General features: G+C 48.7%; 3 protein-coding genes across 5 annotated transcripts; all 3 read right to left on the bottom strand.

Annotated features, from left to right (window-relative positions):
- Positions 1 to 864: 864 nt before the first annotated feature.
- On the bottom strand, positions 865 to 24,507 carry UBE2G2 (ubiquitin conjugating enzyme E2 G2). 3 transcript variants are annotated; one of them, XM_067302106.1, is made up of 6 exons: positions 24,471 to 24,507; positions 14,646 to 14,681; positions 14,512 to 14,557; positions 8,107 to 8,225; positions 4,797 to 4,937; positions 865 to 2,861 (listed from the first exon to the last, which is right to left on the bottom strand). In XM_067302106.1, exons 3-6 carry the CDS (start codon positions 14,550 to 14,552, stop codon positions 2,749 to 2,751), a joined length of 414 nt encoding a protein of 137 aa, XP_067158207.1. In that variant the 5' UTR covers positions 14,553 to 14,557; positions 14,646 to 14,681; positions 24,471 to 24,507; the 3' UTR covers positions 865 to 2,748. The 3 variants fall into 3 exon arrangements, with proteins under 3 accessions (XP_067158207.1, XP_067158205.1, XP_067158206.1); XM_067302104.1 differs by lacking the exon at positions 24,471 to 24,507 and adding an exon at positions 23,917 to 24,056; XM_067302105.1 differs by lacking the exon at positions 24,471 to 24,507 and adding an exon at positions 17,250 to 17,277.
- A 482-nt stretch (positions 24,508 to 24,989) lies between these two features.
- LOC106485611 (small ubiquitin-related modifier 3) lies at positions 24,990 to 30,348 on the bottom strand. The gene is made up of 4 exons (XM_067302103.1): positions 30,249 to 30,348; positions 29,367 to 29,495; positions 27,390 to 27,461; positions 24,990 to 26,629 (listed from the first exon to the last, which is right to left on the bottom strand). The coding sequence occupies exons 1-4, from the start codon at positions 30,267 to 30,269 to the stop codon at positions 26,567 to 26,569; spliced, it is 285 nt and encodes a 94-aa protein (XP_067158204.1). The 5' UTR covers positions 30,270 to 30,348; the 3' UTR covers positions 24,990 to 26,566.
- Positions 30,349 to 34,297: 3,949 nt separating this feature from the next.
- On the bottom strand, positions 34,298 to 46,185 carry PTTG1IP (PTTG1 interacting protein). The gene is made up of 7 exons (XM_067302102.1): positions 46,047 to 46,185; positions 41,900 to 41,952; positions 40,598 to 40,706; positions 37,447 to 37,549; positions 37,265 to 37,330; positions 36,759 to 36,805; positions 34,298 to 35,152 (listed from the first exon to the last, which is right to left on the bottom strand). Exons 1-7 carry the CDS (start codon positions 46,177 to 46,179, stop codon positions 35,109 to 35,111), a joined length of 555 nt encoding a protein of 184 aa, XP_067158203.1. The 5' UTR covers positions 46,180 to 46,185; the 3' UTR covers positions 34,298 to 35,108.
- Between the last annotated feature and the right edge of the window lie 23,922 nt (positions 46,186 to 70,107).

Genomic DNA, 70,107 nt, shown 5'->3' with positions numbered 1-70,107 from the left:
CAATAGGATTCATTTTTTTTATGGCATAATAATAATAATAATAATAATAATGAAGTTTTATCCTTCTTCTCTGGGTAATACAAACAGGGATTCTAATGCACTGACTGTGCTGCCCCACTTAAGCCTCTCTATAAAGCAGGAATACTGATGGGACAATTGTTAGTACATTAAATACTAATTACAGGTCTCACCAGAGCGCAGACATGGAACTAATCTGAACGGTCATTTTTAAGATGGTTCTTGTTACCTAGACAAGGCAAATTTTTAATTCTCAGCCATTTCTTTGAGACGAACCTCTACATACGTTGTCATCTTTAAAACTTTCTGGCTAATGTTCAGTGGCAAAAGTACTTCAGTGACCTAAAACAACTGATATAGCAAACTCACTGCATGCCAATCACTTAAAAAGAAATGGTTTTATTTTTAAGCAACAGAGATTTGGGGACTATGGAAGTTCTCAGTAGGAGCTGGACATCTAATTGTCCTTCTCAAATCCAAGAGCTAATATTGGCAGATTTTGACTGTTATATTAAAATTCATGATTCAGCTATGACCATAACAAGACCTTCCTAAGGCCAGACACACAGATCATAACAAGACCTTTGTTGAGAAGCAAACTTCATCGCATCTGTTGGCTACTTGATTTTTACACTTTCCTTTGAAATATTAAGTGATTGTCAGCATTTGAGACAAGACGTCTGTCTGCAAAGCCTGACCAACTGTGTCAGCTCTTCCATTACTATAAAGCATCCCCAGTGTTTTAACTGCATTAGAATAAACCCCTTCAGTCCTTTGGCCCAAGTCAGAATTGGACTCTCTTGACCAGTTGTTTACCCATAAAAAAAGCAGAGAAACACATATGCATACTTTTACGAAAGGAGAAAATATAATCTCTTTATTTTCAGTATACAGACTAAATCCCACCATAAAATAAGGATAATGAGTGAGCACACATGAATAAAATACTCTGCACTTAAAAAGAGCCCAGTTTTGCCATGTTTGCTTAATCAGTCATAAGCCATGTGGCATACAGACCTCTCCCAGCATTGTTTCCAAAAGCGGCTGTAGTACTCCCATGAGCTACGCACCATCTATTCCAATCCAAAAATGCTCTCAGTTTGCACATAAACGCTACATTTTCCTGTATGCCTTGAAATACTAGTTAGGTACAATACTATTTCATAATCTTTCTGCCCCCAAATTATGTTGGGTCCCCCCCACCCCAACCCTTGCACCAAAGCTAGAATTACTTGCACACAGAGGTAAACTCGGCAAGTTAGAGCACTACAAACTCTTCAGAGATACCAAAAGATGGTGTACTGTGATCTGCAGCACGTGAATATGCAGCACGGATAGCAAGCCATCAAATACTGGTAAGTTCTACACACGCACACGAGCACCTCCGTAAAGCTTTCTCCACAGTACGACTCCTTTGCGTGCTTTTTGTCGAAAAAGAAAGCCCTTCTCAAATTTAGCCTGTTTCAAGTAGCCAGCAAAATTTGATTCCATGTGCTATCAGCGTGCATGTCATTGCTTGCAATACACTGGAGAAGATTTGGACCCGGACAAAAGGTTCACTTGCAAAGCACAAAGGTCACCAGCAGCCCCGAAGCGGTTTTACAAACTGATCACTGCAGCTGGTATTTCTCACCATCCTGCACCCTCCACACCAGAAGTCGGCTGCAGCATTCTGCAGTTTTAAATGTGCATCTTTTCATCCTCTAGAAAGCAGAATTGAGATTTTCTCCGACTCCAATTTAAATATGCAAGAGCAGTCATCATAAAGTGTGCTATGGTTAATTTAAAATCCATCAAGCTAGTCTTTGCTCAATCACCCAAAAAAAGGGTAATCTGGGCTCTAATGGCAAAGGCCAACAGTGCCTAGAGGTTCTCAACATCCTGTGGAGATATTTTACATTCCCAAAAGTGTGAACACTTTCTCACTGGATTTTCAGGATGCAGATGACCTAGCCCACGGCGAACATGACCAAAGTGTTTAAGAATCCAGTCTTTGCACAATGCACATCTAATTGCAACCAAAGGTTATACTGAGTGTCTTTATGGAATAATACAGCAGTTTGGGGGACTTCTAAGCAAACACTGACTCAAAGGCTCAATATGGATTCACAGTGTAATATGGGAATACCAGCCTATTCTAGACCACTAGCCAGTCACTGGCAACAACGACCTAGACCTTCTCTTAAATTTACATGGTGCAAAATCACTTTCTACACTAAACTATTCTGATTATACCCTTGTTTTACAGCCTCTCTTGCTAACCTAAATCAGTTCTGACTGCAAATGTGATCTCTAACTTTCCCAGCATCATAAAATTTGTAGAATTATTTTCTGTCTATTGGTGCTCCAGATACAATGTTGCCTATACAAATGTAAAACTAATTCTTCCAGCAGATAATCTAAAACAGCTCTGTTCTCGAACAGCAGATTGACCGAAGTGGGCTCTAGATTGCAAAGTCTTCAAGCTTCCCATACCACGAAGTGAGGTAGCAACAAACAGCCTTTGAAACAGGATTGCTCCCATATTTCTCCTAGTAATAAATCCCTTTGCCACGCAATTTAGTGAGTGAACTAGAGGCTTCTCTGGAGCAGTGGAAGCAGAAAAAAAGATGGTAAAAACAGGATGAACAAGAACTAGGCCAATAGTTTTGCAAAGTTTGCCTTTTTGGTACCAGCACTGCTCTTTCTCAGGTGGAGAGAAATACAAAACATTGCAGTCTCTTTGGGAGCTTAAAGTCCAAGTGACTTCTGCACAATCTGCTTGGCAATTTTGTTAAATTGTTCTCTGTCTTCCCGCCACATCTTGGAGGCATCTACATTGGCTCCACTTTCATCGTTTGGCTCTGAAACAAGAAAGATGGAAAGACAGGTGGGCAGGCACGCAATTCAGCAAGATCCTCTCGTTTTTTCAGTAATGCTTCTGCACAGCCACTTTCCTGTGGCTTTGGCACACTCCCTCTGTTTGGGATTACGGAAGCACCCTTAAAGGAAATCTAGTTCCAGACACTGGCTCCCCCAAACAGTTGTTATTTCACTGATCACAAGAGGATATGACAGCAAGGTGGAGTTTAGGGCAGAAACAGGTAGCAGAGCAGTAAGATTTTGTTTTATTTTGTTCACGCTCTCAGCAGCTGAGCCCCAGCACGCACACAGAATAAAACTATGCTTCACCAGTGGTGTTGTCAAGGGTTTTTAGAAGTGCAAACTGCTCCCTGCAAAATATTTTTTTCCGTTCCTGCAGCTTCCCAGACATAAAGCCCTCCCTCACCAGGCCACCCAAAGAGGCTCCGTCACTCTTTTGGATGGCTTGCTCTATGGAAAAAACATAAAATCCTTTCATTTCTGCAACATCTCTCCTCTGAGGATTTCAGAGTGCTTTGCAAAGTGCATTAAGCTCCTGTGACTCAAATTCTTAATTTTGTACAGAGGTAAGCTGAGGCATGGGGCTTATCAGGCTCTTGGTAAGCATACAGCAGGACAACTGGCACAGGATTATACAAGTCACTAAGATACAGCATATGCTACCCATTCTGCTTCACACGCTAGTCCAAATCCTCCACAGCCCAGTTCATGGTAGACTTCTTAGGCTCACATCTTTCTTGGCACAATGCAGATAATCTGCCATTAAAAGGCACCAGTGGGGATGGATGGGTAAGTCACTCAGTTTGGTATGCTCAGGCTTACACTATCTGCAGAGCCAGAGCTGAGAGTTTGTCAGCAGCCGGAAAGAAGCTGACAATTCACATTCTGGATTAGTTCCTCCAAAAGCCATGGGAAATCAAGATGCACAGTCAGAGAACAAGAGCGCAGATGACTCCCCAGCCAACCAGTCTAGGTAAGGTTGTACCACAAGCCAAGTTCTCGGAGGCCACGGGCAGCCTAATGAAGTGCTCAGATGTTCATCTGGGTGGCTTCCCAATAGTAGCTTACTATTCTGGAACTAAAACAGTCAACACATAGGAGTCTGTTGCTTTCTCTCTGTTCAACTTTGTTGCTTCTAACATCTAAACCTTTATCACACAAGACTGATTATAAGGGATACACTTCTGTCCTCAGGCAGTTCGGTGGCTCTATCAAGAATGCAGAAAAAGACCCAAGTTTCAAGGAGATGTATGTGACAGATCTGATCTGAATCCTTGCTGGATTTAGGGAAAACCCTTTAAGAGGTTACTCAAGAAGTTGTTCACCACACTCCTCTTCTCAGGAAGGCTTCCTCTAAATCAAAGGTGGCAGAACGGGGTACATTTCCCAGCCTGGTATACTGAAACAGAAATGGAGGGAGCTGGTTTGTGAATCACAGGGGCCATGGACTCCAATTTACCATACTGATTAGTTCCAGCTGATAACCTTTCAGCTGCTAAAGCTAAATCCAGCAGAGGTGGTAATCAAAAGCTCTAAAAGACCTATAAGAGCTGAACAGACATCATAGCAGCTATAAAGCCTGAGCACAGGTTTTGCACAGGAGCAGAGAGCCAGCTGAGTCACAGAACCCACCACCTGACAATCACCATGTACTTAATTACTGCTGAAGAAATGCAGTGCAGTCACTCACAAACCCGGAAGCACCTGCTTACTAATTCAGTCTTGTTATTTTTTCAATTATTTTCAGAGAATTGGTGTATTAATAAATTAATATTATGGCTTTAGGAACTCTGGTTGCTGCAGAGCAGAGTTTAAGCATCTTCTGTCTGCTTAACAAATCAAACATCAAGGAGAAGCTCTAGCTATGCCTCAAGAACTGCAACCTGAGTTACTCCTAATAGAGCACCAGTCCTTACCTGCCAGCATGCTAACTACTGACAACAGGATCTTTTCAACGCTCTGCACAGGACTCCATCGCTCAGCACTGCTCTCATATCCCATGGGATCATCGCCAGGAGCATGGAGAATAGAGATGCAAACTCTCCCATCTGGGTAAACTGCACAAGAAGTAGAAGGGATTGATTGTTACTCAAAGGAAACATTTGGTCGCTTCAGATCCATAGCAGAGACGAATGTTCTGACTCTGCCTTCATCCGGCTGATGTTAAATCCAGTTTTAAATGTCTTCATCCAAAGGCAAGAGCACACAGAACTGGAAAGATTAAAAAATCTAGCAAAAATTTCCATTACGTAATTTTAAAACTAGGGTCATACTTCCCCAACAGAAGCCTGCCAGGAGCACTCAAATCACTTGATATCGGTGATAGGTTCCTTAGGAAAAAAATAAGAGATGTTGTTTAGTGTAACAAGCCGATTATTTATGCACAGATATACCCCAAGTAGGTGACTAGCCCTGCTTAAACCGAACAGTAACAGTCATACAGCACTGAATGCACATTTGAGTCTTTCACTGGACTGAGTTCATGAAAAAGAACCGAGCAAACTTGCACTGCTGCAGCGGGGTGAGAAAAAAGGTATGTTACAAATAATTGATTTCAATTTGAACGTTACTGAGAGTTCACAACACTTTTCCATTTTTACTTAAAACTCACAGCTGCATTAAAGTGCACAGAAAAAAGATAAGCTATCAGTTAAGGAGCCAGACGTCTTCCCCTCCCACCTTTAACATCAGCAAAGCATCTGCCTCAGTGCAAGTCTTCTCACACGCTGGACAGGCCTCCTTTGACTTGATAAGGAGGCCAGAGAGAGGTTGAAGAGGCAGCACCGAAAGACAACGGAGGTCAAAACGCTGCTTAGGAAGGTGGCCTAATTCAGCAGCGTCCCAAAGAATTACAACTTTACCTAGAACTTTCACTGCTTCTACTCCTCTGGTGACCAAACCTGTACTGTTGCCAGGAAGAAAGAAAAAAAAAAAAAAAAAGCAAAAAAAAAAAAGCGCAAATGACCGCTGGAAGCGGTTATGCTTGTTTCCAGATCCTTCCATTCACTCAGCTAATGTCTGTACAAGTCGGGAACACGCAAGTTTTCCAAAAGACTTTTATTATATTTACACCCCCTCCTGCAGCCCCAGGCTGGGGATTGGAGCTGGTCTAGCCATAGCTGGAAGAGATGAACAGCACGTGCTGCATCAGCACTTCCCCTGCAAGTTAGGAACACACTGGTAGAAGATATTTCACCTGTAAATTACTCTAATGTTTTTATGCAGTATCTCATTTAAAACAGTTGGATCACAGTAGCATAGATAAGATAGAAAAGGCTGATTGCATGAAGAAGTACACATCTCCCATTTTGTTGCTAAATGCCAACACAAGACTTTTCATTAATTGCTACTTTGAAGTTATCTCAGCCAAAGAATCCATTGAAACCATTTTATTGTAAGAGAAGAGAATTCCGTGGTGTCTCGATTCCCCCCATGCATAGCACAAACACTGCAAAGGCAAGAAAGCATAGCAGATTTTTTTTAAAAAAAAAAAAAACAATTTCCTTGCAATTTCTCACAGATGGAGTAAGCATTTAAGGAATGCAAAAAGCACAGCATGGCCACCATTTCTACAGCCTTTCTGGATATAACCAGACCACCTCAATCCCATCCGAGAAGAAAGGTTTGAGCATCTATTTTTGGTGATCTCAAATTTACCTTAACTCAACCTCAAGTCATGGGACTTTAAACAGCTGACAGCTGAACATCCCATACGTTCCAGCCAATTCTGTGGAAGAAGTGCCCAGGTGTAGAGACACTCTGTAACACGTGACAGTCAGGCAGTCTGAGCTCCTCCGCACTCCATCCTGCCTGCTGATGCCACAGGCTGCTCACACAACGCAGCTCTGAGCAGAGATCCTCAAGCCAAGCCCAGAACAAGCAAAGCAGTACTGCACGGACATGGATTTGCTCATGGAGATTGGTACTGCCAAGAAGTTTGGGTGAAGGAGTCCAGCTGGAGCAATGTGCTGATGTGGCCATACCACTTCCAGGTGCCAAGCTGCACTGCTGCAGACATCAGAGCGACGCAGGTGATGCTAAACTGCCTTGGGCAGTTTTGCACGGTTCTACACTGCACAGTGCAGATGTGCCCCCCAGAGGAGAACAGAAAGATGGGCTTGTTTGTGGATTAAATGGGCCAGAATCTGTGTTGTGTTAGTGGTGGTTTGAGAAGGGAAAAACAGAGGAACTTCAAGAAATTGCAAAACTCCTTGGAATCGGATGAAATAAATAAATTCCCAGCTGAGATTAAGATTTGTGTTGTGCAAGTGCAGGAATGTCAGCTTGGAAGGAAACACTAGGCAAGGGGGCAGCATTTTCCTTTTATTGCTTGTAGGCTGCAGAGACCTAATAGCCTAGAATATGGATCCAGCTCATCAAATCTGGGTGATGATAAACAATCTTTACAGAATCAATGTTGATTTAACAGATGCAATAAGTAACAATTTTACAAGGAATGCCACTAAGGCCTACGCCAGAAAAGAGAGCTCTGCATTGTAAAGGGGGATTTAGGGGTTTTTATCTGTTCAAAGCTCAAACTTGTTAGCTATACTCATTGTTACTTTAATTCCTTCCACTCAAAAGCCTTAAGATAATGTAGTTGAGATATTGTCATCACCAGAATTGCAGAGAAAAGGCCAATAATATCTTAAAGGCCTACGAGTCTGTCAGCTGTTTGGACAGAGCCCTCTGTACTTCAGAAAGATCACATCAGAGATGTTACTAAATGCCTGATCTAACGGGAAAAAGCCATGCTGTTAAGTAAAGCCACTTCCAAACTTTAGTCAATATGAACAGATTTTCACTTGTTAAAAATACACCGACCTACTGTACTTAAACACCAGTCACAGAGGAACACGGAGAAGAGCCTACCCTGACTATTATTTTACAAAATCTCATGTCATGTACAAAACATTTATCTTTGGACTATTTTTGCAATAGTTTCAAGTATTGCTGGAAAGATCTTAAAAAGCAGTCAAATTGCTGGGGTCTTTATTAGACTGTTTATGATCAAAAGACATATGAAGACTAACGTAATAGAGAGAGCATGACCCTAAGACAGAGCAAAACTGCTGGACGGCCAAACACTCCTACAGCATACTCAAGGTCTGAAAGGAAATGAACCACTCTTGGTAAGGAATACCAGCTGTCCTGCTGCAAAAGTTGTTTCTTTATGGTGCAAAAGCAACCCACTTCCCCTCAAATATCCTGCTGCATCAAACTTACTGTTTGGATGAAACATCTCACACGTGAACCTCATCTTCGGAGGACTTAGCGGATAGTCGAGTGGAAAGCTCAGAATGGCAGGGAAAACACCATACTCAAAACAGGTGTCTTCAGGACCCCTAGAAACAGAAAAAAAGCTATTCACCAGAGTTTTAAATATTTCTTTCACCCAAATTCTTGTCTAATGAGACATCTTAGGTTTGGGCTATATCATCATCTTCTCAAGAAGACAAAGAGTTAACGCACTCTTACCCTACACCTCATAAACTTAACTCCAAATACGGGGTGGGGGAGGGAAGGGGGAAATCAAAGCTTGCACGCTAAATTACTAGGAAGGTCACAACACTGCTTAATTAGCAGGGTGTGTTTGGATATAATTGGAGTATCTGGCTCCAAGGCATGTTCCAGGATTTGAGAGTCTGCACGTCAAGGGAAAGCACAGGCAGGTGTGGAACTCCTGCGTCTTTGAAGATACTGTTATGCTGCATAGACAGAGATGTCAAACACGGCAGCTCAAAAATAATTTATAAAACAAGGATTAGGCAAGGAGTCATCTAATTGAGCTAAGAAGATTCAAACTGCCAGGATGGAACATAACCATACAAACACTTATCACTATCTGATGCAAAAAAATACAGCAATGTTCTGTAAAAATGAAAACACAACTCAGGGGCTATAATTGCTAGATATAGGACAAACATGTTTCTTGACAGGCTTCAGGTATTCAGTTTTCACTCCCTCAAACGCACACTGAGAACAAATGGCTTTGACATTGTCTTTTGTGTTCGTCATCTAGTTCAAAGCGCAATCAAGTGATACTATAAAGACAATTATTTTACCCTCTCTACACAAAACACATTTGGAAGATGAGCAAAAGAGTTTATTTGACATGATTTGTTCAAACTTGATAAACCATTTGGAAGTTATAAAATAAACATCATCTCCCCTGATTGGAAAGATCAGGAAATAAGCTTCATCACCAAAAATCTTAGCCAAGGAAACCTCATGTATTCAGCAGAAAGCTCTTCAAACAAGGGCTATATTGTCTGGGAAATAAAGCTTAGAAATATATACATACTTTCACCTCCCAACCCACAAACACACTCTCCATGCCAGAAAGAACATAAAATTTCTAAGGCAAACAGTCAAAGATTCCTTAGAGTTAAGAGTGCATCAACAACCTAAAGAAAAACAAAGTCGAGACCGACAAAACCTAAAGACCTAAGAGGCTCACCCTGTTAAATTCTGGGACTCCAAAGACTTGGCTGGTAGGTCTCAGAGAATCATAAACACAAGTAACAAGTGTTTTAAACCTGAATATTGACATTTGCATGCAAGATCAGAGAAATGCATCATTGTATTGCAAGAATCAAAGCTAAACCATCCCAACCATTTTTGTCCCCTTTCTAGTCTTTCCCCTATTTATTCAAGATTCAATACTGCATCTGAGAGTAAACTCAATGCATTTTTTTCAAAAGCATTTTAATTCCAGCTGCATTTTAAAGGCTTATTGTTGAACTTCTAAGAGTATGTACATACACACATTGAAAAGCTGGTGGGTGTCTAATGCTCTCTTTTGAGAGCGAACACACAGCCTTAAGGGCTCTTCTGTTAGCTATGTTAACTCAACACGCTCCATTTTTAGGCCCTATATTAAGTGTGGAAACTGCTTTTGTTTTAGCCATTCGTTACTGCAGGGATCAAGTTCAAAGAAATAATTAAAGTTAATCCAAAACAGCATTTGCAACTACAAAACACTCAGAAGGGCACAAAATTCAAACTTGACAGCATCCCTTTCAGTTCAAATAGGATATCACCAGGGCCAAAAAGGTAAAGAGCACAGCACCTTTTGTAATTGCACCACCTGTTCTGTAGAGATTTCAAAGTACTTCCAGATTTTCAAAGTCTTGATGCCTTATGCTATGATCTCATCTGAGCTGCTAGTTGGAGTCCAGGGTATGGAAGATCTGATTAGGATTCCTCCAAAAAAACCCCAGGCCATGCAGAAGTGAAACCTTCCCTCTGAGCGAACAGCACTGAGCCAACAGTTCAGCAAATTAAGCAAGCATTACCTTAAGCAAAGTTTCCATACCCCCAAAAGAGAAAGCACTTGCTATCACTAGCCATTAGCACATGGAAGGCATTCAGTCTCCAGAGGCATCTTTGTCCCCACATGATGCTACTCTACAAACTTAAATAACGCATTGGGGAGGGGATGTCCTTTCTCCTCCAGCCATTATATGTGTGGCATTAAACGACTTGGTAGGCAACCAAGCTGTTTACTAACCATGTGTGAGAGATGTTAAGGATTTGCACAAAGCCCAGGAGAGCATCCAAACAGTCCTTCACAATTAACATCTACTTCATTTAGTCCTTTTCAGCCTAAAGGATCACAAAGAAATTTGTAGGTTTCTGTAGTCTAAGAATAATCCTCTCAACCTCCACAGATGTTCACCTACAAATGGCAATACCACACAAACGATTCAGAAGCAGCAGGAACTGAAAGAGTAACGTTCAATTACGGGTAGGGAAAACATTAAGTAGTTGGTACTGACACACTCAGATCACATTCTGACCCAGTTCCTGTGAACAGCGTTTTCGTCAACCTTTTTTTCCTGTTCACGTATTTGTTTCTTTCATATTCTTTATTGTTCCAAGAGACTATGACATCTGTATGAATGTAGGAAGCTAACAAAAGGTTCTTTATTCCCGTACTGTCAGTGCTACATACAAGGATGCTGAACTTGAATGCAGAGAAAATCATGTTACGAAGAACTCTGTTGACACCTGACGTAACATGGAGATGAGAAATTCTGAACTCCATGAGCTAGATATTAATTATGAAGTTGGGGGAAGAAAAGGATGGCAGGTGTCTACCAAAATAGGAGGGAGAAGCGAATTGATAAGGACAGTTAATTCTATAATCATACCTTCAAGTACATTTGTAAATGGCTTATTTGCAAAAGAAGCTGGAAAAAGACCAAAACCCACAGTCGTCAGATGCCAAAAAGGGGAATTCCATGCTAAACAAAACAAAAGTCATAAGCCTATATATAGATCTAATTATCTTTCTGGACAGGTTTTTTGATAAGATGGCTTCAATTTAAACTTTTTATTTTTCAAGCAACCTTTAAGCTAATAAAGTTCTTAACAATTATGTGTTTTTGTGTCTTTTGGGGATAAACTTTAATAGCAACACACACTTGCATGAGCCAACACTTTTGAAGTTCATAAGCCCAACCGAAGAGGACAAAACCACTTGGACTTCGAATGTTAAATTCATGAGCTTGCACAACACAATACACGCTGTTGGACCCCACGCAGTGCTAAGAAATTAAGCGGTATTTTGATGAACTCTTTTGACATGTTGGGACTATTTATCATCATGAACAAACCACCCTGTTGCAAAGATCTGGTTTTCATAAATACACTAATTCAGCTACTGTTGGATGCCTTATCAAAGGGGTGCATTTTTCATCAGGCTCTAAACCTTCATGATTTAAAAAGACTACCACCACATTGCATTTTCACCTCTAGATCTAGGCAAATACACACACTTTGGGAGTATAAAAACTGTTCTATCATGCATGCCTGTCAATACAACCTTAACATTTATGCAACATCCAGCAGTACTGCTGCAGGCGAGAACATCGGAAATACAAATTATCATTATTATTTTAAAAGAGATTATTTTATCTCTAAGCCAAGCTCTCACATCAATCTCTGTAACATTACCCAGCCTATCTCTGGATTGATAAATGGATGATATCTTGGACTTTTCTCTCTTAGGTCCCATTTTTTCTTATTTATTTGAGATTACATGTGCTTTCTTTAAACAAAATGGGGGTAGAGAAGAAAAAAAAGTGTTCTGTTCTCTGTTTCTTTAATATGCTCCTTACTTATCTTTTATGCTTCATTTGTCTCAAATCTGAGGCTGATCTTGCTTTAATTTCCTCATCTGCACTTCTGTTTCATTCCCAGAATCTCACACAGTACATTTGAGATTACAAAACATTCAAGAAGATTATCACAGTCAAATACAAGCAAGTTATTTAGCTTGCTTTCCAAATGTACTCAAACATTTTTATTAATAGAGTTTTGTAAAGGGATGAAAGTAACCAAACATGTTTAGGGTAAACATGTTGCTATTGTACCACAGCTTCAAAATTTAGCAGATGTTAAAATATAAATTTTATTATGACACACACACACACAATACAGAAACCAAAATTAAAGCACCTCCGCCCCTCAGTTCACGCTGACAAAGACCTCAAGCTCAACACTCAGCACTTTAAAGGGCTTTCAAGTTTGCAAGCCACTCCTCTGCTGTTTAAATTTTTGTTATAGAAAACATTTTTTCCCAGGTTTCCCATGTAATGAATTAAATATAAAAGTACTTCTGCGTGTCCTCCATGAAAGCTCTAATAAACCACAAAATCTCTGCTATGAAAAAGTACTGATAGACAGGAACTTCCTTCCACATTCCAAGAAATGCATTAAATCTGTTGCGATTCCTAAACTCAAAGCAATGCACAGCTTTCTGAACTGAGATGCCATTCATTATGAAGGTCATGCTTTAAAAAGTGGTAACTACCGCACTTACAGAAAGAAGACAAAGCATTAGACATTGCAGCCAATATCTTTGGTGCTGGAGAACTAACCACCTATTTCTATGTTAAGTGTTTATCTTCAGGAGACAGAACTACCTGGAAGTCACAGCTAGTCAAAAACACTCTTGAAATTACAGTACTCTCACAGAGCAAAGAATTTGGACATACAACCTGATTATGATAGGATAAACTGCTGCATATCAGCAGAGGCATTTACAAACTCTTAACACTGCTCAGCAAACAAATATTGGTAGTCCAGGTCTCCTTTCACCATGGCCTAAAGTAACTCAGAGCCTCGCGCTTGCTATAAAGTAAGCTCACCCATACAGCCAGCTTGTGTGGAGCAGGGGATATGCTGATGCTCTTGAATTGTGTGCCTGCTCCCAAAAGACAGAGTTCTAGCATTTAAACCATTATCCTTTTACCACACCGAGTCTGAAAGCTCATCCTTCACCCTTAGACAACACACTTTTAAGCAGAACTACCAACCAAACCAACCTAGGAAAGTTCTTCCATGCACGATAATCGAGAATCATGTAATTCAGCACTACTGGTTGAGCAGAACATCCTCCAAGACCACAGCAGATACAGCCCGAACAGGGAAACAGCCACAACCTGCTCCCAGCTCTATTCTCTGCCAGTGTCCTCAGGGGCTAGTTCAGGGACCACCTAGCTCTGACTAAAGGAAAGTAAACCACCACTTTTTACTACAGAATTCTTGAAACATAAGTTCCAAACGAGCGCCTCAAGTAACTCTAACTGATCATCAGCTTCAAGATAAACTTAGTGATCTGGAGCTTCTTGAAGCTTCTTGAACTCATAAAACTGTGGCATTTGGATAAATTGTCAGAGCTGAGTGACAAAGGTCTCTTTTTTTCCACCCCCACACTGATTTGGAACTTTAATTTGTAAGAAATCACCAGCTATTTCATACATTCAAAATTCCCAAGGAAAGGCACATCATGAGTAAGTTAACCAAAAGAGACTTGTAAGATGTTGGACAAGAAGATTGTCTGGAAGATTACCTCCTTTCAAGTTAAATCCTGCTGCAAACAACCATACTCATCAGCTCAGGAGGAGGAGGAGGAGGAGGAGGAGAAGGCTTTGTAAAGAAGTCTTTGCCACCCTCCCAAAACACAACAGCTAGTGAGCCAGAGCTTTCTACACGAAACTACTGCATCACAATCTCTTTTCAACATCAGCTGATTCATGAAGTTTAAAGAATTTTAAAAGATTTTAAAGAATTTTTTAAAAAGTTTGAATACTTTGTCAGATCTATCCCCCTTCTTTTTTCTAGAAGAAATCTGAATAAGTAAACTAATTTTAGACATTGATTTTTTTTTTTCTCCCGTCACTGGTAAGCTGTATATTTTGTTCTAGTTAGAATATGAGAAAACCTATCCCGCATTTGCAGGTGAGCAATGTTCCCAACAAGTTTGTGTAATCTAAAAACAATTTATTGTTTCCTACAGTGTTTGTACACGTAACATAATTCAATGGAGCCCAAATGGTGATTCCTGTAAAATCTGAGAGTTACACATGCCAAATGTTTCTTATTATAACATCTATACAAGGCCAGCACAACAGATCACCACTCAAGCCCAGTAATGCCCCTGCCACAGTTTAAATTCCAAATATAATTCCTAGTCTGGGGTGGACACAAAGTTCCCATGCAAAGGCAAGCCAAAATCGATGTTATGCAGAATTAAGATTTTCTTTTTTACGTTCTTATTCTCCTGAAAGCTAATCGTAGACTACAAGTGCTGATTTCAGATACAAAATGGCATTAACTCACATAATCAGAGCTTCCCACTCAAAGAAGTTCTCTTCATTCATAGGACCTATAGGGAAAAAAACAAAACAATGTTTAAAGCTACCAGCAGGTAAGGCTACAACTCCACAGTGCACAAACTCTGTTCGGTTCCTCACCTGCTACTATCCCTTCTGGTGGATTCAAGGTCAGTTCTGTAAAAAAAAAAACACGGGGAGGGTTAACATGAAGGCACCTCCAAGTCTGAAAGTTTCAGCCGGCGCTTGGATCGCCGCAGCTCAGCACCAAGGCTCTAGGAGCAGACACCCATGGAAGAAAGCTTGAGAACACTGTGGGCAGAATGCCTTGCCGTGTTTTACTGGGCAAGATTTAAAAACCAGAAGGCCTAGTTTCCCACTGCTGACAATTTAACTTTTTCATGCAAGACTTAAGTTTCTAAACAAAATTGTTTGTGGTCTTGTGATTTTTCAGGCTCTTAAAATGAGTTTTCCAGGGGGCAACAATTTGAAACTGGGAGGAAGGCAAGAACAACTCTCTTTCCACAAAGCATGGGAAACATGCTTCTCCTAGAGCACTGCCCGGCATCCGGAGGTGCAAACTCAACAACCTGGAGAGAAAGAGATTTGTATTCTGTAAGCATTTTGCATTGATTCATCCTTGACAGCATCTTAATTCAAAACACAAAATGCAACACAAAAATGTGTAGGAGCAGAAGAGAGATTTGACAAGCACCTGTGCTCCTTGGATCTAATCTGACTCCCTCTGCCTGGCTTGGAAAATGCAAGAAAAAAAGAGACCAAACAAACAAAGCAGTCATGACCATACACAGCAAGTTTCAATTAATCTATCCTCAGTTTCTGCGGGAAGCTGATACAATTCCCAAATCATCAGCTACCATCAGCTTCAGCATCAGTACCTCCCTCCCAGCCTGCTGAAGCACAGCATCCTGCATGCAGATGAAATAACTTTTTTTTTTCTACTATCTAGGGTAACGAGGATCAACTTTCCTTACTGCCAGTCTCTGGAGTCACTTGGGGTGGTAGTGTTCGTAAGGTGAAGTTCAGCTGGGCACAGGCACACCAAAGATTTGGGGGCTGAACACTAGTTAGACAGCTCTGAGCTGGAGCAGGGCAGCCCGCAGGCGAGGTGTGAGCAGGCAGAGGTCCAAGGGTGTCAGATCAGAGGAGGTGACAGTAATTAGGCCAACTTAAGTAAGGGCTCAGAAGCGCTTATCCGGAACAGTGTTTCCCAATCGATCGCTTGTGGTCAGGCAGTGACCCAAAACACACAAAAAGCAATCACAGAAAACACCACGCACATCCCCATGTGTGTAAACAAGCATGAACACATAACCAGGGAAAATGAAAAAAGATCAGGAACCAATGAGTGAGACGCTTACCCTAACGCTTATTTGGTTACAAATGAAAACTGCGGGTAACGCTGCACAAAACTGTGCACAGATTCTTGTCTCAAAATAGTTAAGGGATTTTTGGTTTTAGAAAGCACTGAGATACGCTGACAGGAGAGAGCGCAAAACTCTTCAGTTCATTCAGATCGCAATTAACTTTGGCACAAACCTCTCCTCATTTAAGTTCAGAAGCACAGCAACGGATTGAAGCTCAGTATCATGGTTTCAGACTACATCCCAAATATGAGAATAATGACATTAAAGAGCAGCTTTTTTCAGCTGGATAGCTGGGTCTCTTGAACAGCTTTTCTCATACATGTTTTTCAAAAAGAAATAGGGAGATGTTAAACTTGGGAGCTCCTGGAACTATTTTGCTCCATCTTGTGGCTGTCTCTATAAAATAATCCCTCTGATATATCACACGATTTCACTCGAAAACCTAAGGAGCATCATCATTTCAGACCCGGCACTGGCAGAGCTATGAAGCAGCCTTCTCTGTTGCCTGACAATATCCTCTCTTCGTCACCTGCAGTTGAAAGCTAGACCAAGGGTCTTCTTTACGGTTCTCCTCCCCTGAAGGAAACCAGAGCAATAGGAAGCAAGAGTGAAATCCCACTGAGCAAAGAGGTTTTAGGAAGACGGAGGTTCAATTCTCCACCTCACCTTGCTCATCTCTCCCCTCCAAGATAAGCAAAAGCGGTTGGCATCCTTGAGGATCAGACAAAGCAGTAACTGGGAAGTGAAGGGGCACATTAGCTCTGATTTTGAGTAGTTGCTAGGATACCTAGTCATTTAGGAAGGAAAAACTCCTTTTACAGGTGCATGGTCACATCCTACCCTGTGTGTGATCAGCCTAGAACAATTCAAATTGCAAGCACAGCTTTCAAGAGCTACAAAGCACAAATTGCTAGTAGTTGGCAAGGTATTAGCTGCTTTAGTCTCACCAGAGCTTCCAAAATAGAAGTCAAAATGAGGCAATTTTCAAGGAATGTTGAGGAGAATTCCAATTTTTTTAAGCAAGCAACAACAGGCACATGATCAGAGCATTTGTTTTATCCTTTCACTGCAGGAAGATTTTAGCTAGTCAGCTAAGGCCAAAGAGCTTCCTGCTCCGTTCCCAGGCTCTTCAGACATCCAGTCCCTCTACAGCTTCTCAGCAAGTAATAGGGCACAACAGGAGCAGATCAGCAGACCTAATAGTCCTCCCTTCCCCACTATATCCGGTCCAGGTTAATGTCATGTCAGCTTTAGTTTAGCCTTCTGGACTGAAGGTCCCCACTACATGCATGGTTTAAAACGTTCTCAGGGAAAGCTATTCCCCTGTAGCAAATGCCAGGCCATGCTGTCCTCTTACCTGTCTCACTCATGACAGCAGCATGTCAGTGTCAGCCACCACCACCTAAATGACTCCCACACTGACACTTCATTTCTGTTCTTTCTTGTGCCATTTCTGGGTAACACCCAGGACCAGCTGCCTGACCTCTCTCCCCATGCTGAGAGTGGATAACATCTGCCACAAGGAGCTGTAGGGGAAAATGAGAGGGGATCCTGAAGCTACAACAGAAAGATGGCCTGAACAAACTGAGAACCACCTCCTCAGATCCCCTTTTCTCCAAGGAGCAAGACTTTGCAGGAGCCCTTGGTGCTGCAGCTCCTTGCCCATGGTTGACTGGTGACTGTAGGTCCAGGAGAAAAACCTCAGATGAGTGGAACCTCATGATCCTTGGGACAACTGGATCTGAGCTTTCAGACACAGGGGGCACTGGAAAGGCCCTCCTGCCATGAGCTGGCACCACAACTGTCATCCTCACCTGAAACTTTGGGACCCCACAAGGATCAAGGGAGCAGCTATCATCCTGCAGAGCATCACAACTCCCCCACCTGCTACCATCAGGTGGTTAACCTGTTTCTGCCACCACCTTCCCATGCTTGAATTTTACATAGCACTAATCACCAGTGTCACAATCAACAGGATCCATGAGATTAACAGCCTCCTGATACCACCCTTTGATTATCCTACACCACCAGGCAAGCTTTCAGGCTTCTCATGGAACTGGTTTGTCATCAGCAATGTCCTCTTAAGGACCTTTGAGAGGCTGAAGGACTAGCAGACAATATGGACAAAGGTTCAAATGGAAAGACTGAAAAGGGATCTAAAAAAAAAAAAAAGGGGGTTGAAAAGGTTAAGGGAAAAGCTATCACGAGAAAAAAAGTCTCTGTGGAATACAAAGGAGCAACAGAGTCACACGCAGGAGCTGCAGTTGGCAGAAAGGAAGGCAGATAATGCACTAGGCCATGTATAAATACATGATGAAAATCACTTCAGGGTGTCACTGGGAATTTGGGGATTGCAGAGCTTTCTACTCAGATGTGTGTGTTAGGTGCATGCTGGAGGAGCCCGCATGGATTTGGAATGTCTCTGTTAAGCACTGCAGAGCTTTTGGAGCAGAGCTTCCAGTTTCCCATCCTCCACAAGGCATCTCGTTTGGATTCGTTTGGTTTGCAGGATGGTTTTGCTGCATGTCGTCAGGGGATTTGCTTCCAAACCCAAACACAACGAAGTCTCAGCCTGTAAGACAGGAGCTACAGTTTAAAGTAAAGCTTTGCTTTTACACTGAGTCTGAACGAAATAGAGAACCGACAGTACTGTAGTGCTGCTATCAGGAACTCAATACAGCTTTGGGTGCACACACAGTCAATGCCACCCTTTCATTTCATTGCTCACTATGGAGTCATTACAGATCAACTGCATCTTGGCGAAAAGGAGAGAATTGAAAACATGTCCTCTTGTTAAAGGGGTTAATTAAAAAGACTGATCATATTCTTAAAAGAGAAGTTCAACAGTATGCATTTAAAAACTGTAACAGTCTGGCACATCTCCAAGGTGATAAAATGCACAAGACTCAGGAAATACTAGGGGCACATACTCGCATCAGTACCTGACAGGGTCTGGACTAAGATGCTGAAAACCACAATTTTTTCTTCCTACTCTGCACGAAATTCCCAGTTTTATTCCCTCTTCTCTGACTCAGCATTTCATTGTCAGAACAGACAATGACACCTAAGGTAATGTGACCTTACACAGAAGTGTATGCACAGGGGAGCGCTCCCCTCCGTCCTCAGCTAGGCACTCCTGCCACATCCCTCACATCTGACCTAGCAACCATATAGGCAAAGGGATAAATGCTTCAGCAGAAAAAGTCACAGAAAAACTGCTGACTGGCTCACTGAACCGGGTTACCCCGCACAGGCTCAGTCTGCTGGATCTGACTGCGGAAAACTGGCTCAGCTGCGCGCTCTGTTTATTGGAATTAGCATTTGTAAGTGAACCCTCTGTTTTAAATCCTATTTTTTACAGCCTGCTTTCATAGACTTCATGATTTACTTTATTTGGTGTTGAATTTCAGAGACATTTCCTAAATGCTATGTTTAGGGGAAAAAAGAGCATTTTCAAAGCAGTGGTTTAGCAGTGACAGCTGCAGAGTCCTACTATAAACTTTCATCACTCCCCCCCCCCCCAAGAGAGAGGAGCTAATCACCCTCCACCCAGCTGGAGCTTTCTTCTAGCTCCACACGAGCCCTCTCCCAACGATAGGAACAAGAAGCACTGACTGAAGCACCAGACTTGCTCTGTAGAAGGAAGGTGTCCGTGCCTTCTCAGTAATTTTTTTTTTTAATTCTGACTGTTCTTTGCCATACTTAAATCTGATATTATTGAGAGCACAGAAGGACTAAAAGTATCTGTTAGCACTATGTCCCACAGCTCAAACACCTCTTTCCTTGTACCAGAAAGGAAATATTTTTCTATATAGTGCACAGAACTGTAATTCTTGCATATCTATAAATTTGACTTAATGTTTTCAAAGTGTCTGTATTTCAAATTTTACAAATTTACTGAGTGACAAGATACCTTCAAGATCATGCAGCAAGCCAGTGGCAAAGGTAAAAAGAGGGTTTCCATCTCTTAACTCTCCTAAGTATAAGCTCCTATTGAGAGACTAATTTCAGATTTTAACACTATTAATTATTCTAAATTTAGAATTAATAACCAAAATGTATGCCCTAATATGAGTTAAGTCCGGGTTTCTTATTTTTGAACGCTTTACCTAAATTAGTTCTGGCAGTGTATAAAAATAGACATGAGACAGCAAAAAAAATCAACACACTCCAAAAACATGAATAAAGATCTAAACAAGGACAAAAGATTAATCTATCTCCACTGGCTACCCACAGCCTTTTACCCATCTTCCTTTCCTTCTCCACAAGGAAGAGAAAATAGAGTGATTTCACAGCATCTCCCCAAAGGAAATAATACATTTGGGCTCCAACAGGTTGAAACTCCTCATAAAGTAAAGCATCTTTCACAGAAGGTAAGACTAAACAGATCTAAACACAGACACACGCACACACAGAAAATCAAAGGCCAAAACTAAAACCAAATAAATAAGGAAAGAATTAGAGAACTGGTAATCAAAATACACCTATCAGCAAGGCATTGATTGCCAACCTATTTCTGTCACAACTAGGAATAACTAAAGGGAAGAGGTAGGGAAGGAGAGAAAGAAAAAAAAATAAAGAAAATAATTGTGGGGACACACGCACACACACATATATATATGTAAACACATCTGTTTTTAAAGTCTTCTCCAACACTGATGCTGCTTAATCTCAGGCTGCAGTTTCACATGCACTTTAAACCAACCGATCAGCAATGCCGTCAATGGAAGCAACTCCTTCTCTTGCCTGAAGCCTGTCTCCTCTGCAGGCAAAAACTTTTGTGAAGCTGCGCAGTGAAACAGAACACAGATTTCATCTAACATGGGAGGCAGGGAGGAAGGGGTCACTTTAAGCTACCTCGGTTTCCCCACGCCCTTTTGCCACTGGCCACACTATACGTACATAAGCACAAGGAACAAGCATCTTGAGGAAGGCAGTTGAAATGTCATGCAAAGCCAAGTCTCAGTCTATGGTCCTGTTGCCTCGTAATTAGTATAGAGAAAAGCAAAAAGAGGTAGAATTATCTACTTAAGACTAGGAAACATTTTTATTTTTTCAAAATATTTGCACTGAAAATCTCTACAAGGTAGGACAACTTCTAAAGAGCTACAACTGGTCTTTTGTAGGATACTAGGAAAGGGTTATACCTGAGGTTTGATTCTGTGTTTTGTAGCACAGTTTGACAAAACACCCATTAAAAGAACATAACGTAATCCTGGAAGTGCACACATAACACAGGGTATTCCAGACAGCAGCAGAAACTGAACATTTAGGTTTACTCTACTTCCCTAACTCAAGTCTCCAGAAGTATTGTACAGTTAGTCATTGTGGGTTACATTCATTTTTCGTAGCAGTATATTTGATTAAAGTTGGGAAATTATAAAACAAGATCACAAACAAGATGTTATCTCAGTTCATGATAAGAGTTACACCAGCAACTATTCAGGGATGATTCATGTAATGCCTTCCTCTAACATTAAGTCCAATTCTTTTTGATGCTACATCCCTGAACAATTCATTCATATGTGACATTCCAATAAGATCTCAGAGCTGCTCGACAACAGAGGATCAAAAATGCTTTTGGGGACAGAGGGGGTTTCTTGAAGAGAACAGATAAAAGCAGGGCCAGGTCTTTTTGCTGCTGGCTTTTAGGTCAGTGCTTCTGGATGGTGATAGAAAAATGCAGGTTTCTAGGACACAGTGTCAGCACAAGCTTAACCCGTACAATGGCACCAACAGGGCTTGCTCATTCCCATGAGCAACAGCAGTCCGTGTGGCTGTGATCCCATGCTGGCCCTGATCCCCCCAAATGCCTGTGCGATGGTAACTTTAGAGACATGTGCACTGCAGAATGGGCTGAGAAGACCCACACTGCTGTGTCAGGAAGCACACATCTAGAAAAACACCCGGCTGCCTTTCACAGACCGAAGATAATTCTTCCTCCAAATGATGGTACCATGGGAAACAATTCTTCATCCCTGGCCAACCTCGGAAGCCCTGAAAATAATCTTCACTGAACCATGAAGCAGAAGACCAATCCTCACAGCCAAATGCCATCTTTCACCTAGCAAAAACACTACCTCACAACCTGTTTTTTCTTTTCTTTTCTTTTTTTTTCCCTGTTCTGCTTCCTTGCCTTATATAAAAGCCATAATTTCAAAACCTGAAAACGACTAGGTAAACAAAAAAGAACTGCCTCTCTTGCAAAAGGAAGTCGCCTTCAGACACCTTGCAAGCGCACAGGTAAGGAGATCATCCGTATTGGCCTTGCAGCAATCAGACGAGTCCCTGTAGTGCTACATTGCCCAGAGAAGCAGGAAAATGAAACAGCCTTATTGCTCCCTCTGGTGGGACTGGCAGGAAGAATACCAGTCACTTGGCACAGCAAATTTCTCCAGCTGGGGCTCTATCAGCAAGTCACATCTCAAACAGACTTTTAACAAACAAACAAGTCTATGTCATTCATCGCCGAATTCTAGCTTAAATGCTTTTCCTAACTGCAGCAATTCCATTAAGCTCTCAACCAAGCATCTAATTATCTCCCAGGTAACAAAACTATGAGACAGAGGCTTCTCCGGCTGCATTTTGTTCCACCTGGAAAATACAACTTGACAAAAATAAAAGAATTTGGCTAGTTGCCCAGGATTTCCAGACCTCCACCATGACTAAGCTCCCTATACCAAGAAATTCCAGGCACATGTCAACCGTGCCTAAACTACCTCTCAGTTTCATAGCTTAAACAGCTAACACATATGCCAGCCAAGCCAAACACGGTGTGTTGGCACTACCATTCACACACAGATTCATTGCTCGGGATAGTCTCCCACATCTGCCTGTGATTTGCAGAAATAGAAAAGAGCAAGAACAACTTGCACGTGGCTGAAAACACCAAAAAAAAAAAACCACTCAAAGAGGAAAGATGTTTTATTCATTCTTCACTTCCCTCTTTCACACTCACATTTCGGAGATTTCAGCACCATTTAATCCCCCTGCCCCACCACGGCATGTGCATAAAGGTTGCAGGCAGAGCCCTGCTGATCCAGCAGGGCAGCTGACAGGAGGCTGGCAAAGCATTGGCCGGGCACAGAGAGGTGCCCCCCGGGCCACCGGACGGACAGAGGGACAGAGCCTGCGCCCCGCTCAGACCACAGCACAGCCCTGCCCGGCTCTCTGCTTCACCTGCGCCTCATCGCCCTCTCCTCAGCAGCCAGGTCCCCAAACCTACCCGGGCTCGGGAGGGAGGTTCTGCACGCTGTTTCCCTTTTGGTTTGAAGCAGGATCGTGCCAGAAGGGGCCGCAGGGAGGTTGGGGCCAGGACTGAGGTGGCCCCAAGGCCCAGCACTACCCCTCAGCGCTGTCCTCACCCCACGGGGCTGTCTCCCTCCCTCGAGCCATCCCCCCACCCTGGGTTGTTCTCCCCAAGTCCCCTCCGCTCGCCTCAGCCACCTTCCAGGGCTGCCCCTGCCCCACAGCCAGAGGCAAGGGCTGTCCCCGCCTCACAGCCGCCCCCCAACACACAGCTAAACGCAAGGGTTGCTCCTGCCCCACGGCCAGCCCCCACCCAAGGCTGTCCCCCACCCCACAGCCACCCCCTACCCCACAGCAGAGCTGCTCCTGCCCCTCAGCCACAGCCCCCCCTGACGGCTGCCCCCGCCCCACAGGCACCGGCCACCCCACAGACACTCCCTCCCCCCCCCGGGGTGCTCCTGCCCCACAGTCACCCTCCCAGAGGTACTTCTGACCCCCCCCGGGCTGCTCCCGCTCCGCAGCCACCCTCCCCGGGACTGCTGCTGCCCCACAGCCACTCCCCACACCCAGCCAACCCCCCAGGGCTGCCCCCCCCCTCCACAGCCTGCCCCGGGCGGTCTCGGCCCCCCAGCCCCCCCCGCGCCCAGCCGCCGGCAGGGGGCAGTACGGCCCGGCCCCCGCCGCTCTCCCGACTCCCGGAGCCGGGGCTTTGCGGCGCAGCCCGAGTCTCGCGAAAGCAGCCCGGCGCCGCCGAGCCCCGTCCCCGCCGCACTCACGCTTGTACTCAGCCATCAGCCGCTTGAGCGCCGTCCCCGCCATGGTGGCGCCCGCCGCCGCGCTCCCCGCCTCGGGCCGACCGCAGCGTCCCGGCCCCGCCCAGCCCCGCGCTCTTCCGGCAGGCGCCTAGAGAGGCCGGCAGCCTGCCGCTCCTCCTCTATGGTGCGGGCCGAGTCCTCCCCGCGGCCGGGGCGGGGCCGCGGCGGCCGCGCAGGCGCAGAGCGGCGGCCGGGCGCGCGCCGCTGCCCCCTGCCGCCCGCTCGGGTTTGGGCAGCGCTCGAGGCCGCTGCCGTCCCCGGACCGTTACAGCCTCAAACCGACAGGGTCCCTCTCCCCCTCGGATACACCTAGGGGGGGTTAAGGCAGTGAAGATTGACTGACGTGGAGATAAGGCACAAAGGTAGCGCCTCTTTTAAAAGTGCCCGTGCTCCTTCCTGGCCTTTCTCCTCGTGTGTCTCGTCCTCCTCAGTGCCAACTACTCTGTTCACCACCACTAAAAATGTTTCCAAAAAGCAGATTAGGCACATAAAAGCCAAGGGTAGGTTGCACTGACCTGACTAAAGACAACAAAGCAGTCCACATGGAATAACTTCTGCCAGAAGTCACCAAGTAAACTTCTCTCAGAGTAGAAAACAGCACACAGGATTTTTTCTTCAGATGCCTGTCCAGGTTGTATGATTTTTTTTAGAAAAGACACTGCAGGCAGGAAAAGAGGCAAAAAAGCACAGCTGCTTCACGGGGAAGGGAGGGGAGAGACAAAAAAAAAAGTTCAAACAGTTTTATTGCACAGAAAAAAGCCTCAGTAAGCCTGGAATTTTGTTGCTAATGGAGTTGTTTAGTAAACACTCAAGTGATTTATCCCTAGCTGTGTATTTTTTTTCTTTAATCTTAAGAAAGTTTCCAAAGCTGATCTTTGAAGAACCCAAATATACCACTGCTGTGTAAACAGCCCTATTCAATTGATATTCCTCCTCAGTAGGCAGTAATACACCTTGAATGATCATCTGAAGGAGATGTTCCTTTACATTAATCCTACCCATCCTGGACATATGCATATTATGAACTGCACAACCACACTCAGCATAATTGTATTATAAGCGTAAGGCTTTCAAGATACACAGGGAGAAAACAACAGCACTTCAGCAGCCCAATAGCAAGTAAAGGCAACTGGAACACAGCAGTATTAAGCGTAAACCAAGAGACAGAGTACCAAACTATATTTACTGTATACAATAGTAAAGGACAAGAAATAATGTACAAATTGGTGAATAAACAATGAGATCTACAGGATATCCCACCCTAACCCACATACAATAAAATGAAAAAGGAAATAAGGACCTTTTCAGCGAGATTTCAAGCGAGCAGGAGATGATCTAACATTGTCAAATTGGTCAGGTAAATATAAAAGGCAGATAATGACCTCATCAAGCAGCAATGGACAACCTATTGAAGGATAATAGGATGGCCTTTTTAAACATTCACTTGAAATAGATTTCACACTTCATAAGGAGCTCAAACTCATCACACAAATGCATTTAAAATTCCATACATTTTGGGAAGGAGTAGAGCAGAAATTTGTTGCAAGATTTTTTTTATATATATATATATACACACACACGCACACACGCACGCACACACACACATATACATGTATTCCTTGCTTACCAGGCTCTTGACAGCTTTTCTGCACATACAGCTTGGTGACACTAAAAGTGTATTTTTTTCTCATTTATAGATCAAGTTTATCTACTAAAGACAAGTATTAAAAAGAAACCTGAGGCCGCATATTTCTAGTACCAACTGAGAAATAAAGATACAGTTTCTGGAGTCATACTAAAGGGAGCAGAGGAAAGTTACAAATTCATCTTAATAAGTTGGTAAGGTTGCAGTGACGGGCTTCTTTTTTATAGACTTACAGAACACAAAATACTGCTGCTCTATCATGAGCATTAGATTTGGACCAGCTGCTCTGATAAATCCATTTCCAACAATAATTCAGGAGAATTCTCATTTCTGCATGAAAAAAGTACATTTCAGTCAACTTTATCATATTATGACAAAGCACATGTAAATTTGCAATATTTCAAACTAACTCTATACTAAGCATTGTATCTGCATATACAGGCCTTGTGTCATAGGCTTAAGAGTTCTGAACTAACTGTGTTTGCAACACATAGTAAAATTTTTAAGTCAGCTGCTCTTTTCCTCCTCTTAGACACATTTTAAGAGGAAACTTTTAAGCTCACAATTGGCATGAAAATATACTGAATTATTTACATGATTTGTGGGGCAAGAACAACAAGAGCCAGGAATGAACACTCCACACCCTAAAATGTGGATGAATATTTAGGCCACAGGTGTAAAATAAAAAAAATAAAATAACAGCAGATAGACAACGCATATTACTTAATCTGAACTTAAATCAAATTGGCCCAATTTAAGATATAATCCCTGCAGATAATGTTTTGACTTGCACACGCAGTACGTCAAAGACAAGAAAGCAATTTTGGTAAATGTCCTCTTAAGTTTTAGAAGAATCCTGTGTGATTGGCATGTTCATTTACTATTTAATAGCAAATCCAAGGACAGATGAGGGAGTGAGGTGTGATGAGGATCCTTAAATTCCTCTTCTCAAAAGGACGGCATTTCTTAATACACTCCACCCGTCTGCTGTTGAAACACATCAATAGTGTCTTCATCTTCCATCTCCAGCTGTTAGATTAATATACAAAATATAAAACTTGAAATATACAGCTGTATAGTTACAAAAGCATTTAATTCTCTATTCCTAAACAGTACCAATAACTAAGCACTTAGTGTGCAAATTTAATGCTGTACTAAACCCTTTCCATCACTCACTCCAGAGAGGGCATCACCTCTGTAAGCCTAGAAAGCTAAGCACTTTTAGCAAGCAGTCCAAGGACGCACTTCAGCCAGCTGCATGCAGAACATAATCCCATAACCTCCTCTGTCTTCATCAGAGTATCACCAAGACTGAAACAGGTTTTAGAAGCACACTTGTCAGTCAGACCAAACTCAGCAATTTAGCATCTTCTACAATAAAGAACCTCAGCCAAGCGTGTTTCTTCTATTCTTGCTACAGGCCTTGTCAATGCAAGAAATTCCCCAAATTCTCAGTGTTACCAGTGCTGACAGCAGCAGCAGCCTTTAGGGGCAATAACTGCTCAAATCAGGCTGAAGCAGAAGTAGGAAGACAGAGCTCCAGCACTATTCAGGGGCCCTATTCACAATGGCACTCAGGTACCAGCTATTTCAGCAACAATGCCGCCACCATCAGTAGTGAAAAAATTCAAAGGAAAAATATCCCAGCCTAGACAAATTATTTGGAATGCTCTAAGTTTATGACAACAGTTTTATAATCAAAATGAGGCTGAAATACTTTGACTCTATGTGCAGACATCAAAACATTTTTATAGCAATCTGCAATAAAACTGAAGGTTTTTTGTCATACCTGTGCAGGTGTGTCTGCTTCATTAATTGGTTGTCCATCAAATCTGAATCTAATCTGCCTCATTGACAAGCCCTGCAAGTTTAAAGTAATTAACTTGAGATACCACATTTTTGTTATTGAATGCAAACAAAACATTTACCCCATTACTGCCAGAACAAATACTCACAAAATTAAGGTTCAAAAGATTTAAATAGACAGGAACCTTACACCTCTATCTTACTATATAAATTAAGGAAGCAGAGCTATTTAGATTGATTTCCCAAGGCAACTATTGCCACAGCAAGGACACTATATGAAATAACAGGTGTTTGTTTGGCACCTGGTTCTGATCTAAATTCTGGCACCTGCTCCGCAAGGTACAAATATCAAAAGTCAATTACAAGCAAGAGAGCAACATTTAAGTTCAAGGAAGGCAGAAAGGAAGAAAGAGTAAAGTCAAGGAAAAAAAAATATTAACAGGAAGAGATATAAAAGAGATCAATCAGAACACAATTCCATAAAGTCTCAGAGGGCAGGACAGAAAAGAATGGCAATTGTTTCTTATGCAGTCAGAAAAGTAACAGTATTTTAAGTTCATTTGACAGAAAAGACTTCCAAAAAACTGTAACAGTTACCTTTCTATGTAACTATCTATCAACACTGACTACCCATATTTAAGTCACAAGACTTTGATTCATGCCAGGCATCCTCTCCCGGTTCTAGTTTTTTAATTTTCTGATAAAGAAAAGGAAACACGAAGCAAAGATTGTCTGAGGAAAAAAGAACTTGCAGGCCTTTATGCAGATTTTTACTTAGAAAAGTCATCGGAAAAAACACTAGGGTTTTTAAGTGTTAGACTTAAGTTAATGAGTTAATGTTGCCCTTAAAACCTTTGTTGAATTCACAAGGGAATCATATTATGACAGTGTTTAATCACATGATACAGTCTTTATTCTCTGCCTCAGTGATCTAAGTCTTTGTTTCACCCTCTAAAATCCTTTGAAATCCCTGTGCTACTCGGACTTGTTTCCAATCACACATAATGCCATCACACAGATGAAAAACTCCCCATACATCTTTTAAGATGATACTGTATTTAGTTCTTGTAGCATAATGTCCCTCAGGTTGGGAACATCAGGCATGAGAGACGGGGCAGAACACAGCGCTCAGGTGAGCAAAGAAAGAATCCCACATATATTGGATACAGAGTGATGCCTGCAAACAAAATTTCACTTCACTTCTGGAAGCCATTCACATTCCTATCCTTCCTTTTTCTGTGCCGCCTAATACAGCGCAGAAGTAGTTCAACCATTTAGAACTACAGACTCAAGAATGGGGCTGTCAGGGTAAATCACTCTTCCATATAACTGAGGATGGCACCAAAGAATAGACTCCTACACAGAGCAGCTTCCTGCCACCTGTAGGATACAGCAATCATAACTGTGGAGCAGGCAGTGGAAGACAGGTGAAGGGAGGAGAAAAAAATTTGTAAACAAAAAGAGTCACAACACGTTACAATTTGTTTTCCTGCCATTTTCTAAACTGAAAACACAGACTGTATAAAGTCAATAAAGATTTTACAGATGATAAAACTGAGGGTTATGAAGCTAAAGATTCCTACTGTCACACAGTAAATTAATCTCAGAGCCAAGAGGAGAACTCAAGAAATTCTGACTCCTGGTATCATTGTCACAGGAATATTTTAGAAATCTAGAAGCATGCAATGAGGAAGGGGTAATTTTCATCAACTTAAACATTAAAATCTTTTTTGTCAGTTAAGTTTGGGAGTCTAGACTTAGCATCCTAAATCTTTACTCTCCTATGCTTCTGTACAAACAGGCATATTCACTCTCAGATACACTGATATTTATAGTGTTCCAGAAAGAAAAACAGTGGAATTTCCATACTGCCAAGGACTCTTCCTTATGAAAAGATAAGGGTCACAAGCAGCACAAAGAACCCTCTGCAGAACCAAGCCATAACATCTGATGTACGTACCTGCCTCTCACAATAAGCCTTCATCAGCTTGCTTAAAGGGGTGTGCCTTTTTATTTTGAACTGGACCACAGAACCATCCTGGCCAGCAACTTTTAGATTGATGTGATCATTCTCTGTTTTTACTCCTTCCTGAACAAAAATAGACAAAGAGGCAGAATACAGTGAGCTAAGCAGTACTTTGAATAAAAGTGATCTAAAGACTCCATTAAAAACAGCAACAAAGCTCTCAACCATCAGAAACTTTTCTTCCTGGTTATAAAGGGAGGATGTACTCCACAGCATATGGGCGGGGGGACCCTCGCAGTTTTGCAGCTATCAATTCAGGCAATAGAGGAAAAGTAAAAAACTTCAGAACGAGTTTAAGCACAGAACAAATCTCAGCATATCTACATAGCTCTTTAGGTAATAGAGATTACTTCTATTACCTGGATGCCACCTGAAAATAAACTGCAGAGACATGCAGCCGTGCAAACTCTACTCACTCTCCCTTCAGTTTTTCCCTATTTACGAACTATGCACGCTCCTAGCATTACAAAGATGAGAATGACCATATTGCTAAATAATTTCTCTCAGGAAAGCCGCCGATTTTGCAGTTTCCACTCAGCGACGAAGTTCAAGGGACTTCCACAGGACCCCGCTTCCCCGACGCTGCCTCTAGCACGGGACGCCCCCACTCAGCCCTCCATCTTGGCCCTGCCTGACACCCCGTGTGTATGTGTGGGGGGACCGGTCGCGGGGCAGGGCAGTCTCCTCACCAGGGGACCCTGCCCCTCCGTCCTGGCAGCCCCCGCCGAAAAGGCCTCCCCCTCCGGCGGCCTCGGGCCTCGCCCCGCCGCGGCCCACCGGGACAGCGGGGAGGAAGCCGGGTCCACCGCGCCTCACCTTGGGCTTCTCCTCCGACATGGCGGCGGGGACGGGACGGGGGGAAGGGGGGAGGGGAGGGAAAGGCGGCGCGCGCGCTGAGGGGAACGGCCCGCGCGCCCGGCTCCCGCCGCCGCCGCCAACCGCCCGCGAGCGCGCGCCCCGCCTCGCCCCCTCCCCCCGCCGCCGCTGCCGCCGCGCGAGCAGCCCCGGGCGCCGATTGGCCGCCGCTCGGGGTCACGTGGGAGGCGGTGCGCGCGCGCGACGAGAGAAGGCGGCCCGTCGGCGGAGGGGGGGGGAAGGGGGCGGGGGCAGCTCTAGAAAGTGCGTCACGGGGACCCGGAAGCGCGGGGGAGGGGCGGGGGCAGTGCGGCCGCCCCCCCCCCCCCCCCCGGGACAGGCCGGGGCCCAGGGAGTCCTTCCCCCCAGCCGAGTGGTTTGGTTCGGGGGGACGGGGGAATAACTTTTTTTTTGCCGGGGTATTTGCACCCCAGCCCGTTTGCACTGCCCCGCCACGAGCGGCAAAGACCTCGCAAACGCAGGCAAACAGGCATCTTGCTGTCACTGCCACAGCAGCGTGGAGCTGCTTCCCTTGGCTTTCCGCTTTCACAGCGGCGTTACAGGGCCTGCAGGTGCCCAAGCCACTCACAGATGCATTTTTGGACTGGGTAGGACCAGCTGCATTTCAACCCAAACCCCCAGGTAGGGGGAGGTGCCCGAGTGTGCCCCTGCTCCCTCCAGACCTGCTGCAGAGGAACCAGTGCTGAGCAGAGAGCGAGCAGCTGGAGAGCGAGGGGGGTAGCAGGGAAGGAGAGAGGAAAAAGCTTCCCAACCACAGCCCCTTCCCCCTCCTCCCAAGGGGACAGCACTGCTTGTCCAGCAGTGCAGGAGCTTTCCATCTCCCTCGCTTGATTTGTGCCCCATCCCAGCAGTTACTGCCTGGAGAGGGGAATGTGGCACCTGCACTGGTTATATGTGCAAAGAGACCATTTCAAGCCTCTTGAGCAGTTTCTCCTGCCCACAGCCCAGACGATGCAGGCACAGAGTGGGGAAGTGCCACTCCTGACCACACATGCCCTGTGTGTCACTGCAGAGCTTCACTTTCAGCAGCCAGCCACAACTCACCTGTCCCTCAGTCACCAGACTCATGGAGCTGGAATTTACCTATGGCCCAGATTTTATCTGCATATTTAATTTCTTTCAGGAAGTTGTTTATCCCTTCCAGTACCCACCTCTCCTATTAAATAGGAGAGCAGTCCAGGTAGAGGCAGCCCCCATCTCTTCCAGAGCCACCCTTTGCTTGCTGGCCACAGCTGCCCACTCCAGCATGCTTCAGCACCACCAGCCCCAGACCTGCTCAGCCATGCCCTGCTCTGAAAATCAGCCCAGCACCAGCTTCACCCTGCATATTTCCTTCTGCAGGGCAGTCCTGTAGGCAGCAATCACAGCACTGCGTAGGTATGACTGTCCCTTGGCTCAAAGCCAGGTTCCCCCTTGCACCCTTTTAATCCCTTCCTGTTTTTTCATGCATTCTCCAAGTGCACGTCATCCTTGGCCATGCACGCTGTGCTTAGTGAAGCAAGCTCTCGAGAGTCATCGGCTATGCCACCCGGTGAACTGCCATCCCCATCCACACAGATGTCTCCCCCAGCCCCAGAGCAGAGGCCTCCATACAGGGACTCATTAATCCTCATAAAGGCTCTTTCCCAGACACCAGGCTCCACTCCCCATAGCCCAAACTTTGCATCTCCTACTTGCAAAGCACCACAATTAGGAGACACTTTCCCAGACAAATGGATCTGATTCTGCTAGTCCCTTCTCCTTTACAGATGCAGACAAGAGCAAGATGGGTATTTTGTCTTCCAGTGGCTTTGGAGCAAAGGAGAAGATGGCTTTAGTTACACTTGGGAGAGCAAATTGACTGAAGCATGCCCTAACTCCTCCATTCCACATCCCCTCCCCACATCCAGCTGACAATTCACATGCTCCTGCCAGGGCGGTTAGTGTGGGCATATTTCCTTCTCCAGACTTGGGCAGGCAGCCCAGAGCAGCACAAGAGCCCAGCTTCACCTCTTCACCCTCAACCATCTGAGTCAAAGGGGTTGCCAACTTTTCAGTCTCATGTCAGCCATGTGATACGAGCACAAGAACAATCAGAAAAATTAACAGAAGCTCCATCACATGCTATTAGAGAGAGAAAGCCTCCAGGTGAGAGATGCTGGAGCCCAGTATGAGCACAGAGGACAGTGCTTCTGCCCAGCTGCACTCAGACAGGACAGGGATAACCAGTGCTCTCCTGGCAGCATGTCATGCTGTCTGCTTGTAAACACCTGCAATCCTAGAAAGCAGTTATGCTTCATCTGTGCAGGGAAATGGTTCCCATGAAAGGCAGTTCCCTCTGCCCCGGTTAAGCAGATGAGGACAGAGCAGGTAATGCATGGGGAGAGGACTATGCCTAGAGAGGGGAGCCTGGCTGTAAGGATCCTCTAACCCTGCTGTTTTCCAAGGCACCACCATCAGGTGCCAGGAACCATGGTGGAGGGGGCAGCATCAGTTGAAGTGCTCAGGTAGCCCGAAGGGCTCCACTTTACTGCAGATCAACAGGGATTATACTGGTCCCAGTCTTCAGGGATCTTACCTGCCTCCCCCCCCCACCCAGCAGAAACTGCTTGGCTTGGCAGAAAGGGACACAGCCCATCGCAGCCTGGGAGAGGTAAAGGCAGGAGGTGCAAACCTTGCGCTCACCACCCACAGCGTTAACACAGCTATACAGTCCAGCACCAGCTGCCTCCATACATTGCTCATTATGAAACAGAACAAAGCACCAGTTGGGCCCTCCATATGTTCAGTCAGCTGGGGGACCAAAGCCCATCCAGGTCAGCATACCCAATTAAACACAAGTGACAATCATGATCTTCACTGTTTTCACTTGCCCTTGCCAGACTCAATGCTTAGTTTTCCATGAGCATGAGACAGGTTGTACAAGGAGTTCTCAAATCAAGTGCAGGGTGTGTGTGTGGGGGGCTCTTAAAGCATCATTTCCCACACATACACAATTGGATACACTTTGTCACCTCCTCCCACCTCAGCTCTTGGAGCATTTATGGCTCTTAAGCTCTCCCAGGCTTGACCAAGAGAGGCTGAGCAAGCAGGAGCCTTGCAGCCTCCACCAAGGGCAAGACTGGGAGAACTGCCTGTATCACCCCCAGGACATGGCAGCTGTCAGCCATGGCACCCACTGCCTCATACCCAGTCAGTCCAATGGACTAGGACAGAAGACAAGGAGAAAGCACCCATAAGAGCTTGGCAACCCCAACTCTACTCTTTGCAGCCCTCCTTCTGGTGCTGCACTCTGAAGCCGAGTTCGTAGTAACAAGAACCCAGATTACATACCAAGTTTCATTCAGCATTGGCCAAGTCATTCATTTATTGTTTCTGTCATCTGAAGCTGAGTATCTTTTGGCAGCAGATACAAAGACAGACAAGATTAAAAGTTACCTGCAAGTCTTACATCTCTGTCCAGTCCTGGACAAAGCAAGTCAGATTCTTGCACCTACTGAAGAGCTCTACACAGTCACAGCACAGGAACAGCAGCAAGGTTTCACGGATGGTTTAGTTTTTAAAAGTCCAGAGTTCAGCTCAAACTGTTTTCTACAAGACCAGAGGGCTGCAAGTTCAGCAATTCAAATCAAGCATTTTAGGCAAGTCTCAGGAGAGAGGGGAGGATCTTAACATTTTCCCATGTTACTCCTGTCAGCAGTGTTATGAGACACTCCAAGCTCCCTCAGAAAGACTAACTCATTTCATAGAGAGCAGCTCATCTACCCTCACCCAACTTTTCCACAACACTCCTAATAACTATACATCTTGGTGAACTGACTTCTAGTCTCAGGCCCAGAGAACCAAGTTCAAGAAAGAGTGCAGTAGCAAGTCTATCAGCCAGCCTAGCAGGGCAAGACTGCCATAGCCAGGGCAGTGTAACATAGTGAAGACTCCCATTGAATAGTTATCAACAGCGTCTGCCAAGCTATACTTCATGTGAAGCAGAATTAAATTCTTTCAGACTTGAGTAGTAAACAAATCAATTTAATACATAGCCAACATATTACAATTGCATCTGAATCCTACGGTATTGCTATCAGCCTTGGCTGTCAGAAGCCCAGGAGAAGATCTGGAAAGGCACACAGAGGTAGAAGAGTTGTAGAGTTCCCCCAGATTAGCTCCAAGTGAGAATGTGCAAGCAGGACCTTCTCACGAAGGCCCAAGATAATCAGAAGTTTGTGCTTTTTGAAAGGAATGCTAGTGTACATAGATAAGCACAGGCACTTGGAGTAACAGCTAAGGCTGTTCTGACCAACCCATCAAGTAACCCTTGCTAGCTTTTGCCTATGCTAGGAGGGGAAAAAAGAGGGAGACAGAAAAAGTCTCACTCAGTGTGAAAGATATTCAGTGAGGAAGAAGCAAAGAAGATGCACAAGGTTGCTTCTGCCCTTGGCAGGGGATAAAGACGGTTATTTGCATTGTTTTGGACTCAATTAGCATCCCAGGGGTGAGTGAGAAGAAATATTCATGTGTTTAGTTCTCCAATATTGCCACCAAGTTTTCCTGCACAAATCTTCAGAAGGTGCTCCAGACACTGCAATGGAAAAGAGGGCACGGCTAGTTTTTTCAGTTTGATCTTGCTACTACAGCAAAGCACTGGAGCGAATTGAGTATCCAGAGTGGGGATAACTGTCACCAAGCATTTGGCCCATCTTTTATGGCAAGTGAAGCAGGAAGTGGCACCACAGTGATTTGCTTTTGGTAGGTGAAATCCAGAGTCCTTGTGGCTCTGTGCAGGAGGGCACGGAGCATCTGTGCTGGGCAGATCAGGAGATGCTGTTAATTCTCAAATTTAGCATAAGGGTTCTCTTCCTTAAACAGGCCTAGAAGAGAAGAGAGATTCATTCAGACATCCAGGAGCTTACTAGGTATTCCAGTCTCATCAGCAGAGAGTCTAGTACTTGATAACAATTCTGTTATTCATGCTTCATCTAACCTCCTGTCTTTTGAGGCTGCATGTACTGGTGTCCTTCTAAAAGCCAAAACCTGTTCTTATTTGAGCTGTGCATGCAGTCAGCTGCATCCAACACAGCCCATACTTTACTCTCTTCCTCTGCACAGGAGAGATCCATTAAGTTCTGCCTGACAGCAAATTCCTTTCACAGCAGTCCATGTAAAGCAGCACTACTGTTCTTTTAAAGCATCCCTTCTGCATGCTCTACCTGTTGGACTGGACATGGAAGCGAGAGCCCCAAACCCATCACAAATCAAATTAAAGCCATTCCAAGAAGTGATTCCCTGCTCACACATTCTCAGAGTGGGAGAGAGCAGAGCAAGGAACACAAGTCTGACTTGAGCCATAGTAACAAGCCTCTGTCACCAAGCCACTCTGCTGACTGCTTTCCCAGCCCCAACACCTTTGAGGAAGAACAGCCAGAAGGGGAGAGATTTCTGGGATGCAAATTCTGTGGACAGGCTGCAGCAAGACAAAGCCTTGGCATGGCAAGGCAGTACTGCAGCATGGCTCTTCCATTTTCAAGAGTAGGCTCAAGAGTAGGAGAGGACTTCAAGGAGAAGTCCTCCTTAGGGCACAGCTTTGCCTGCTCTGCCTCCCACCACAGAAGCCAGCCTAGCCAGAGGCCCCTCTGAATTCTTCTACCCAACCTGGCTCTGCAGCAGGCAGCAGTTACAGACGGAGATAAGGTTTACAGCTTTTCCTCTGCAGACCCCCACAGTCAGAGACCACCACATTCACTGCGCACAAGTCAGACTACTCTGCACTCAGTCACACACACAGCACACTGGGAGTGTGCTTGGCAGCTCTCTAGTAAACAGACCCAGATGGCCAGGCAGTAGAGACACCGCCATCTGCTCTGGAGTGATGCCTGAAGGATAGTCCAATCCCATAAGTCTACACACTCCCCCAAAACTCAGGGTGGACTAAACTACCTTCACAGGAATTCTCTGCTTGCAGAGACTTCCTCTCCAAGCTCAGAAGGCCAGGTACTTGCCTAACCCTGCTGTGTGTTAGAGTTGTAGGACACCACAAGCTCTGATCTACCCCCTACCCCATACTGTTTGCTCCCTGACTGCTTGGTGAACACAGGACTGCAGAAAGGCCATTCTTGAAGGACAGCAGCTTATGGCTAGTGCTACATGTATCAGCTTCTGCTTTTCCCCTCCTGTCACACCCACCAGTTTCTCTCATTCAGTGTTTTGGAAGGACACAGGTTCCATGGAGCATTAAACAGTCCCTCTTTCCTGCCCCACAAAGCAAGCAGTACTTGTGTCAGATCACAAGCCATAACCAGAGCATCTCTAGACTTGCTCCCAGAGGACACCAGAGCAACTCAGCAAGATGTGGGAGACGAAGTTGTTTTCCCTGCTGGCCAAGCATCCCAGGTAGCTGTAACCATAGCAAGGAATACAAAATTACTGAGGTTGCTAGGTCTAAAGCTTAGTTTGAATTGCTAGCATAAGCCACTGTACCATATTTTCTTCGTATTTCATCATGTCTTGATTTCATCTCTGCTCTCCTGGAAAAAAACAAAAACAAAATCATTAACACATCATTGGTGATTGTTAAGACAAAACCAAGCAACAGCAACTACCTCTCCCTGCTTCCTCCCAAATGAGTAAGCTCCAGGTTAACAGGTGTGCTTGGCATCAGGACCCACACAGTTCTTGGCCTCCTTGCAGGCCACCTCCCTGCCTCCAAAAGGTACAGGAGAGCCAGCACACCTGAGCAGCCTCAGGGAATTTTCACTGGATATGCACAGTTGTAATGCTGTATCCACAAATCATAGCAGAAGGATTTTGCTCATGAGGCTTACACTCATGCTGAGGCTGAATTAGCCACTTACTGTACATGTCAGGCCAAACATCCCTTCTTGACATGGCATTTGAAACAGCATAGACAAGAGTCAAGCTGTTCTGCAGCTTGATGCAGTGTTGGATTCGCTAACACAGGAATAGCTGCTCCAGCAGAACCTCACCTCTCCTCTTGCCGCACCCTCCTCTTCTCTCGCTCTCTAGCGGCTCTCTCATCATCCTTGTCTGGCCTGACAGACAGAACAGCACAGCCTGTTAGGTGCATTTGACACTCAGTTTCTGCAACAGTATGTGGTTGCATCTTAGCTACTCTTTGGGAAAGAGAGGGAGCGGCTTTAATACTTGCTTTTTGCTCTTCTTCCTACAACAGCAGCAGCAGCAGACACCCAACATAATAAGGATCATTCCTCCCACCACAGACATCGCAATGATCAGGGCTTCGAAGTTCACTACAGGATTCAACAAAAAACAGCACACAAACATATGGCTGTCTGGAAGTTAAAACATTTACAACCACACAGCTACTGTCAACAGCAGCTTCAGTTACCGGACTCAGGACATGCATTAGAAGAGTCTGGGCCTCCTGTAGAAAGCAAAATGGAAATTGTATCTACAGTTACACTAGGTGTTGGCACTGGCGTGTATGCATCAATCCATTGTATATAGCTGCTAACCATAGCACTCAGTTACCAGCTATGAAGACAATGGCAAGAACAAATGCCCTCAGGTCAAACTATTCCTGTGAAAAGTTACAAGCGAAGGATTGCTGCAGTTTGCGCTTCCTGACTTTGGTTACTGCTACATTCCAGGTCACAGCAGATGTGAATTCCCAAGCCTGTGCCAAGCTGGAGGACAGAGTGCTTGAGCAGCTGTGAGGAAGGAGCAAAGATATCTTAATCACTAATCCGAAGGGCTAGTAACTCATCAAAAACCCCCCTGGGGATTTCAGTACTGAGCTATAGCTTGCACTGGACTTACTGTCCATATGGACCAGCCTCAAAAGTCACCTTAGACAAGGCAATCAGTGAGTTAGAGGCACTTACGGATTTCAGAGTCCCTGGGCTAGTGACAAAGTGAGGCAGGATTTGTTGGGTTTTATCGGTTTGGGTCCAGCAGTGCTGTGATTGCAGGACCAGCTCTGATTTGGCATCCACATGGCTGCTCCACATGCTGCACAGCACCAGTTCTACCCTGGGGTACTCAGGAGGGCTGGTCAGTCATGCAGAGCATTAAACCCATGGGGAACCCAGGTGTTAGCTGGGACACAGCAGCAAATAAGTGGTTTCAAGTCCTGGGCCCAGGGAATCAGTAGTTCTACTCAATTCTTGCAGTAACAGTAGTAGAGACTACAGCTGGAATAGACATTATCTAGATGCTACCCTGAAATCCTTTCCAGTGAAGGACAGGTTTCTTCCAAGCATGATTCAGACTGTTCAGAGAAGTCCTGCCTGGAAATAATTGCTTAAGGAGCCCCTGCACCTGCAGTAGCCAAGTTTCAGAACTCCTAGTACATCCTGAATCTGTTAAAAGCACTGCTCAGCACCTTTCCTTCTCTGTGCAGCTCAGACAGCGAGCACAGCAGAAAATCTTGAGCACCATACTGCATATCTGTAACAGGGCCTTCTGTAACAGGAAGATGCCTGCCTGTCCCCTCACCTTCGAGGCTCAGCAATAGCAGGCTTATCGGGGTGCTCTGCTCTGAGCTGACGCCACCACTGAAGTTGCTTTTGAAACCTCCAGCACCTGCCCACAAGGGAGAGCACCACTGGCAACAATGGAGTTATCTGGCTCTCAGCAACCTAGTTCCAGATATCCACTGCAGACAGCTGCTGTGGCCTAGCAGGCCACCAGGGACCAGCAAAATCAGAAGTCTGAAAGCCACCAGCTTGCAAACACTCAAGCCTGTCCCCTCAGGTGCACAGGCCCTGTAAGCCAGTCAATAGGCTGTTGTTGTCATGCACAGGTTCTCTAGCAGTCACTCAGGAGCACATGGAGGGTCTGCAGGCCAGTGCACTAGATACTGGCTTTTCAAAGCTGTATTTGAGAAAGATTGTCAAAGCTTCACACCCCTCATACAGTGTCATTATCTGGCTAGCTACACTGCAACAGATCTATGGAGTCTTTCAGGAGAGAGCTCAAAATCCAAGTGTTAGGAATCAGTGTTGGGCAAGACAAAACAGTAAATAGGCTCTTCATCTTAAAAGGGAAGTTTTCCAACAGCACAGCTCTGTACTGGTGCTTCTGAAACATCTGGCTTCCCAGAGTGAGCCTGGGGTTCAGCTCATCCCCTCCCCATGGGCAGAGGTTTGTGACTGAGCACTGTGCACCCCTCCACCTGATAAAGACTTCGGAATTCACACACCATAAACGCACTCATTTAAGAGCTAATCACCCACCAAGTAATCTCCTCTAAAGCTAGTTTTGCAAGTTAAAGAATGTGTCCTTCTACAATGAAGTCTTTTGTGAATCTACTCAAATACAAACTAGTATTTCAAGGTCTTACAAAAGCTTCAGGAAAACATACAGTATTGCTCAAAGAGGAGATTTGGCCTCCATGAGAAAGGGGAGCAATTTGTGCTCTGCTGCAGGTGGAGAAGACAGCCCAGTCTCAAGAACAACATATAGTTGGGACCACAGTTCAACTCCAATCGAGGGTAGCGAGACAGTGGAGAGAAACAGAGAGCCACCTCTTGCCTCCTAACTCACCCTCCTACTCCACCCTCTAAAGCTGGGCCTTGTCCAAGTATGAGCATGCACTAATTCTAGTCTAAACAAGACACTATTTTCTCCAGAATAACACCAAGGAACAGAGCAACCAAGCAGGAAACAGCACAGCCAATATTCAGCTATCAGCCAGAAAAATCACCTCAAGATAACTTGGCTCCAAATAGCTACTTCTACCAGTTTATACAGTGTTAGTTTTGGAAGAGGAGAATTTGCATGCCCAGCACTAGAATAAAACCCACAAAGGACTCTAGAGAAGTCATCTCACTAGTACCTCAGATAGCTTCAGTGAATTTTAAGAAACTGCCTGGGAAAGTAGCCATACAGCTAAAGTCAAAAAGACAAAAGCAGTGCAAGGAATGATGAGAGTTGCAGCTGTTGCAGGGAAGTCGGTTACTGGTATGCACAATTTGAGCATTGGAAAGGGTTGCATGGGCAGCTGCCAGCTGTCTGCAGCAGGCCTCAGTTCTTGTGGCTAGCACCTAGTAACATTTGGAAGCTTTCATCACATTAAAGCATGAGGAACCTATTTAGAGTAACTAAAGCCACATGGGTCATTCTTTCCAGAAGACAGGGTATTGTTCACACTTAGTTTTCTCACCCACACTTCAGGAAGCTTGCAGAATCCCAATCTACTTAAGCAAGTCATTACTATAACACAAGCAAGGCAAGCAGGCAGGGGAAATCTCCCATTAACACCAGCGCAAGCAGCAAGCCGTACTGTTTAGCAACAGCCACTAAAGCCAGACATTCCTTAAGTGAGATCCACTTACCCCAGCAGACTCCCCAGCGTGCCGAGCGTAGCTCACAGAGGTCAGTCGGGGGAAGGATTCTTCGAACAGGGTACTCCATGCACTTCTGACTGCTGACACACCACAGGCACTGAGACACAAGACAGAGTCGTGCATTACTGCTGTGCAGCAATACTGCTAGTTAGCTTTGCCCTGCTTCGTTAGCTATGGCAACAAAGCCACTGCAGCCCAAGTCCTGGAGTTACCTAGCAGCAAAGTGAAAAGCTATGTAACCCCTACCGACTGAACAGAACTGTTATGCCAGGTTTGCCTACACCAGAAGAGAGAGGCAAGGGGAACGCAGACTTCTGCGGCAAGTAAGGATTTGAGAACGCTTCTCCTGGCTTGCAGGAAGGCAGTAATCACTAGATCCTTGGTATTTATTTTGGGCAGCATTTCTGGGACAGGAACAAAGCCTTTAAGACAAGCCATTTGAAACAGAACTGCTGAATAGAAGGCATTTGTGTGGGCCCTCACTAGTCTTTCCCAGTGAGATCAAACGCAGCAGCCTACACAGTCTGCTTCATCCCCTCCTGGTGGCTACAACCCCTAGAGCCAGAGTTTAGTTGAGTTTGACCAAACTGGCTCTAGCTAAGCCAGCTATGAGATCTGACTCAAGTTTGTCTGCCAATATAAAAGGAAGAAGTGATTCACAGGACACCAATATGCATCCTACATCCATTCAGTACAGTATTCAGACTGGTGGAGAGGCAGCTTGACCAGCCAGTCCTACCCCCCAGCTAGTTCACTGTGTGCATCCCCATGACAGTGGGGTTTCTTAAAGCATCTAGCTGGCTGTATACTAAGTGAGGAAATCAAGAAAAAAGCCAACTGTTTCACAGGAAGATTTGAGTGGGAATCCAATCCCCTGCTAGATGCAAGGCTACATTCAGAGCTGGATCAAAGTCACTCAATTATTAGCACGCATTTTCAATGCCAGAACATTGTGCCCTGTGGTTAAGTCTCCCTGCACTCCTAAGACTCATCTGACCACAAGAAGTGTCCCAAATGCTTGATGAGGAGCTTAGCAATTCAATTACTTGAGTCAAGAAGCATACAGCAAGAGCTGAGCAAAGTTTCTAGAAGCCTATTTATTCCTAGAGCACTGAGGTGTTTGCCCTCTCACTGCCATGGGTGGGTGGTATTTGTAGCTTGTTCAAGACAGCTACAGAAGGGAGCACCCACCAGCTCCAGGAGAGGAAACTGCTCCTTTAACAGCCCTGAAAAAGCACACACTGGGTTTTCAGGCATTTGGGAGGCTAGAGTTTTACTTCTGCTACTTACGGTGACATTTTTCAGACACTCTTCACAGCTCCTGTTTGTATACTGGTGACAAGCTGCAAAAAGAAACAGAGACACCTCAGTACTTTTAAAAGCATCTTGGTGCTTTAAAAATGCAGTGTTCCTCAGGGTCTGCTCCTGCTTGCCCCTTGCTTTGCAAGGAGTCAGAAGCACTCCTGAAGGCTGTTATTCCCATGATACCAGCTGTAATGGAGTTTAACACTGCTGTAAAAGCTGTCAGCACTTCCAGGTTCAATATGCGTTCAGTGTCACAGTAAGTCACTGTGTGCTGTTCTCTGCCTCAGGGTGCTCAGATTTACAGCCCAAGCCCACAGGAATGTGCCAAGGGCAGGCAGGCTGGCCCCTGGGCTCTGCTGCCTGCAGGGCTCTTTACCCCAAGTCAGATGCAGGCATCAGAGATGATTACATTTTTGGACCCCTCATGCTGCTCCCTTCTTCCTTGAGCCCTGCAGTAGGATTTGCTGTGGGGTGGAGCAGAGCCTTCAGAGTCACCTCCCTTATGCACATACAGCTTTTCCCCTGTAAAAGGGCAGACTGACTTGTCCCGAACCACTCCTTACGAAGACAACCTGAACAGCTTTGTTCACTGCTTTCCTCCTCCTCCCTCCAACATTTAAGGAACCAGCTTCTTTTGCCTACCTTAGACGGGTACATGACTACTCCCTCCCCTGCATACACCATCCCTTCTGCCCTACTCAAAACAGCTACCCCAGAAGTGACTGTCACCAACTGATCTGCCCATTTACAACACACAAATCTACCGAGCAGAAAGCACAAAAGTACAGATACAAGATAAAGAACAAAGCTATTCAAGCTGGAGGTTAAGGACTCAAGCCATCAGCATGCAATTACTGAACAGATACCTGGAGAGCAGAGACAAGTAAAGGGTATGGGCAGCCCCTCTTGCTTGCAGGGCTAACAGCATCCAAAAGCCAGCTAAGTGGCAGCAGCCACCATCACCTCTGACCTGCAGCTGCTGCAGATCTACACACCCAATTCACATAACCAAGCTAATATTCAGGGCAATTGCACACTAACAAAGCAGCGGGCCAAAAGACAGCTCATTTCTAGTGAGCACAGCTTGCAGCAGATTGGTCTCACTGAAGCATTTCACTTACAAACCTGACCAGGTTCCCTGACATGAGGTGTTCTGACAAAGCGCCTGCTGTTCGATCAGCATCTGCGGCAGTGATCCACAGACGTGGGGGGTCAAACACTGCCCCTCAGCCTGCCTCACCCACTGAATAAGCCATCTGGGCTCCAGCAGGTTTGAAAAGGAAAGTCAAGGTTTACCTGCTACAATGAGATTTCCAAGGGAGACCTACAGACAAATCAATGCAAGTCATCTGCTGTGGCCACACTGCAACAAAGCCCTGAGCTGTGAACTCCTTTGCCTGGGTCTTCCCTAAAAAAAGAGAGCATCTGCTGTGGCAAGCATGCTATGGGACAGCTGGGGGGACACAGTTGGGGTCAGCCCAGAGGGACCCTGCTGGGACAAGGAGAAGCAATGGGACAGGCTATGTAAGCACACGTCACCGGATGAGATCAATTCACACAAACTGCAAATAAGGAAGTCGCTACAAGGAAAAGCGGAAGCAAAAAAAAGTACAACAGGAGATGACACATGACAACTAGCTATATCCAGGCAGGAACGTGCATTCTCCCAAGCTGCATACAAGAAGAGAAGTGTTACACAATTCAGCCGCCTTCCTGGGTAGCAGGGTCTGTCTGCAGCTTGCTGCAGTGTTTGGTCTTTGGGAAAGTCTTGCTATGGGTAACTTGCTTGCTTTTTCACTGCTCCTTTCCTGGTGTCAGCAGTCCCAAGGAGTGCTTTGTGCTCTCCCAGACCCTCAGGTAGGGATATTTGCCAGCCCTTGAGGATCAGCCATTTAAACTTCAGACCTGCCAAAAATAACCTAAGCATTAGCCTATTTGACTTTGGTTTTGCTGGGATGTTTTTCCTGTTTTGTGTTAAGCAATTTGCTTGAATACTCAATGATTGGTGGAATAAGGATCACTACCTTGTAGCATCTTAATCAGGAGAAAACTTAGTTCCAGAGGTGCCTGCTCTCCAGAGTTGCTTTCCACACTTGCAAGCAGCAAAGTTGCATTTACTCTTTCCAGCTGAAAGGAAGCCTCAGCTGCGATCCACCATCAACAGTCAGTCACATGCTCTGCACAGCCCTTGAAACAAGTCAGCAATTTATTAACATAGCTCAGATAAGTGTGTTTACTCACCACTAAGAGAGGGCTGAGATTGCACACTTCCGACCAGATTTGAAGCGGTGTCTGGGAAGCTCCATCCTCACTGCTTCTCTGACCATGGCCGCAAAGACATCACAGCAACTGTGCAGCCCCTTGGACTGCTTGCTTACAAGGAGTTATGAAAGAGCCCTTTCACACACCAGAAGGCAATCGGGAAGGAAAACCTGCAATTCTAATGGGATTTCCTACCAGCACCCTGCATTCTCCTGAGGGATGTCTTCCCTTTTCTGGCACCTATATCTGCAATTCAGTCTCAGACTTGTCAACTAAAAGCCAGCCTCTTAGGGCTATACAGGAACAGCCCCTTTCTAGGATCTTACAGCCTTTCAAGGCACTGGTTTTTGAAAGTACAGCTTCAGAAGACAGCACAGGTACAACCCATCACATCCAGGAGCTACAGTCAATGCAGAGTTAGGAGAGAGGCTGTTGCACCCTAAGCACGCCACTGCAACAGGGCTATCCTCAAGCCCCAGAGCATGTCTACACCAGGCCAAGAGCCCTTGAACCCAGGCTAACATTCCCCTGCTTTGAATGCTGGTTATCCCAGGGATAGTTAACATTAAGTACCAACTCCCACAGCCAGTCTAGCCAGACTTAATGCCAATCCTTGGCATGAAACACTAATTGGCTACACACACACAAACACACACACACCCAAGCCAACTCAGCCCAGCACTTGCCTAAGTCAGGGATAAGAGTTTTCTCAACTGCTGATGGTCTCATCATTTACACACCATCTCTTTCTGTCTGAGCTGCTATTAAAAGCCTTCTGTATAATGCTTGACACTTCACTACAACAGAACAGAAGCTAGTGGCTTGAAGCAGAAGGAAGAGATGAAAAAGCATATTGCCTCCTTGCTCTCTCCCTAATCAGAGCCACCACACATCTTGCAGGGGTCAGGCCACTGTGCAGAGGAGAGCCAGCAAATCTTCACTCAAAAGATAGGAAGATTTCTTTGGGACACCTCTGAATAGAGCCATCCTCACCCCTTGCTCTTGCCTTTTCTGTAAATGGCACAACACCCACCAAGCTAACCTGTATCCGTCACCCATAAAGATCAAGCAATTGGCCCTGCACTGCTCCTTGGTATAACACGACGTTGATCAGATCCCCCCTGGTTGAAGGCTCTCAGCTTGAGGCTCCCCCAGTAAGTCTCCTCCGTCCTGAGCAAGGATTTTCTCCAAATGGGATTCTGTTGGGTTCTGGCTGCTTCAATGAATGCGCCCAGCCCAGGACACTTACCCAAGTCACGCCCGAGCTCTGGCCAAGCTGTTGACATCCCTAAACGCACGGTTGCACTGCAGGAGCTGCTAGAACACCTGCAAGCAAAGCCCCGCGCGCACTGAAGCATCTCTTCCAGGGCCCCGTCCTTCGACCCTCGGAAAGGAGCCGCGGCCGACACGCCGCGTGGGAAGGCACCCGGCAGCGCCTCGCTCCCGGGAGGCGGCGGGCACCTGCCCTCGCACCTCGCCCCGGGCAGCTCCCGGGCCGGGCGCGCGCAGGACCCCGGCTCGCGGCCACCTCGCCGGGCAGCCCCGGCGGCGGCCCTGGAGCGGGGCCCCTCGGTGCGACGGCCCGGGCCCGGGCCCGCTCGCGCTTCCCCGAACGCCCCGCTGCCGGAGGCGTTTCTCCGCCGCGGCCCCGAGGCGTCGCGGCGCTCCAGGCCCCGAGAAGCGGCGCCGCGGCAGGCGGGGGGAGCCCCAGGCTGGCGGCCTCGGCTCTGCCCCGCCGACCGGGGCGCTGGGAGCCGCCGCGGGGCTCCGCGGCCGCGCACGCAGCACCGCCCTATCGCCGGCTCTGTCGCGACAAACCGCCGCCGTTACCCCCCCCCCCCCGCCGCGACCCCCCCCGGGCAGCACCTACCTCCCGCCGCCTCCTCCTGCGCGGCGGCCGCGGGCAGCGGCAGCAGCAGCGCCAGGGCCAGGGCGGCGCCGAGCCGGAGCGCCGCGGCCGGGAGCGGGAGCGGAGCCGCGACCGGGGGGGCGGCCGGGGCCATGGCGAGGCCGGGCCGGGCTGGGAGGGCGGCGCCGCCGCCGCCGCGCTATGTAGGGCCGGCAGCGGGGCGGGGCGGGGCGGGCTCCGCCGCCGCGGGGCGCCCGGGGGGCGGCGCGGTGCCGGTGCCGGTGGCGGCCGCGGGGCCTCGCGGGGCGGCGGCTCGAGCGGCGCCTCCCGCCCGCAACCGGCAGCTCGCTGGGGCCGGGCCGCGCTGCCGGGCAGCCGCACCTCGTCACTTTGGGGGGGGGGGGCTGCTTTTCGGTATTTTTTTCCTGAACGGGCCAAAACCCGCGGGACCCTGCCGTGGCGCGGGGAGGCCCGCCATGGCCACGGAAGGGAGCAGCGAAGAAACACCGTCTTGGGGGAGCTGGTCTCCAGGCGTGTTACCCCGGGAAATTCTCCTGGGTCCGCGGGTCTCCGGAGGGCTCCTGAGCTCTGCCTTGGGTCACCCACTCCCCCCCCCCCCCCGCGCTTCCTGGGGACCTGGCACGCACAAGTCACCCAGGCCAAGGCTGCGGGGTTTGTCGGGGCTCCCACGTCCCCGCTGGTAAAATCTCTCTCGGTGGTGGCACAGCAGTGTTGTGACAACAGCTAGCCCCGAGGTTGCATGAAGCTGCAGGAAGGCTCCCAAGATTCATCCGCACAGCGAGCAGTCGGCAACTCAGTGCAGGGAGCATACCGGGCCCCTCCGGACTCTTCGATTTAGGAGTCAGATTGCTTACATTTACTGCTTCAGTAAATGGAACAATCGCATTCCCCAAATATATTTATTTTTCCTTGCAGTCACTTGTAGGAATGGTCAGCCAGTGCAGCTGGAAGGAAGGGTAATACTGGGAGCGTTTGCTTCTGGAGAGAGGAGGAGACTAGCAGAAAGCGTCTGCTCAGCATCTCTCTGTCCAGCGCTGACACATCCTCAGCACCCACCCAAAACAGCTGTGCTCGCACCCAACGCACAACGCTGCCTTCTCTGCAGTGACACCAGCAGGAGCAGAAGGCACTTCTCACACCCGTCCTGCTCCTCCACCTGCCCTGCCGCTGGACTGGATGTCTCCCTGGAGACACGGGTGCAGATGTGGACTCGTGTTGTGGTGGCACACTGGTGCCGGCGAGGTGGAACGGCCACAGGATGGTGCCAAAACCTCGACGCAAGAGCAAGCTTTGGGAGAGGGCTCTGGATTGCCGGGACAGCCTCTGACTTCTGCAAAGGGGAAGCAGAGGGGTCCATCAGCTGAAGGTTGGGCTGAGGGAGGAGAAGTTAGGGATGAAGGGGAAAGTCTTGTAAAAGGAGAGCTGGCTTGGCATGAAGTGTCTGAGTGATGCAAAAGCTTCTTGGCTACCAAATTAGCATATCTGAGGGCACCTGCTTTCCTGGCAAATGGATTGCACCTTCTTTTGCATGTGAATTTGAATAGCTCCAGCCTGAAATGGAGGTCCTCCTGCGCCACGCTCCAGCTTAGCACACTGAACCCCCAAACTGCCCCAGGGCATTGGGGTCTCACCCCAGGGCCAAGCAAGAAGGCTGCTGGTCTTAATCCCACAAGGCATGGCATGCATTCAATTTTGAACATGTGAGAAGTTGCATTGGTATAACTGGGCTTTTCACATGCTGTAGGTCAAGAATATACTTAAGTGTTTTCCTGTGCTGGAGCCAAAGAGCTCTGCACTGCTTGATTCACGTGCAGTAAAGCAGAGAGTCCAAAAGCTTCCTGCTGTCACTGTGAGGAGGGTTGAAAAGCTGCTTGTGCGTGAGGGGTGACGTGGCTGCTTTGTGACCCAGTCACTCCTATTTTACCCCAAATCCTTCAGGTAAGAGCATCACTACATGGACTCAGGCTTCTTGACAGCACCAGGGCAAAACTGCTGTTCCCACTAGCGCACCCAGCCCTGCTTGAAATCCTGCTTCTTAGGATGGGTGGGTAACGTGGGTTACCGTGTCCGCACTGGGAGCTGCTCTTGTGCTGTCGCAGGGATGGCTGAAACCACAGTCTTAAGAAGCTGTTTTGACATCAGGGCTCACATGCAAAGTCAAGCCCTCAGGCCAGGCTAATTCCGAACACAACCAGTCTTTTTCAGCCAGATGGGTGGCTGCAAATCCCTGGGCAGTGTCACATGCTGAGCCTCCTCAGTCTGTCCTTATCTCACCCCGAAACGCCCCTTGTGCCTCCACGAGGCACGTGAGCAGTGCCGACATGGGACTGCTCTTCTCCAGGGAGACATGAGGTACCTGAGCTCCAGCACTGAGCCTTGATGCACAGTTGGGATGATGTGGAGGGACAGAGGGCTGCGTGGCTGTTTCTCCATGGCAAAACAGCAGTTGTTCCTAGCTGAATTATTATGGCCATGGGTGATCTGGGGATGCTCTAGCTGGATCTGCTGAACGAAAAGCAATGTGGGACTGTGGCATGCCACCCGTCTTGGGGTTGGAGCAGAGCAGCTTTCCCCAGGTGTTGTGGAGAGGTCCAGAGACATTAAACAAGCACAGAGCAGAATGGGGATTTTAATGTTTTCTTCCCATATGACAACCCAAGGAGCAGAGGGCAAACAGCTCCCTGACAGCTCTGTGAGCAGAAATGTATGCAGTGGGATGTGTGGAGACCACTTCGTTGGGCCAGTGCAGGGAGGAGAGGTAGCAGCATAGCAAAGGGGAGAGAAGAGTGTGGAGTGAGAGGAGGAGACGAGGCACAAGCCAGGCAAAAACAGCCTGAGAGTCCTTGTGTGCGGGGAGGAAGGAGCAGACCAGAGCTCACTGCTTGGGAACAGGCACGCCAGCAGCGGTGGTGCGAGGGACCAGTGCGGGCAGGGAGGCAGGAGTCTGGGCAGGAGGGACGTGGGCAGACAGCAGCGTCTCAGCACAGAAGATGAACTACAGAGATGAGCCTGGGTGCAGAGGGCAGAGAGCTCTGGCTTAGTGAATAACTGACTTTCCAGTGTGGAGGCAGTTCTGGGAGAAGGAAGAAAATGTTTTTTGGATTGACCTAAAACAAATTAAGAAGACGACTAATATTTTTTGAGCAAACCAGAAGACAAAAATCTGAAAAAATGATCCTGTAGTTTGAACACACAACATAGCTGGCTGTACCTGCCACTGACAGCTTCATTTTGGAGCTCATGGTCTGTCTGTTCTGAAAGCTTCATATTCCTTGACATATTCCTTGTGTCCTTGAGAGCCAGATGGCCAAGAAGCTGGTGACAGAGTTCCTGCAGACTTGGACAGTGAACGAATGTTAGCATTAGGTCAACTAAACCATGGGACCTGGGGAATGATCCACGCAGGAGGCAAATGATGCAGAGGAGGGGATGGCCCTCTGCTAATTTTGCCAGCCCAAGTGAGTGATCTGACGCCAGCAGGCAGTCCTGGCAGGAGGTTCAGATTTTGACAACATCTTGGGAGAAACCAGGAGCTCGTTGCACATAGGGGCTGTCAAAAAGGCATGGGACCTGTGTGTCCCCGTGAAAGCAGGCCCCATGCGGCTGGGGAGGCATGGGTGGCCCTCAGCAGTTAGCTGGCACCTGGAAGCATTGCTGCAGCCACTTGACATTGCAAGCTCTGGATCCAGCGACGGATGAGGTTGCTTGTGGGTCTCCAGCAGAGACAACCTCTTACACTAGCGAAGAGCCAGCAGGAGGATTTCTGCAGAGATGTCTGGTCAGGTGCTGGCTGGGGAAGGTGGCCTGCCAAAGCCTTGTGGGTGTAAGGCACCGGTTCGTCCGTGTTTCCAGCGGCACCGGGGCTGCGCGCGCCCCTCTGCCTGTCCCCCCAGCGCCGCCCGGCCCGGCCCCCTCTTGCCCTGCTGCGAGGCCGTCTTGCCCCACCGCGGTGCACGCAGGTGGGCGCCGCCGGGCCGAGGGCGCCCGCCAGGACGGGCGAGGTGCGAACGGAGCGAGCTGGCTGGAGGGGAGAGGAAAAAGCCGCCGCGAGGGGCAGCGCAGGGTGCTAGTGGGGCCTTGCGGCGCGCTCTCCTTATTTGTCTATGAAGGGTATTTTCAAATGGTTCAAGATGGCCTCAAGTGGTTACCAAGGCGACAGTGCTAAAGTCATCACTGCCATGGAAACCCTCTCTTTGGCATAATATAAATATTTTCCTTGAAGAAGGAGGCTGGATGAGTGGGCGATGTGCTATTTTCTAGCACTCGCTGGCTGCAACAGGACAATCTCCAGGAGATGGGGGGGGGGGGCCCACAGAGGATAAAATTAGCTCGGCACGCCGGCCGGCGGTGGCAAGGGGAGGCAGCTGGGCTCCCAGCACAAAGCCTGTGGCTTGTTTTTGTCGGGGGGGACCCAGCTGAGAAAGATTTGCTCTGACACAGAAAAAAAGAAAAAAGAAAAAAATATATATATATATATGTAAGGTCAAAACTGGTTGCTTTTTCTTGTCTTTCTTCAAAGGTTTCCCTTCAATCCCAAGCCCAGGTTCTCCCAAGCCGTTCAGATGCCAGCGCCGGCAGCCACGGGCCCTGCCTGCACCCTCGGTGCCCGCCTGGAGAAAGCCCGAGCGAGCTTCTCTTGGGCGCACACAGGTCCGGGTCGCTTCATTTCGCTTTTCGTTGCCTCCTTAGCTCGCGGCTTCCTCGCAGACACCTCCCCTCGCGTGCGGAGCGAGGCGCCTGCTTTGCCGGGCCGCCCCGCAAACCGAGCTAGGCCAAAGACGCGTGGCCCCAGGCGCCACCCGGGGCGCTCGGGACCGGCGGTGCCCTCCCGCGCGGCTTTCGCTGCTGGGGACGAGGGCCGGCCCAGCACCGCGCGTCGGGGCTCCGCGTGGCACGGGCTCGAGCAGCCGGCCGCGAGGCCCCAGAACTGGGGAAAGGCGCCGGAAAGGGGCCGCGTTTTGGGGTGACGCCGGAGCGGGCCCCCCGGCCTCCTCCGGCGCGCGGCTCTCGCTGCTGCCACCGCCGTCCCGCCGCGCTGGCTGGTGTCAGCCGCGGGCGAGAGGGGGAATTTCCAAGCCGCCGCGGGAGATCCCGGGGCGGCGGAGAGAGTGTTTTTCTAAACGGACACCGCTGCATTAATCATTGGGGCCGGGCAGAGCCGCGGTCGCCGCAGCACGACGGGAGCGGAGGGAAGAGGCTGCGCGGAGAGCCCGTCTCTGCCCTGGCTGGCGCGCAGAGGTGTAAACACCGCCTTTCCCCCCGGAGCAGATGGCTCCTCTCACTTCCCCGCGCGAGGCAGATACCAAAGGGCTTTCCTAACAAATAAAACCCCCACCAAAGCCGGCTGCGTTCCCAGGGCCCAGAGCAGCATTTCTCACTTTCCTGGAAAAAGGCAACGATCTCCCCTCGCCGGACCAGGCGGGCTATTTTTAAATCGCTGTAGCAACGAGAGGAGCGGGAGACGGGGCTCATCCTGCGGCCGTGGCCTGAGAGGGCTTGGAAAAACCCCCCTGCTCCTGCTGCACCGATCACCACCCTCCAAAAGGGGCTGGAGGCACCAGCGGATGCCAGGGGTTCGCCCTGAAAAATCCCGCCCCGCACCGGACCCAAAAGTGCCCCCACGAGGGTAAAAAGCCATGCCGAGGCCCGCGGAGGCCAGCCCCGCCGGGCAGCTTGCCGGGGGCACGTGTGTCCCCAGCTGGATTAGAAATGGGGGGACCCTCTCGACGCCCTCGTGCCCGAGAGCTGCTCTGGGGCCCTGGGGGCGCTTTTGGCCCCCAAACACGGCAGCGAGTGCTGCTCTGCCCTGGGCCCCAGCGTTTTAACATCTTCCTCCTGCTCTTCCTGTTGTTTCTCCCCTTGCCATGAATCACTGCGGAGGGTGTCAGGAGGCCGGCAGGGTCCGAGCCGAGCACCTGCTTTCTTTTTTCCCCTTTCCAGAAAAACAAACCCCGCAACAAACAATTAAAATGTTCCAGCTGCTTGCGTGGAGCAGCGATCCCAGATAAAACCCCAAGGATCTGCTGGCTAAATATAGCCCGAGCCCCATAAATTAAACAAAAGTTTTTCCCTGGGCTTTTAGAAAGCTGATTCCAGCAGTGGTTTTATCTATGTAAGGTATAACTCTGGCACTATTTGTTATTATTAGCCATACCACCCCCCCCCGTTGCTGACCTCCCCAATGCCGTTGTTTAGGAACATTAATTTTGCAGAGCCAGACTTCTCCCTCCAAGCAGCTCCTCGTTTCTGCGGAGGGATTCACACCTCGGGCTGCTTTTCTGCCTTTTTTATAAGAATTTACAAGCACCCCTATCCCCAGTTCCAACACCGGAGCTAAAGGTTTTTTTCTTTTGGACAACTTTTGATTGTTCAGTACTTCCCGCTCTCAAAAGTCCGCTGTTCTCTAGGGCTGCCCTCATTTTAGGCCTGTGTCAGGCACGTGGTTAATTTATACTCCTATCATCTGTCATAGAAACTGCGAACCCTTCAGTAAAATATTGCCTGCAATGCAAAGGTGTGAGAAAGCTCTTGTGGGTATTGTGCAAGACAACACACACGCAGGAAGCTTGCCTCACGTCCCTTTTCTCATTAAATTTATTGACAATATAGCAGATTTTGGCGTCTTGCTTTCTCTTTGCTGGGAATCTTCTCTGCCAACTCTTTAACCAAGTTTCAGTGTCCTATTGCCTCCGGCAAAAGTGGCTGGCTCATGAGTAATGGTGATCCTGTTTGTGTTTCGAGCTACGAGTTCACTCAACTTTCTCTTGAACGCTTCCTCCAAGCAGTTCTTCATTTGCACTGCAGCACTCAGCATGAAGAGTACATCCGACAACCGCTTTCCTGTCCCAGATATTTATGTTTTGTTTCTTTTTCTACGGGCTTTTGTAAAATCGTTCACTTCCTGCGAATAGAGTTGCTCCGGCCAAAAGCAAGAGTGCCGAGGGCTCGGTTTGCTGATGTTGCAGTCGGACCATTGCGTCGCTTGTGCAGAGCCTCCGCAAATCCATCACTTGGCATTTTGCAGGCTCTGTCTTGGCATTGGTCTTTGATTTTGTTCCTGCATTCGCCAGCGGGTCTACGGCTGAGTAATGCAGCCCACATCTCAAAAATGTGTGATCCGGACCGGCAGCCCAGCAAATCCAAATCGCCTTTTTTAAGTTAAAACACCATCTTCTGGCAGGCTTGTTCTCCGTCTCCAATCCCCGCTGCGGTCTGGTTTCTAATTCCAGCTCTCAGCAGCCTCTGAATGTGACAAGTTCTGCTGAAATCGCCCTGAAAAGTTTCTTCTTTTTAACTTGTTATGTGAGAATGAGTCCCCTTGAAAGCTTCATCCTTTCTGCAGGTGCTGTATTCCTCACCTTTCTTGGCACCCATTGACTTCCTCTTCCTTGGCTGGTTGGAGGCTGCCAGTCACAGCAAGCACCACCGGCCCAGGAATGTTAAACGTTAAAAAACAGGTGAATCTTTCTCATCTTCCCGCACAGCCACAGCCCTGCTTCCATCCTCCACAGTGGCCTACTGCATTTCTTGAGAGCTTTAGCCATGCGGCTGGGCAAAGCTGCTCCTCCTGAGCCACCTGTTTTTTTCCTTCTTTCCTCACTATTTTTTGGTTCCTTGCCATGCTGTTTGCTTTTTGGGCAGAAACTCCCTTCCCTGAGCAGGGCATGAGGAAGAAGCGGCCAGAACTGGCTTTCCTGGGGTTGGGGAGGAGGGAGGCAGGTTGGTGGCAGCACAGACAAACCTGGATTAACCTTCAGTGAAAGTCCTGGTTATTTCTTATGGCTAGTTACGACCCCACAGAGTCTACCATAAACTTCTCTTTTGGTCTGCAAGGACAGGGGGGCCTGGGAGTGCCTGGATGAATATCCTCCAAAAATACTGCTTCGGCAAAGCCACCGTTTATGTCGGTCTGCCTCACTTTATGCAGGGTTGAAAGGAAGCCCTGGGGCCTTCCTCCTCCTCCTCTTCATTGCGTGGCAGAGGCAGCCCAGGAGGGACAAACTGCACCCTCTGCCCCTCCCGTGGTGGGAGAGCATCTCGGGGCGGATGGAAGAAAAGGGTGAGAACCCCCATCCCACCAACTCGTTTTGCTTGTACCTCCATTTGTAAACATGCCTTTACCTGCCTCCTCACTGAAAGGGCAAAAACCCGCTGCTGGGCTATTTTAAGTGAACTCAACAACAACAAAAAAGTCAACTCTGAGACTGTCATGGCTATATTTAGTTGGAACTTTTCTGTCCAGGATTCAGACTCTATTTGGAAACCTTGTACCTTGGAGTGCAGCCAAGCATCTCGTTTTTATACAGTAATCCCTCAGCATATGGCAAATGTTTCTCATCTCCCAGTGGCTGCTACACTAGCCCAGGCAGCCTGACGGCAGAGGTTTTTAAGCTGAAACTGAGACAAGCTGGCTGGCTGCGGTTGTGGATTCGCATCTTAGACCCAGAAGGTCTTTTAATAGAAATATACTCTTTATGTAGCTTTAAAAACCTCTGTGAGTGTCAGAGCTGCCCCGGCCTCTGGCTTTTGGCCACTGTTTTTAGGGTGCAGACCTCAGAGCATCTTCCATTGGTCAGTCGCCCACCTCTCTTTCGCAGTTGTCCCTTGCGAGCCTTGTGGTGAGCAGGAGAATTTGGGGGCACACCAAATGATTCCCCCTAAGTCGCCCCAACTTGTTCAGTAATACCCAAACGTTGTCAAGGTGGGAACCAGCTTCTGGCCTACTTTCTGCCTCTCTCTCTCCACTGAAAATGTCATTAAAATTCCCCTGTTTCACGTGCTGGGAGTTATGGATTTGACACAACGATTGCCCAGAGCACGGTGTAAATCCCAGCAATGTGACTGAGGTTTGGTGCCAACAATTTTGTCCTGGCAGTCTGAGTGTATCTGACTGATGCTCAGGAAACCACCATCCATGCACGCTGTGGCCCTGCAAACTCACGGCTTCCCCTCGGGCTACGCACCACATGCTGTCTCAGCTCCTCTCCCACACAGGGCCTGATGCCATCGCAGGCAGGCTGGGCCAAAGTGTTTTCCTCTTAACCCATCCCATGTTTGCGCAGGCAGGGCTAGGGAGCAATCTGTTCAGTCCACCGATCTGTGCCCCACGCTGGTCACCCCACCCCAACTCTTCTGGTAGCAGTGATCCATCACTGGGGGCACCCACCAGGCCAGCTGGCTCCTGCAGCCTGGTGGAGACTGCACGAAAGCCTTGCCATTGGTGTGCCAGCAATGCTGGGTGGGGGGAAGATGGATCGGCTATTTTCGGAGAGCTCCTTGCAAATGCTGTGCTATTCCCGAGGAACTGTGTGACGTTGCAGGGAAGGTCAGGACTTGAATCAGATTTTGCAGGAGGACAGGTGCTCTAAGACCAGAACTGCCTTCTCCAATAATCAAGGAAAAATGGATATGCACGTACACACACACACATCTAAAATGAGGTTCAAAACAGATCACTACTGCAGTGGACATACGCCCCAGTAGCACCAGGACAACATCAGCAGAACAGGCTTCTGTAGAACGTCATGACCTAGCATGATTCAAACCCAGGTTATTAGGGCAACTGCATCCAGCCTGTGAGAGAAGTCTTGAAGGAGGTCCACAGACTTCTTTGTAGGGCATTTTGGCAAAACAGGACTAAATGCACCCCCATGTGTACTTCATTTCCATTCATTCAATGAGAACATTTTCTGCAACATGGCAACACCATCAACCTAAAGCAAAGAGCAGCCACTGACGCAAAACTGCAGAGACGCAGCAGGCGATCTGCAGTGACCAAACCGACCCACAAAAATCTTCAGCGCAAGTCAGAGGATAACTAACTTCAAAATTTGCAAGGGGAAATTTTGATGGTAGACAGATGTCATTGATCAGAGGCAATCAAGGGCTGCAGTACAGCGATGTTTATCACGGAGGCCTTTGACCTGGCAAATGTGAAATTCAGCAAAGGATCTGAGTTTGTGCATAACTTTGCATGTACGTAAGCATTCTTGACAGCATCTCTCTTGGAAACACTGTCAAGAGCACAAACACTTAGGCCTGGTGAAAGTAAAAACAAAGGTTCCCAAGTGATGTACGCGTTTCTCTTCAGTGTGGCAGTTGTGAAATACAGGGAAGCAAGAGCCAACTGAGAAAAGGTGATCAAAAGGCTATTTATACAGGCCTTCAAAATATTTTAGAATCATGACATGAATGATGATGTATAACAAAAATATCTGCTCCAAAACCTTCAAACTTAAATCCTACATCCGTATTTTAATTCAGGAGTTTAAGGGATTTAATGAAGTATACACTTAAACGATTCCTCTTATCACTCGCGCCGAAGAGCATTCCAGCCTGCAAGGCAGAAGACTTCCTGTTCAGACCAGCCCTTGGACAAAAAACAAAACAAAACAAAAAAAGCAAGCAGTCTGAAGAGATCTTTACAACTGAGTAATATTACCTGCACAAAAAGCAGCACCAGCGAGGGCAAATTTTAGTGGGTGCCTGACCTTCCAGTTTGGCACATCCACCTTTGCATACCTGGCATTTAGCAGTGGAGGCAGGAGGGCCGCTTGGAGGTATAGAGCTAAGGGCATCTGCAGGTGCGTGCAGGATCAGGGCCATAAAGCTTTTCTGATTTTGTGAGCTGCCCGTGTCCTCGCCAGTGGGCACCGTGTGGCCTGCCGTGGGTGAAACCTCCTGGCCAGCTCTGCCCCAGCAGAGACCCCTTGGTGTCTCCTGCAGCCTAGCTGTCCAGATTACTCAGCCTAAGAGGATTTCTAATGAGGCTAATTTAGTCTCGCTCACTGAAGAGAGGCCAAAGCACCCAGGGGACTGTTCTTTGCTCTGCAGCAAAGCTTGGGGAACGGCCCGGCTTTGCAGAGGTCCTGCAGGGCAGCTGTGCCTGCTTCCTGGCACTGTCTCCCACCATTCAGGGGCACAAATGCCCCGCCAGCTGCTCTTTCCGTACACACCCACCAGCGGGTCTGGGACCCCATCAAAGCTGTTCCCTGAGTTTGCTCTCAGGAGCAGGAGCACGCTTTTGAGAAATGCCCCTGCTGCAGACAACCGTGCCCTCACCAGGAGGCCGCACCCTGGCAGAAATCCCAGTGCTGGCAACCACCCTGCACTCCCTTGGCAGTGTCCATGAGCGGGGCCAATGCCCGAGGTGAGTAGGGTGACAAGTTTCTGCTCCAGCCCTGGTGCTAACCAGCCCCTGAGAAATCACTTCTCTAGGGCCAGTCTCCTCCGCTTTCACAGTGTTGCTTCTGTCTGCTAACCTGGCCAGCATCTTTGCAGACCCACATCACCCTCTTGGTGTCGTAGCTCTTGCACCTCCATTACAGCACTGGGTCAGCAAAGCTCTCAGCTGAGGCAGAGCTTTGTCTCCTGGTGGCCCCATCAAAAAGTTGTTCTTCTGCACCTCCTTGTCCACACGGTACAAGGAGCCCTTCTGGCAGTGTAGGCACAATCCTCACTGCCCGTTCCTCTTCCGATGCTCAGAACAGCTCGTCTCACCTGCGACATTCAAATCTGATGGGCAGCGCAATGGCTGAGCCCTGAACAAAAAAAGTGCGGACAAGAGGCATCCTCTCATGACCAAAGACAGATGTGCCTTGGGGATGGCTACATCTTGTACCGCCTCAGCTTCATCACTCCTCATCTCCCTCATGCCCTAAATGACGTAGCAGAGTGCTGAAGCAGAAAGTCTGTCAGTCACAAACAGGATTGGAAAAGTGCTCTTGTGGATCAGGCTCTCTAAAAACAAGGCCTTTCCTTTATTAATGAGTGCAAAAGCAGATCCGCCCTGGTACATCTGCCCCCACAAGGCAACCATCTCCTCTGTGCTTCCCCATGAGCTCTGCAGGTCTCCAGCTCCTGGGCAAAGGCTGTCCCAGCAAAGCTCAGCTCACACCAATACGTCCAGCTGGGGAACACATGCTTTGGTGCTCCAGTCCGAGGCACTTGTCAGTGGGGCCCTTTCTTCCTTTTCCGAAACTGAAGACCCTCATTTCAGAGGCACAAAGCCTGCTGCGTCTTGCAAGCCAAGAGTCTCCATGCTGGCCCACACAACATCTGCCTGGCTCGGCTCTGCAGGGAGACCCCTTGGCCATGTCACGGGCCCTTCTGCACCCACTGTTTCAGGGAAAGATACCCTGTGGAGAGACAACCACTTGCACCGATGGTGTTGTGGTGTTCGTTTCAGCTCTCTGCTCAGCCGCCATTTCTGCTGGCGTTGGCGGAAGAAGCCAGGGAATAAGCGGCAGAGCTAGAAGGATGGAACGATACTCCTGCAGCACCCAAACGTCTGCCGGAACTGATCCAGGCTTTACAGATTAGTTTAAACACCCATTAGTATGTTCCCTAAACCCCTGTGACTCATCTGCAGAGACTCAATTCAGCTGTATCTTTTCATCTTCCTAAAATGTGGCATTTTCCTGAATCACATGGGCTTTTTGTGCAGCTATTATACACCTACGGGTCCGGCTGTTCCCTCTTGGACACTTTCTAAATGGTGACATCCTGCTTTGAAAGTGCCAGGTGTCTGAATAATACATGTTCCCTTTGTATCAGGTATAATTTTGTCATGTCATGTTTGATTCCTACAGTTTAAGAACAATCCCTGGTTCCGGAGGACAGTACTTTTCACCTTGTGGTTATCCGCATTACATAACATGAGCCACCCTTGTCCTTGCAGCCGTAGGAATCCAGGCAAAAAAAAAGGATGGAGGCTGAGATTGCTCTGCCCTGTGGCCCCTCATAGAAGAAAGGCTTGTAGGAAACCTGGGCAGCCCAACCAGCACTTCTGGGTTAAAGATGCTGAGTCTGTGTCTGCACCTACAAAGAGGTAGGGACCTCTCTGGGGACTAGTTACACTGAAAGAAGTGACCCTCAAACAATTGATGCAAACTGTATGGGATCCACACATCCCAGAAAATGGAATGATTTCTCCAGGAGCTCTGTTCTGCAACAAGGATTTTTGCTGTAATTCTGGCTTTTCTTAGTCTCAGCTACTTCAGGCTGGGAAGTTTCAGCTCATGGTGCCAAATGCCGCCCCGTTGTGTTTATTAATGCTGGTTGTAAAAGCTTGGCAAAAGCATCCTCCATCAGGCCTGCAGAAATCCTGCAGGATCTAGTGTCTTCCAACCAGATGGGCCTTATTAAGAGATGTCACACTGCTAACAACACCTGACAGCTCTTTGACTTGCTTCCCTGGTCTTATCAGCATGCTCTGAGCAAGACAGCAGCCCAAGCTGAGAGCAGAAGGTAGCCAGGCCCAGGAGCCCTCCATTCGCACGTCTGCAGGCTGCACCTCCACAGACCTGTCCTCCTGTCCACCACGTGGAGAGGGGAAGGCTGGATGGGGACAAGGCTCCTCCAGCTCTTCATGGCTGAGGTCACAGCATGAGTTTTCCTTGCACAGTCCAAAGAGCAAACCCCACCCCTGCCATAGGTACCAGAGGCATGTAGGCATGGAGCCAGGGCTGACCCTGACTTAGAGGAGAAGGGTTTCACTTCACAGCCCAAGGAAAATGACTCTGTCCTCTCTGAAAATAAGACAGTTCCTGGCTGCAAGGGATTGAGCTACATGCTCTTGCTTTTTACATTGGCTTCCTGGGATCGCCCGTGCTTCTGCATCCGGTGTTGCCACCTTTGCAATGCATAGACACCTGACTGCTGTCAAGAAACCTCCTGCTGACTTCAATTGCATTATAGGAGAGAAAGGGGGGATGCGGGCAAGATACGCAGGAAATTGGGGGGAGGGGAAGAAACCTTACTAGCCTCAAATGCTCTCAATATCTCTTTAACTCCATCCTAGCTACTGTCCCATGCCAAGCAGCACTGACTCTGCTCTGTTCACAACGCGCGCAGCTCCTGAGCTGCACTCTCTGCAGACCATGGACTTGGAGCAGGGCTCACACAGCTCAGGGAAGGGGACATGCTGTTTTTTTGACAGCTTGGAGACCTGCATTAACATCTCATGCAGGTGGCGACTCCTTCTTTAGCCCATGGCCATTGCTGTGTCTGTGCCCATATATACACCCACATTGTAAATTTTGCCCAACTCTGCCAACTCAAACAGTAACTGGGATGTGCCAAGGGCTGTGTACAGTAACATCTAGGCTTCACTGTGGAGTTTCATCATCGCTCTTTCAATTTGCTTTGTGCTTTTCACCTTCTTTTCCTGTTCGTCCTCCTTCCAGCGCCCATCTCCTGTTGAAAACTTCCTAGAGCTGCCCAGCGGTATTGAAGTGTGTTTAATGAACTGCAGCCAACAACATGAACCACTTGAAGTTGCAGATGATACATGGATATCTCTGCACTTAAGGTTTTTTTCCATATATCTTGGTGAAAGTGTGTTTTTTCCACTGTACTATTTAGCTGAGTTAAAATAACTGCTGGGAACACAGATACAGTAGTCTACAGCACAATTTTAAAAATGTCTTAATAACGTGCTATCACATCAACTTTAGTAGATGTGCAGAGCATCTTTTTTTATGGCTACACAGAAGCATTCCTCTTGTCTTTGATCTACATTCACACCAGCAAGATACTGGTTTGGGGGAAAGATATTTGGGATATGAACGGGAAAGGTGGCATTTAGGTCGTGAGCTCAGCCCTACCCAGCACTCTCTGCTGATAGCTAGTGGTAGGTAAGGCGCTACCTCTTTCTGAACCATTGCATTTCCACTGTTGTCATCATCTTCCTCAGATGACTGAAGATCACTCAAAGGCGCAGGATAGGAAAGCAAGACAGTGCTGATGTTTAGCAGAGCAGCTCTCTCCCAGCACCTGTGGGCACTCCTGATGCTGGACTCAGCCCATTGCACCAGCCAGGCTCTTCTCGAATTGCCCTCGGCCATCCAGCTTCATCCTACCCAGGTTTCCTGAGCATATGCTGAGAGCCTGTGCTCAGAGGGAGCCCTCGGCTTGCAGGCTCCTTGCCACTGCTCGCCATCTCAGCATGGTTCCTCCTGTATCGTGCCTCCAGGGAAAACGCTGCTTCGCACAAATCCCTGACTCACTCGCACCATCTTTCCCCGACAGCAGGCACCGATTCTTGGCTCCACGCGGGAGCTGGGGTTAGGCAAGAGCTGCGCAGCCTGCCTTGGAAAGCTGATGCTGGCACTGATCAGCGTATTCCCTGCGACTGCGTCATTGCAGCTCTCGTTTGCACTCTGCCAGGGCTCTAGCCTGTAAGATGCCAGCCCCATGGATTCCAAAATCAGAAATATTTCACCCTCCAGAGCATGATCCTGCCTAACATCACAGCACTGCATTCTGCAGTTCAGGAAAGGGCAGGGGAATTTTGCTTGCCGGGTACATTTAGGCTTCTCTCTGCAGACATAAAGTCTGCTCTGGAACAGGGAGAGATTCCCTCCCCTCCTGATGCAAGGTATGATGTACTGACTGTGTCACTTCAACAAAATATTAAGTGGCAGCAAAGATGTTAAGCTAAAACTAGAGCTGTCACTGCTTGCACACCTCTTCCTGGGGGAGGCATGAGAGAACAGAGATAGTCCCATTGAATGATACTTTCCTTGGAAGATGCCCAGATGTCATTGTGAAGGACCGATAGAAAAGTAAAAAAAGTAAAGCCCAATTCACATGTGTTCAGTCAGCCCCGGGATGTAGATGTTTACAAAAGGCACAAATACAGGGAGATTTGCAATAAAATCACAAGTGTTTTGGAGATCAGGCCAAATAAATTCGAATGCCTGTTGAAGGATAAGTGCAGAAGGCATATCTCACTCACAGTTTCTGTGGTGGAAGTGCAGCTCCCGGTGCCTTGGAGGAAGAGGACACGTAGCATGACCCAGCTGCTGGTAAACTTGGAGCAATAAATGCCAGACTCGTCACGAACCACTGGCAAAAGGCGTGCAGATGAATACCAGCTTGCAGAAATGAATAATTCAGTGGAGGAATTTGGGAACAATGGGAACAACTCAGGGATGAGCTTTGAGTAGAGAGAAACTTCCACGGCATCACTGTGGAGCTGGGATGGGGCGAGCAGCGCCAAATCCCCGAGTGGCACCAAGCAGCGGAGATACTGCCATTTCCACCCCAACGCGCACAGCACCTCCAGGCGGGAGGTCACAGGAAGCTGGGAAAAGACCACTCCATTTATGTGAAGCTCCTTGGAAAAACACAGGTTAATTCAAACAGACAGGCGTCCAAGCTGTTGTCTGTCTTGCATTACTGCAGGCCGAGCTAGCTGGCCCCAAAAGCTTGGTGGGAAGGGATAGCCTAGGGGTGTGGGACATTTCGAGGCCTTGCTGTCCCGTCTAGCAAGATGCATAACCTGGCTGCAAACAGCAGCTCCTGGCACCGCGATGCCCTGCGGAGAGGTGCCCAGCCTGCCAGCAGCCTCTGCTCCCTCCTCTCATCCACAGCTACTCCTCGAGGCCCTGGGAGAGGGCAGAAAACCGAAATCCCACACTCCCGGCTGGGCCATGCTCCATGAAGACGGGGTGGTCCCCAGGGCCGCAGATTTGCACCATTCGGCCTCTTCTGCACGAGCCACAGGACCCTCACCTCCCCGGCTCCTGGGAAGCGGCCGGCGCAGCAGCGTTGGCATCTCCCGGCCCCACGGGTGAGTCCCTTTCAAGGACCATCCCGTCCCCCCTGCATTTTCTAATTTGGAGCCTAATCTGTCGCTCTTCAGGCTGCCCGGCTTGTCTTACTGCGAGTTAATATAATGCTGGCGACCACCTGCCGGCAGGAGCGAGAGAGCATGTCCTTCTCACGGCCCGTCCCTGGGGGACCGCGACAGAGAAGAACAAAAGCTGTAAAAAAAAATCAGCCTGGAAGTTTCTCAAGTGTTTTTTTTTCTCCTCCCCCCCCCTTAAATTTGTCATCTTTCCTCTCATCAATGAGAAATAACGGAGGGGGGGAGGACGAGAAGGGCAGATGAATCGCTTTCCAAGCAGCCTGCTTGTCTTTGGACCAAGAGCTGGGGCCAGTGGGAGTCTGGGCTTATTTTAATTGTATCCCAGCTGCGTTGCTCATTACTCAAAGCCGTAATGGGCTCTTCAGTTCCCTTTTTCCATCATACTCTCAGGAAAATAATCGAGTTGCAATTGCTAGGGGTTCCTTCTTGGTCTGCGTAACAGAGGACAGGCAAGGGAGATGGCACTGTAACTGAGTTAGCGACAGAGCGAACTAGTCAAGCCTCTGCCGAGACTCCTAGTAATGGGACATAGCAAGGTCATTTCTGCTTGCCGAATAGGTCATGTCTGGAGAAACCTCTTTAACAGCGCTCGGGATGCTTGATGTGTCCATGCTACCTGCGGAAGGGGCACCGCACAGCCAAGCACCTCTGGTCCCTGCTCACACGTGCCAGAAGCATGCGCTAATGCAATGGCACCTGAAGCAAAGCTGTGTCGAGTTTTTCAGAGTTCATTTATTGCAAAACCCATGCTCGGTGTTTGCTGGCATCCCTTGCGACGTTACACTGAGAGGCAGTAGTCTTGGCCCAAGGAAATATGTGAGAAGCACAGTCTTTTCTTTCAGCCTCGAGAAGTAGGATGTAGCTTTGGACCAACGTTTCAAGAGCAAGTCAGCCAGAGTTAAACCAAGAAGAGATGTGATAAGAATCCAGTTCAGGTGACTGAAAGACACTATTAAACACTTGTTTGCTTGTTACACTGAGCAATCCCCCCATCTTCCCTTTGGGTGGCCCCAAAATCAGGTTTTCCTGGCTTCTGTGCCTCAGTCAGTGAACCAGAGTGATAGAATCCCTCGTTATTCACCCTAATTATTTTACTTTAATTACTTGCTGACAGCTTTCTGTGCCAGTGCAAGAGCAACCTGCAGCACATTAGGCAGACTGGATATTTTTCTGTTGTTTAAAATGGAGCCCTTTCTTCCCATTTGAGTGGCATGCCGTGCCATGGGGCACAGTGGAAAAATGATGTCTTGGATGAGACATTGCCCCTTCTCAACTTGCTGCCTGATAGCTTGACATTTTAATATTAGGGCTAGTTAAACCCAGACAATATCATCGCCTTTGCTTTGCAATGCTGGAGACCCTGTTAACTGAGCTTGATGCGGCAAGCGTGGCTTGCCTGACCCCACACAACGGGTAGCACAAGAGGTTGTGCTGGACACCAGGGTGCTGGTGAGTTGGACGCAGGGAAGACCCTGGAGTAAAAGGTGGTAGGAACAACTAGGATAGGCTCCTTGGTCTTTCTGTATGCACAGAAATATGTGGCTTGGCTCCCACGGGATTGAATCTCTGCAACTCAGTCCCTATGCTGGCGGCTATGTGGTTTTCCAGCGTCTCCTCCTGTATTTATGTTCTCTGGATGCAAAGGTCTGCGAGCTGCCAGCAAATGCTGATGCTTTCCTAATGCTCGTTGAGGTGAAAAATGTTCAGAAAGGCAAATCCCTGGCACACACTGAGCTTTTCAGAGGGACCGGCCCCGGTTTCTCAGCCAGGCCATCTGCTTCAGGAGCCCCTGGCAGCCCAGGGGCAGGCTGGCAGCTCGCAGCCCACCGTCCCTGCTCCTGGTGGCACGCCGGAAAAGGGCACGCGCCATCCCTCAGCAGCCTCAGGGACCGGTGCAGCTCCCCTCGCCTCCCCCCCAACCCCAAATATCTGGCAGATCCTATGAAAATTTTAAAAAGCAGGCATCCTTCCACTGAGGCCAGTGTGGCGGCTGTAAGGAACAGCATGTGGGCTCCTAGCCCGGCGGTGCCACAAGCCTCTGACACCTCCTGAGGCCGGAGAGGGTTTTCCTATCAGTGTCTACCCCTGATTGCGGCTGGTTTTCAGAGCAGCCAGACCCGCCAGACCCCAGGCTCCCGGCTCCCTCGGGTGCTGGTGCTGGTGCAGAGCAGGCAGGGAAGGAGTTTAAGCCCCCTGAGCCCCAGGGACCCGGGCTTTCTGCCTGCGGCACTGCTCGCCCAGCAGGCAGGGGGCTTTGCCTGGCCGTTCTGGGCTTGGAGCAGCTCCTTGCTGGTGTTTAGGCCCTGCTAGAGAAAACCAGTGAAAAAAAAAGAAAAAAAGAAATTACTGAGCATCAGAACAAGGAACAATAAGTGACTCAGATTTAAGAAGGAGAATTTTTGCCAGACAAAATGTGATAGCTTTTTTGGACAGGGCTAGAAAACTGGGGCTGCAGCTCTAATCAATCCAGGTTTCAGTGCATCGTTTGCATTAATCTGGAGAGTGACACCCTGCGAGACCCAGCTTCAAAGCGCAGAGGAGCGCTTTGCGGTCGAAGCTGGCCGAGGGCCCCGCGGGTGGCCGCGGTGTGGGCAGGGGGCAGCCGGTGGGTGGCTGCAGAGGTCTGTCCCAGATGGTGTTTCATCAGGGATCCGTGGCGGGGAGTAAACCGTGCATCAGGGAGATAAATTAATTGGTAAACTGATGGAAACCGGGGAGAAGTTGCAAATCCCTGGCAGGGGAGAGACTATGAAACACGGAGTGCACTCGGAGGTGGGAAATCAGAGCCAGGCTCAAACCACAGAGGTCAAGCTGGGGCCGGCACTGCCTGCAGGCTTTTTGGGTTGCATCCATCTGCGCACTCCCTTCTGGCCTCAGCTCCAGTGAGCTAGGAGGACACGAAACGCCTGGACATGGGCAGGGGATGCAGCTCACAGCTGCTCGGATGCACCCAAGCCAACAGGTCCCTGAGCGGCGGGCAGAGAAGTCCACGTTCCCATGCCGATGCATTTTCCTTCCTCCTTCACTGAGTCCACGCCTGACTCCTCCACCACGAGTGGAAGCAGCACTTGGAGGCTTTGTGGTTGCTCCCAGCATCTCCAGACCATGGTCACTGCTGACCCAGGCTCCACTGATGTATCAGGGGTGCCCAGTGGAGCTCAGGGTGAGACCCGGGGCAAAGGAGCCCTCCTGTTCCCTGGGGTGCAGCCTGCACTGCCAAGGCTTGGGAATTGGTGCATTGATGGCATCTGTGCAAAGCAGGGCGACTGGGCACCTGCAGGTAGGTCTCACCTGCCCAAACCCTTGCATCGGCACCTTTCTTATTAAGGGAAATCTGGGGGAATTAATCCACTGCCTGCAACCCTTGAATAGAGATGGGTATGCACTGGGACACAGCATGTAGATCTGAGAGACAGGCATAGACACCATGGCCGTGCCTACCCATAATAATTTTGTCTTTCTACCATTTTAATTTACTAATTAATCTCTGGAAGGAAGATCTACTTGGATGCGGGAAAAGAGTGAAACTCTTTCATCTGCCTGTGCTTAAAGTGTTTTACCAATAGCCTGGGCAAAACATTAGCAAATCCAATGCTGAGTAGGGGAGTACGGCACCCCGGCTAGGTCATCTTCTTCAGTGGCAGGTCTCGTGGCTGAGTTGAACTCCCTTTCTGAAAAAAATATTCATGCACTGCTTATGCAGAGCCACTTCCCAGTTGCAGGAGCTCTCGGCCCTCTGGAAATCCCCAGGGCTGCCGGCCAGAGAGCGTGGTTGGAGGTAGTTGCATGTCCCATGTGCATTGCTCCCGCAAAGGGCTAGGGCTGGTGGGTCATTGCTAGGTCCTCTGGATCAGCCCTGAGCTGGGTGAGGTTTCACCTGGTGCAATATTTTAGTAGGGTCTTTTTTGAGGAAAGGACTAGGCACCTGCCAGCTGAAGCCTTTGCACAAGGTGTTTGACCAGCTCTGGTCAGGTCTCTGCTCACCGATCCTTTGCGAGCAGTTTGTGCAGCCCCAAGTTGGTGTGCTGTGATACCCACGGGCGAAGGCAAGACTGGGGGTCCAGCCAGGGGCCTTCCCTGTTCAGACCTTCCTGGGAAGGAGAAGAAGTGATCTGGAGCTGTCAGACAGGACAAGAACGGGGTCGAGATGCTAATCTCGGGGAACAAGGGGTGACCTGCTTCTCTCCCAAGGAGGAGCAGACATCACCCTCTTTGGCTAGATTTCGACACAGGCTACGTCTCCCAAGGGAGATGGCCGGTGTGGCCAGGAACGGAGGAGCTCAGGGACCTGTTTCCATTGCTCTGCAAGCTGAGACGCTGCTGTTTGCTGGACCGGAAACCCACAGCCCGCCCCCAGGGACCGGTGTCCTTTACAGGGATGCTTTTCTTGCCCCAGCACAGGCCACACACGTGCTGCCGTGGCTGGCGTTGGGCCGTCTCCCCTAAAACCGGCACGACCTCAGGGGCCTTGCCATCCTCAGCACCCCACCCAGGAGCCCCAACCCAGCTCTGCAGGTTTCCCACCGGGAATGACGGAGGGAGAGTGGGGCTGGGGCTGCGGAGAGCCCAGGAGTACGGCAGGAACATTTTATGGCATCAGTGCACGGACTGCAGCTATAGCTGCATATTCTGCTCCTCGCCGCCTATTTCTCTCAAGAAAGTTTGGTCTCGGCTGTCATTCCCCTCGCCCTGCTTTTCTTGAAGTCAGAGAACTACGTACATGCATGGCATCTTTAATTAATATAAATATAGTGAAACATAAATAATAGACATGCCTGAAATAGTGTCACCCCAAGCAGGCAGGCATACGCGTCATGGAAAAAAAATAAAAAGACTTTTTATCTTTTTTGGCATTTTTTGTTTGTTTGTTTTCTGCGGTTTGTTCCATTCCGTAGGGAAGAGCAACCTTTGCCATGGGTGCAAATGCTCAGAAGCAGCAGAGACGGAGGTGCGGGGCTGAAAAGAAACCAAAAGAGATGAGATGGGCCCCAGGATGGGGATGAAGGAGGCTGGTTTCCACGATGGGGCCGTGGCAGTGGCAGGAACCCCGGGGGGATCGCGCTCACTTGCTGGGGCACCGGTGGGCCCAGGCACAGCCTTTGCGTGTCCGCTGACACCCCATGGTGCCGGGTGACACTTCCGGCTTCGAGGCCAGTTGGAGATGGGGAAATTGTTACCGAAACCGGGGGGGGCGGATAATAAATAAATAAAAGAGCTGGAAACGGCGCTAACCTCTTTATTTATTTTGAATTTGGCCCGGTGGCTTAAGGAAGCCCGGGGCTGGGCAGGGAGGGGGGCGACGGGAAGCGCCGTGGCGGGGGTCCCGGCGTGACCGCGGCCCCCGGCCAGGAGCCCGGAGGAGCCCGTGGGTGCGGGGAGCGCCGTGGGAGCCCACGGCCGGGGCAGCCCGGGGCTCTTTCCCGCAACTCCTCCTCTTTCCCCGCTGCCCGGCGGGTCTCGGAGGAGGCAGGCGCCGCGGCGCAGGCTGGGCCCACTCGCCATCCCTCCTCGCCCATCGGTCCAGCCCCGCGCCCGCCGCCGAGGCTCCACCTTAAGAAGGGGGTAGCCGGAGCTGTCAGACTGCACAGGAGAAAAAAGTCGGCGAGCAGCCGAGGCGGCAGCTGCCGGTGCAGCCGGCCGCCCCGGCCAACTCCGCCGCCTGCCTCCGGCCGCGCCGCAGCGCAGCGCAGCGCAGCCACCGCGCCGGGCCGGGCCGGGCCGCGCCGGCGAGGCAGCGGGCGCCGGCACCCCGCGCCCGGACGGCCCGCCGCCGCCTCCCGCCGCGCCTTCGCCGCCGCCGCTCCAAGTAAGGGGGCAGGACACGGCGGCGGGGCCGCTGCCGCCGGGCGGGCGGGCGGGCGGGCGGGCGGGCTGCGCGCCGGGGCGCCGCGCTGCTGCTTCGCGGAGCCGGGCTGCGGCAGCGCTCGGCCGCCGGTGCCAGCGGCGCGGCCCCGGTGGCGGCGGCAGCGCGGTGCCGTGGGGCGGGCACCGACACCGGGTGCCCGGGCTGCGCGTGGCGGGGGGCCCGGACCCCCCCGGTTCGCCGGGGCAGGCTGCCTTCGCCGGCGGGCTGGAAGCAGCGGGATGGGTGTGTGTGTGGGGGGGGGGGGGCTTTCTGCAAACGAGCTAGAAAAAAACCCCGGTGGCCGGTTCCCACCCCGCGGTGGGAGAAGCCCCAGCCCGGCCGGCAGCGATGCTTTTTGAACAAACCGCCCCTTCTCCTCCTCCTCCGCGGCCGGGACCAACTTTGCAGCGCTCGCCGTCCCGCGCGGCTCCCCGCGGCCAGCCCTGCGCGGGGCTGCGCTCCTGCGGTGCCCCCCGCGCTGCTGCCCGGCCCTGCGCTCCTGCGGTGCCCCCCGCGCTGCTGCCCGGCCCTGCCCGGGCCCTTTGGGCTGCGTTTAGAGCAGTTTGGGGAGATTCGGAGAGCGGGGCTTGGGGCGCTGGAGCCGGGGTGCGTGGGCGCTGCTCCGGGGCTCGGCCCCGGGGAAGAGGCACATTAAAAGGCCGGGAAGGACGAGGCGGCATCGCGTTTTCCCTGGGGGCTGAGAACATGGCTGCCACCCAGCCTTTAATGCAGCCTACTAATTCCCGCGGAGGCTACACGCTGGCGTATCTTCACCGGTGTGTGAACGTGCGTTGGTTCTCAGCTTTGGTATAAAACCGCATGCCCTTTCGGCCAGTAGATGTGCAGCCTGAGTCAGTCGTTTCCCTGCGTTGCTCGTCCAGAAAAGCCCGTTGGTGTCTTTCTCGTTAAGTAAAAATTACTGTGGCCGTTTTCTTTAGAGGGCAGGAATAATCAGGAGGTGTTTAGCGTGCCGAGCCCTATAGAAAGGCTGTCTGGAACTTGTTCTTCAGGTTGTTTCAGAGGATGAAAGGGGAGAGCAGCAATTTCAAAGCCACTGGAAAGCGATACTTTCCCATGCAAGGTGCAGTTAACCTGTGGGACTCATTGGCACAGGATTCCCAAAGGAAAAAAGCCAGGGCTTTCCCCTGCTGGCGGTGGGAAATCTCGGTCTAATAAGTGAGAGTTGGTGTAGTTGGGAGCCCTGGAAGGATCCCAGGCTGTGGGACTAACCAGTGCTCATCTGTTCGACTTGGGAAGAAAGTTTTCCATGAGACAAGCTGTGGTCTGTCTAGGACCTGCAATGGCAGTGGCGATGGGACTTGTCTTGCTCAAAAGGTGTCCTAGCTTGGATGCAGCCTGTTCCTAACTCAACCAGAAAAAGTATTCTGCAAAAAGACAACAGCAATAAGGTGGGAAATTCCATGCGTCCTAGTGTCTGCGCCGAGCTGTCTTGGCCCTTGCAGGCTGAAGGAGGTGCCAGCTCCAGCACCCGGGCTGGGCGAGCTCCCTTCCATTCCCCTGGGGCTGGGCTGAGCCGAGATCTGCCTTCAGCCTGTGCACCA

The sequence above is a fragment of the Apteryx mantelli genome, chromosome 9 (genome assembly GCF_036417845.1).
Source record: "Apteryx mantelli isolate bAptMan1 chromosome 9, bAptMan1.hap1, whole genome shotgun sequence".
NCBI lineage: Eukaryota > Metazoa > Chordata > Aves > Apterygiformes > Apterygidae > Apteryx > Apteryx mantelli.
Note: the sequence above shows the minus strand (reverse complement) of the source record. Positions and strands in the feature narration are given on the sequence as shown.

Coding starts and splice junctions, on each gene's coding strand:
- PTTG1IP (XM_067302102.1), bottom strand. CDS start 46,179: ATGGCCCCGGCCGCCCCCCCGGTCGCGGCTCCGCTCCCGCTCCCGGCC. Junction 37,550..40,597: donor ACGCTGGGGAGTCTGCTGGG/GTAAGTGGATCT, acceptor TGAATCCTGTAG/TGAACTTCGAAGCCCTGATC. Junction 37,331..37,446: donor TGTAGGAAGAAGAGCAAAAA/GCAAGTATTAAA, acceptor TCTGTCTGTCAG/GCCAGACAAGGATGATGAGA.
- LOC106485611 (XM_067302103.1), bottom strand. CDS start 30,269: ATGTCGGAGGAGAAGCCCAAG. Junction 29,496..30,248: donor TGTCGGAGGAGAAGCCCAAG/GTGAGGCGCGGT, acceptor ATTTTTGTTCAG/GAAGGAGTAAAAACAGAGAA. Junction 27,462..29,366: donor AGGCTTATTGTGAGAGGCAG/GTACGTACATCA, acceptor TTAAACTTGCAG/GGCTTGTCAATGAGGCAGAT.
- UBE2G2 (XM_067302104.1), bottom strand. CDS start 23,959: ATGGCGGGGACGGCGCTCAAGCGGCTGATGGCTGAGTACAAGC. Junction 14,558..14,645: donor ACCAGAAGGGATAGTAGCAG/GTGAGGAACCGA, acceptor TTTTCCCTATAG/GTCCTATGAATGAAGAGAAC. Junction 2,862..4,796: donor AGTAGTTAGCATGCTGGCAG/GTAAGGACTGGT, acceptor TTCTTGTTTCAG/AGCCAAACGATGAAAGTGGA.